The sequence below is a fragment of the Vigna umbellata genome, chromosome 2, assembly GCF_029865625.1.
Source record: "Vigna umbellata cultivar VRB3 chromosome 2, Vumbellata_1.0, whole genome shotgun sequence".
Classification (NCBI taxonomy): Eukaryota; Viridiplantae; Streptophyta; class Magnoliopsida; order Fabales; family Fabaceae; genus Vigna; species Vigna umbellata.
This window is the reverse complement of record NC_142166.1, coordinates 35057494-35125108: the sequence shown is the minus strand read 5'-3', so window position 1 is coordinate 35125108 and position 67615 is coordinate 35057494. Positions and strand designations below refer to the sequence as shown.

The following is a 67615-nucleotide window of genomic DNA, read 5'->3' as shown; positions in this document are numbered from 1 at the left end:
ATCAGCTTTCATCCTGAATAATTCATACTCTTGCTGATAAATTAATATTTTTTACTATTTACTTAGCTTTTCGCACCAAATTATACTAGTGAATTCTGTTTAATTCTCCATTATTATCTCATTTTCACTAATTGGGCTTAATTTGATCAATAATTCATATTTTTACTTAATTTGGATTATTTGAATCTAATTATTCTCATTATTAATTGCAGGACAACTTTGGAATTATGATTAGGAACTTCAAGAGGGTTGCAACACCATTTAATTTCGTTTTGTAATTTTATTTATGTTAGTTTTTGGCCAGATTTGACTTTTGGGACTATTTTTGAGTCAATTTTAGGAGAAGCCCATTAAAAGGGCATAATTGTAATTTGGGGGTTTTAAAAACCCCAAATTAGATTTGAAACACTCCTCTTCCCCTCATTTTCATTTTTCTCTTCTTGGGTTAGAAGCTATGGAGCGTTTTTCCACCCCCCCTCCCTTTGGGGGCTTAGGGTTTGTTCTCTTTCCCTTTCCTTATAATAAATGATTTAGGTTTTAATTGCATTTGTGTTATTCTGTCTTTGCTTCCATTTAATTTCATTCCAGCATCAATTTCGTCATTGCATTTTACGTTTTCCTCTACACTTTGCATTTTGGGCTTCAATTTCGCACTTTAATTTTGTTTCAGAATTGAATTACGTTTTATGTTCATTGCCTCTACTGCGTTATGATTTCGTTTTTGTTTTGTTGTATGGGTTTCGTCCTAATGTTAGCTTAAACATTTTTGGTTGGTCATTAGTGATTTTGCATTGTTTCCTTGAGATTTCTGAGCTGGAATTGTGTTTTGCTGCTCTGACTTGGCTAATATTGAATCTGTTTTAGCACTTGCGATTGGGTATATGCTTAGTTGGTGAAATTGTATTGTGCATAATTGGTTGAACATTAGCATTGCGTTTGCTTAATTCGCTTTTATGAAAACATGGTTAATCTTCGCTTAGTTGGTTAGCTTGTGTTGGATTAGGGGTTAGGGTACTGTTAATTGTTGTTAATCTGTTATTGGAAGCATTGTAATTGAGTTAGTGACCAATCATTTTTAATCTCTGTTGAATTCAATTTTTAATTTAGTGCATTTCATACTACAAAACTGTCCACAAACCCCCCCACCAAGTGTTCGATCTAATGACTGAACTAATATTTGGTCCTTGAGAGACGACCTAGGAGTCACTTCCTAGTCTATACTGCACTTTATTGCACATTAAATTTGATTCGGGTATGGCCTCGATCACTTGTACAAGGGAGTTTTTCCTGGCCTGTTCCACCTCATCTGTGCCTTCATACGTTACCTTAAGAACTTCCCACATTTCTTTGGCAAACTTGCATTGGGAAATCTTGAAAAATTCATCCATTGTTAGTGCAGATGCAATCACATTCCTAGCCTTAACATCATACTGCGCTCCACGATTCTCATCTTGAGTTCACTCTGAAAAGTTTTCCAAAATGGTTTTTCCATTTACAATTTGAGTGAGCTCATATGGACCGTTTAGAGTTGTATCCCAAACTCCTTTATCCACGTAGTCAAGAAAAATCTGGATCCTAATTTTCCAAAAAGCATAGTTCTCACCAGCAAATAGTGGTGGTCTATTTGTGGATGCACCTTCACCAAAGGTTTGAGAATTGAAATCCATTTTCCAGGATCTATCGATTAAACGAAAATAGTAATCAATTAGTTTTTCAAATATTTTATGAAAACCAGCTCAGGTGTCAATTGTTAAAATAGAATGGCTCAATTTTTCACACACGGAGGAGGGGGGGTGAATTGGTGAAGTGGAATGTTAAAACAGAATGACTCAATTTCTCACACCAAAAAGGGGGTTGAATTGGTGAAGTGTAAAAAACATAATCTTTAAAAAATCCTTTCACAAAAACTGATGCTTGTACTTTTCTTGAATTGTAAGATAATCAAATAACAATGTAGCGGAAACTTAATCGAATATGTAAACAATGAAATCGACTGAATAAAAGAGTAAGGTTCAAAAAATTCAAACACTTTGTTTTTATACTGGTTCGGCCGAGTCTACATCCAGTGTCCTTCCAACCACAGGAAGCAAATGCACTATAATGATCAAGGTTTTTACAACAAGGTTTCTATAGAAGACCTCACGTCAAAAATGTAAAACACCTCTCTAACCCTCTAATCAAAACATAGGCAATACACAAACTAGACCAGCAGAAGGAATCCCCTCTCCTACCTTCTAAACCCTTTAAGACACTCTCAAAGTCAAAAACGCCACACACTCTTCTTCCTGTAATCACAATAGGGAACCTCAAACCAATCTTCGAAAGACTGCAGAATCTGATCGCTCAATGACACCCAAATGTGCAAGTTGATTAGGCTTTGAAAAACACAGTAGTCTTGCACTTCAAGAAATCACAAGTAGTTGATCACCACGATCACTCTTGTTTCTTGGAGCTTTTTCTCTCTTCCTGTAAGATCACAACTTTCTATAAAAGATATTACACTATTAGATTTTCCAAAACTTATTATAGAAATCAAATTCACATCAATTTATAGAATAACACATCTTAGACGCAATTTAATCGACTAAGCTACTAAAGTAATCGAATATAACAATTTTGTTATAACAGTTAGTAGCAAACACGACAATTAATTGAATGCGCAATTAATGTAGTCGACTATCATTTAATGCTTGGTCAACACAATTAAAAATATTACCGTTAGACAGTTATGTCAAGCATTAATAGAATTTCAAAACAGTAACAAACTTAATCAAATACAGCACGCATGCAATCGACTAAGTAACAATGTTAAGCATAGTTTTGAAAAACTCTCTTCGAAAAAATCTCACAACACACTTGAAAATAGTTTGTGCAAAGACACGAGTTTTAATCGATTCATCCCATAATGAAATCGACTTAAAACTGTTATTTTGCCACACATTTAAAATTCAACATAAGTGCTTGTGGTTTTCCTTTTCAACATCATATGTCATGTATTCACATATAAAAACACATATGTAACACAATGATATGCAATGAACAACACAACCATGCTCTCATATATGCTTAAACATATTTAAATTATTGATCAAAAGCATATAACATGTAAATATAGAACATGTAACACAGAATACACGTGTATTATTAATTATGTGTTGCCATTATCAAAAACACAGATATCACTAAGATTGTGGGTTAAGCTGAACCTTTGCTCCCCTATCAACAATCTCTCCCTTTTTTGATGATGCACAACCATGATTAATAATCAACCATGTTGCACAAATCAATACCGATTATCAATCAATTACCAATCATCATAATTCTCCTCTATTGGGGATTAGCAAAAAAAGGTAAGCATACAGTAATTGATACACAGATAATCACTCACATAGAGATGCATTAGATATATCAAAAACAGATTATGATGCTCCCCTGACAATGTTGTTCACATGATTTAGGATTTTCTCCCTCTTAAATGAATACATGTGAAATAGATCAATGATATGCAATGCTTCCCCTATCATTATGCATGTTTCATCTCAAGACACAGATGCACAATGCAGTAATCAGATTATATATTAGAGCATGTAAAAGCATATTCCAAGTAATGTATCAAAGTAGATATGTAACAGTTATATCAGATCAAAACAAATACATTTTCAGTCAGCCAAAACAGTTTAATCTCATATCATATCAAAATATTTATATCAGTTAAGCAAAGAGATATATGAAGAATATACATTTAACAACATATAGCACAAGATTTAAAGATATCAGAAGTTCCAAGTTTGGAATCTTTAACCCTTGTTGATATTCAATCGATTAGATCTCAGTTGTAAACGACTTCTTGCTTCCTGTAAGTTGATTTTCCATATCATCTCTATCAGCAATTAATGTTCCTCCAAAACCTTTCATGGTCTTTCTAGATCAAGCATTTTAGAATCAATATAGTGCATGAACTATCACAGATAATATATGAGTATGCAAATGTATGAATGTAATAGTAAGCAATATTTCATTTGCATACAATCATACTGAAACAAATTTAGATATGATTAACTTGATATACACAGTAAGTCATTCAAATATAGATTGAAAACCAACCATAAATCTGATTTCATTGATATTTAAACATGAATTACAAGAAGATAGAACAAACAAAAGTTGCATATAAAGCCAATAAAAAAACACAATAATCAAAGCAAAACAAAACAACTAAATCAGAAACTACAGATTCATTAATTTTTTCAAATATTTTTCTTATTTTTCTTCAAATATGTCTTGAGAAACATGTCACTGTTACTCTCTTCAGCGACATCATCATCTTCACTCTTTTCTTCTTCCATTGTTGCACTCTCATCAGGTGTACTATTTTCTTCACCCGGTTCTTCCTCATCTGCCTCTTCTTCATTTTGATTTTGAAAAATCAAATGCTCTTTCATTTAAGTAACATCATCTCAAGTTCCCTGACACATAATTTTGAGAGACTTTATTTCTCTTAGTAAAGTCCTTTCAAATTCAAACTGAGCCCTGTATGGTATTGATGAAGATCCTCCTGCCTCTTCATCTTCTTCAACAACTTCATTCTTGAACAGCCAACCATCTGGAGAGTGCTGCATGCCCATCTTATGTAGAGCAGACTTGTTAATCAGGCTTGTTCTACTGTAGGACTTGCTTGACTCATCAATGCAGTCAACTCCAAAATGAATTAGAACCTTAGAGATGAATACATAATAAGGCAACGTTGCTGATTCGAGTCTGGTTACCTTCAGCATATTGTCCGATATAGCTACAGGCCAATCCACCTGGATATTTTCTTTGAACGCTTTCAGCAAATACAAGTCTTCAGTGGTGGCTTGTGCATGATTGCTTCCTCTAGGCATTAATGTCCAAGAAATAACAAAAACAGTCAATCTATCATCTTTCTTCATTCCACCAGTTTTGTAATCGGAGTAATCTCGTACTTCCTCAGGATTTCTCAAGCTATCCTGATATACAGAGAATTTATGAAAACCTTCCATGCCTAGATGACACCTTTCTCCTCCCACTTTAAAACCAGCTATATTAGTCCAGACTTCATCTGTAAGTTTGATGTCAACTCCTTTGACCCTTGAGCATAAAGTTCCTTCATTAATCCGAAGATTGCAGTAGAAAACTTTCACCAATTTAGGATACCAAGGGTCAGCCATTTCAACAAATTTCCTCACACCCTGACATTTCAACTAGTTTTGAAATAGAGAGCCTTCACTTCTGAAAAAGCTGAGTTTCAGGAATTTATGTGAGGTTAACTTTCTCATCTTCCAACAGTCGAGAAATTTGGATTGAGCTTCATCGTTGCTAATCTAACCTTCTAGCTACGATGGTATGCTCATGTTTTTGGTGCCCAAGGTTTTCATTCTTTTCCTTTGTGATGAACTTGAAGCCATATATATTCAGAGAAGAACGTAATTCATAGAGTATCAAGAAAGGAATGATTCTAATGTCGGTGAGAAAGTGATTGTCAAGCTTCTCTGTTTTAGGGTTAATTGCTCCGCAGTTTTAAGTTTGGAGGGAACATAAAGCTTCATTTTCGCTGCAAAACATTTAACTTAATCGACTTAATCAAAATTTAAATTTTCAAGCAGAGATAACTCATAGTGAAGATTGTAATTGATTTCATTAAGTCCAAAGTCGATTTTATGTTTCAACAATGTTTTCAAAACCATATAAACACATACTCAGAACATATTCGGCTTAACACTTAATAGAATCGATTAAAAATCGAGCAACTTGATTTTCATTAAAAACATTCACTCAAACAGGCATATAACAAACATGCATTTATCAATCAATCATACAAACAATTTTGATGCATGATGCATTACAAGGATTGCAACAGTTACCACTTTTTGAATCTCAAGAGCTTATGAATCCTACTTTGTAGTTCACCCTTGAGTTCTATACTGCTTCAGTTGCAGCTACTTTCCTGCAAAACAATTAAATGATTTTGACTTTGGTACTGATTTGAACTTGGGTCCTGTCTTGTTAGTAGCATGAGGCTGTTCCTTAGGAATCCATTTGTATTTACCTTTCGCAACTTCAACCTTTCGATAGTAGCAATTTCTAACATTGTGGCCAATGTTGTTGCAGTAAAAGCATGCATTAGTAATAGGCTTACTAAGATCAACAATTTTCTTTGAGTTTATTGCACTGCTCTTAGTCTTATAACCAATGCCTTGCTGTTAATAGTTCTTCCAGAAGATCTTAGCACAACATCTAAATTTTCTTTACCCTGTGTAAACTTTGCTAGTGTGCTAGTTAAGTAATCAATTTTTTTAATATGTACTGGACAGTTATCACATTCTTTTTCAACAATCTTTGTCTCAATTTTAACCATCTTAGCAGACTCCAAGGCAATTTCTAACTCCTTTTTCAATTTTTCATTTTCCTCTACCAGATTATTAATTCTATATTCATAATCCTTTCTGTTAGAGGTTAATCGGTTTACCTTATACTGGAGTCGCATAGCTTCCGCATGCATCTCCTGAAACGTGTCCAATAGAATATCATACTTCACTTCTATTGGCTCGTTTTCAAATCCTTCATCACTGTCATAATCAGTATGTGTAGAGCCTGTCATGAAGCATATATTTGACTCTTCCTCAATGTTGCAGTCCTCATTGCTTGAGGAATCAAAATCGCTATTTTCCCAGGCAATGTATGCATTCTTTTGCTTTCTGCTCTTGTCCTATGGAAACTTTTTGCTTGCTTTTTGTTTGAACTTCAAGTTTGGACATTCAGGCTTGATATGTCCTTCCTTTCCACACTCGTAGCATTGAACAACATTGTTTCTTGAATTCTTCCTTCCTCTAGCAGGACCTGCATTGTTAGTGGTAGAACTTCTATTTTTCATAAATCGATTAAACTTTATCACCACCATTTCAAGATTTCTTTGTCATTCAGGTCTACTTCTGAATCAGTTTCTGGTTCAAGACTCTTCACGACTTTCTTGCTTGTGGCCTTGAGGGAAATTGACTTCTTTTCCTCAATTTCTTCCTCCTCTTTTAGCCTTCCAAGCTCCAGTTCATGTTCCCTGAGTTTTCCAAATAAAGTTGCAATATTCATGCTTGTTAAGTCTCTTGACTCTGATATGGCTGTGACTTTCGGCTGCCAGCTTCTGTGTAGGATTTTCAGGATCTTGATGTTGATTTCCTCTTTGTCAAACACTTTTCTGGGAGCCATGAGATGATTCACTATGTGTGTAAATCTCTTCTGTACTTCATAGATCGTTGTTGGCAATATTTTTTATCTCTAGAAAGTAAACCAAAAACTTGTTGATGGATCAACAAGTGTACAAAATCGCACAAGTAATATAAAATGGTAAGACCAAGTATCATATCCCTGAAGACTCTCGGCACTAAACAGTTGTGTGATAACTTAATTAATTAAGACTTAAATAAAATGAGATTGTTGGTTTCAAATGCAAAGACATAAAATTAAATATGAATGCAAATTGATCAATAGTAGAGTAACACAGAGATGAACGAAGGTTGTTTATAAAATGAGATGAGTATGTTGTTAGGGTTTGATTTCACCAAGTTTCCTCTCATGTATATAAGAATTCTTCTTTTTACATTAATATTAACGTCACTCACTAAATTACTTAGAACACGATCCCTCGGCGCAATAAGCCTGCCTTAATTCCTAGTTCCTGCAATTCCTAGCGTTCCTAGAAAATTAAGTCTGAAGATCAAGGGCTTAAGACGACCAAGTACTCATACCCTCATCCCTGAGAAATATTACCCTTGGGAGAATTCAACAAGAACCTGAATTGTAAGGAACCTCCTGGCACTCATGCAATTCATAAATCATGCTACTAAATAGAGTAAGGATTGAAACAGATGAATTCCGTAATAATTAATGAAAAAGCATATAAATTAAGAATCAATTCAAATACATGAGAGTTCACAAGGTTACATCATTCCCCCACAACAAATAGAGTTTAGTTCCCCATAGACATGGAGAAATTATATGAATAATGGAAAAAAATGAGATAGTTAAACCCTAAGACTAGAACAAGAAGCTCCCGCCTCCAGATCCGCCTTTAGAGAGTAGAAGAATGTGTTGTTGTGTTGCTCCAGCCAGAGATACAAAACCTAGAGCGTCTGGGTCCTTTAAATAGAGCTGGAACGAGTAGAAACAGGGCCCGGTCAAAAAGAGTCGAAACAGAGCAAAAACTGAGCCGGATCTGCAACGTACGACGCTCGGGCGCCCCACTTAGGGCGCCTGGGCGGTGGACGTCGATTTTCGTAAGGCTTGAGCCTTCAATTTCACCCAGGCTTTGGGGTTCGACGCCCTAGCGTCCTAGGGCACCCGGGCGACGGATGTCGATTTTTTCACTCTCAAGCCTCCTGCAGGTCGCCCAATCTTCGTGCGGTTCCCTCTTCTGGTGCTTTTCTAGGCCTTTCTGAGCTCTATATCCTTAGTAGTTCATCTTTGCTTCCTGTATTAACTCATTTTCTATCAAAACAAAGGGAATTCGTCATAAAATCATCAAATTCAACCTCAACTCTCTTATTTACACAACTTAATGAAAAAGCATGAGACCAAGCAAGTTTCTAAGTCAAAAAGAGTGTTTTTAGTATCAAAATTACATCACAGATAACAGTATTTTAAACCGTTATCAATCGTCTCACCAGCTTTCGTCCTGAAAGTTCATACTTTTGTATAAGAGAATTTTTTCTGGCCCTTTTCACTTCTTCAGTTCCTTCATGCATGACTTCAAGAACCTCCCACATCTCTTTGGCCGTTTTGCATTGTGATATCCTAAAAAATTCATCCATTGTTAGTGCAGATGCAATAACATTTCTAGCCTTTACATCATATTGCGCTCTACGGTTTTTATCTTGAGTCCACTCTGAAAAAATTTTCAAAACAACTTTTTCATTTAAAACATGAGTGGGCTCATATGGACCGTTTAGAGTTGCATCCCAAACTCCTTTATCCACGATTCAAGAAATATTAGCATCATTATTTTCCAAAAGGCTTAGATTTCTCCAACAAATAGTGGTGGTCTATTTGTGGAAGCACCTTCACCAAAGGTCTGAGAATTGAAAGTCATTTTCTAGGATCAATCGATTAATCGAAAATAGTAATCGATTAGTTTTTCAAATATTTTATGAAAATCTGCTCTCGTGCCAATTCTTAAAATAGAATGGCTCAATTTCTCACACCAAGAGGGGAGGGGGGGGGGGGGTGAATTTGTGAAGTGTAAAAAACACAATCTTTAAAAATCTTTTCACAAACACTGATGCTTTTACTTTTCTTGAGTTGCAAGATAATCAAATAGCAATGCAGCGGAAACTTAATTGAATATGTAAACAATGCAATCGACTAAATAAAAGAGTAAGGTTCAGAAAATTCAAACACTGTGTTTTTATACTTGTTCGGCCAAGCCTACATCCACTGTCCTTCCAACCACAAGAAGAAAATTGACTCTAATGATCAAGGTTTTTACAACAAGGTTTATACAGAAGACCTCACGTCAAAATTGTAAAACACCTTTCTAACCTTCTGATGAGTGCATATTTATGCCCATATTTATGCTTTAAAATAAAATTTTTTGATGAAATTCATGTGCTTGAATGATTGATTTAAAGAGGATTTGTGATGATTGAATATATTGTGTTTGGAAATAAAAGGGACTTAAAATGTGATTTTAATTGCATAAATTATTCTTGGAAATTCTTACTTTTATTTGTGCAACTGAGAATATAAGTTTTATTGGTCTAAATGGCAATTCAAGACCCAAAATCAGATTTTGTTTGGAAAATAATATACAAATGGGCGAAACCCCAGACTTTACCCTTGCACCTCCTAAAATCCCTACATACACTCCTATTTCTGAAACAGGCCGACAACCAAGCCCAAACACTAACCATTTTCTACTACACCTCCCTAAGTTTCCTATACACACCCCTCCTAAACTAGACTCCACCAGATCATGCCATGTGTCAATCTAAAACCCTAAGTGCTATCCAACCACATGTTGCCACATCACCTCCCTCTGCCACATCATCATCTTCTCCAACAATCTGAAACCCTAATTCCCAATCCAAACGCTAGCCACCTATAGCGTCGTCCGCCGTTGCCGCATCTTCACCGCCAGCCAGCTTCTCCTTTCTCGCCGGACAGCCACCACGTTTCACGCTCATCACCATTAAGACCAGACGCGAGTTCTCCATGACCGTCGCGACACCACGCTTCTCGCGACCTTCTTCCATGGCCACCGTCTCCACCTTCAACACTCAAACGCGAGTTCTTTCCGCCACCATGTCGCTATCCTTTTCAGCAACCACCGTCAACCACCAAGGCCGCTACCATCAAACCAGTGAGCTCCTCCTCCGTTCGCGAAACAACCACACCGTTGTACCATGAGCATCCTTGCCGCCGCTGTTTCAACCCAGAAAACCTTAAACCTTCAAATGCACAATCTTCATACTCCTTTGCCGTCAAAGTCGCCGCGACATCATTATCTCCACCTGTAAAGAAGAAAACTCAGAAAACCAGACGCACAGGGCAAGCTCGAACCAATTTGAAAAGGAGAAGAGAAACATCATTCTTCTCCATCGGCACAGGAGCAAAGGGGAAGCCCTTTCCCAAATCTGAAACCCTAATTGGGGAAGGAAGAGGGCAGCCACGTGGTGAGCTCCCATTGGCCACGACCATATGAGTAAAAGCTGGTCAACAAGCCTCCTCTGGTCAAAGTCTGGTCAAATAGGGTCTTCTGGTGCAATTTTGGAGAATTAAAAAGGGGGTTAAAGTGCAGATAGAGGAAATTTCAAGGTATTTGAGCAATTTTGGAAATTCAGAAAAGCTAAAAGATAAAATTCAGTTGTTGAATTAATTTAATTTAGGAATATCAACAGAAAATATCTTCCAAAAAATGTTATAATTATCTAAATCTTTTAGTTATTTGGAAGATATAAGATAAAATATTTTGTCAACTGAATATTTAGAGTCCAAGCCTAATCAAGCCCTATATAAAGAGACCCAGGGGAGGCAGAAAAGGGACTTCACTTCATTCATTCATTCACAACTTCTCTCTCTTATTTCATCTTGTATTCAACTCCATTCATGGAGAGCTAAGCATCTAGGGCTATTCTGCTGTAATTCCATTATGTATTCTGAGGTTAGATTGAGTTAATACAATTGTTTATTTTGATTGTTGATTTAAGTTGTTCTCTCTCTATGTCTTTCATCTCTCTATCAAATTAAAAGCAAAGATTCTTGCATCATAATGTTTTTGAATCTACATGCATATTGATTATATGAGTTCTAGGGTTTCTAGGTTTAGTTGAGAATCTACTTTAATTTAATTTAGGAACTTTCATATGATTAAATGGTTTTTACTATTAATTGAGAATGTACTTTGATTGGTAGTAATAATTTCAACTATAATCAATTGAGAATTTACTTTGATTGATTAGTTTTTAATTTGGTTAGGGGATTTAAGAATAGACATGATTAAACACAATAGGATTTGATTGAGAATGTACTTTGGTTGAATTCATTGTGAATAATATAGAAAGGTTTTGCATTTGATTGAGAATTTACTTTGGCTAAGTGCATGATCGGCCTCAAATTAATTAAGAATGTACTTTAATTAATTTTAAACTTAAATAATAATCAATTGAACAATTATCTGTGAATAATCGATGATGAATCTATCTTGCAAAAGTAGTAGAATTAGCCTATTTCATTATAATCGTTTTTAAGTTTCTTATTTGTTCTTTAAACCTTCTCCAAACATTATTTTTATTCTTGAACATTGCATTGCATTCATAAGATTCAAATATTAAAAGGCAATTTCGTATTCGTTGGGAGACGACTCAGGGTTACTTTAACCCTATCTACTTTCTTGAATACTACTTGACAATACTGAAGTTGCCTTGAAAAGTAGTATTAATTTGATAGCTTCAACGACATCCTATCACCCTCTAATCAAAATATAGGCATACAACACACAAAGACCAGCAACAAGATGTCCCCTCTTCTGCCGTCTTCAACCCTTTGACAAAACCCCTCAAAGTCCAGAACACAACACGTCGTCTTCCTATAGTCACAACAGGGCAACAACACCAATCTTCACAAGATTGAATTCCTGATCACCAAAACAGACACCTTCAATGCAAATTTGATCAGAAAGTAAAAGCACACAATCCTTGCTCTTCAAGCTATCTCCAAAGATGAACACCACGATCTTCTTTAAGAGTTCTGGGAGCTTTTCCCAAATCTGTAAGACAACACTAATCTGAAAATTATCACAAAATTCGTTAGATTCTCAAAACTTCTTACAGAATTCAAATTTGCGTCAATATATAGTTTTTCACAATTCTGACGCTCTTCAGTCGACTTTGCCACTAATGAAGTCGAATACAGTCATGACAGTTATAACAATTAGTAGCAGTCATAGCAATTAATTGATTGTGCAATTAATGCAGTTGTTTCACAATTAATGTTTGGTCAAACATATAAAAAAATATAATCGTTAGACACTTTAAGACAAGCATTAACAGAATTTCAAAACATAACAAACTTAGTCGAATGGCTTGCGCACATAATCAACTTTGTAACAGTTAAAAACATAGTTTTGAAAAACTTTCTCTTCAAAAATTCTCACAGCACACTTTGAAAAAGTTTGTGCAAAGCCATAAGTTTTAATCAACTTACTTCATAATGAAGTCGACTTAAAACTGTTGTTTTGCTACACAATTTAAGTTCAACTAAAGTGCATGTGGTTTTTATTTTCCAAAACAATTTTCATGCAATCATAGTTTAAATCTCAAATATATAACATAGTGAATTGCAATGATCAACACAACACAAACATGTTCTCATATAATCATAATCATGAAAGTAATGAACATGTAACACATAAACACATGTGTTATTAATGTGTTGTCATCATGAAAAGCCAGAAGCTCTAAGATTGTAGGTTCAGCTAAACCAGTGCTCCCCCTATCAACAATCTCAACACAAAAGTATAGTTTATACCACGAGTCCCCGGCAACCGCGCCAAAAACTTGTTAAGATGTCGGCAAGTGTACCGAATCGTATCGAGTAATATAAAATGCTAAGACCAAGTATCGTATCCCAAAGGGCTCACGACACTAAATAGTTGTGTAATTGCTTAACTAATTAAGACTTAAGAAGAATTTTTGGGGTTTTTGAATGCAAATGCAATAAAAATAAACATGAATGCAAATTGATCAATTGAGGCTAAACACTATAATGAAGGGATGAAGTTCATAATATGAGATGATAATGTTGTTGGTGTTTAGATTTCACCTAATCACTCTAATGCGTATAAGAATTCATCTTCTTCATTAACTTGTTAACGTCACTCTCTAAATTACTTAAAACTCGATCCCTCGGTGAAGAAAGCCTATCCTTAATTACTAGACCACAATCCCTTGCATCCTTAATAATTAATTCTGCATTACGATTAGGAGCTTAAGATGACCAAAACTCATACCCCCATCCCTGAGCAATACTGCTTTAAGGAGAAATTCTCCAGATCGTGATTCGTAAGATATCTCCCGATACTCAGACAAATCATAAAATATTACAATTTAGCAAAGGAGAAAATCCCTAACAATTAATGAAATAAGCATATAACAATTCAAATACATGAGAGTTTAGAGGTTACATCTTCCCCAACAACAAAAGAGTTTAGTTCTCCATCGTTATGAAGAAACTAGATGAACAATGGAATGAAAAAATTGAAGAGATAGAAAAACCTTAGAAAGAGAAGAGGAGAGCTGTCACATCCCCAAATCTACCACCAAGGGGTGAAAAATGTGTTTTAGTGCTCAAGCCATCAAGAGATACAATCCCTAGGACGTCCAAGTCCAAAAATAGAATGAAAAAATAACAGAAAACGGGTTAAAGCCCAACACGATGGCGCTCAGAGCCCGTAATTAGGGCGTCCGGGCGAAACTGCGAGAAAACTAGCGCTTAACGCCCCTAGAAGGGCGCCCAGGCGTGGTGCGGGACTGAAACTGGCGCTCAGCCCGAGCAATAGCCTTCCAAAACTCACTTTTTTTTTGTTGTTTTGGATGTTTTTATGGCAAATTCAGCTCTATACAGCTCTATTGATTGTTGGAGATTCTTCCAGGCACATTATTAGCTACAAAATAAAGGGAATTTAGTGATAAAATCATAAAGTATAACCTCTATTCACTTATTTGAAAAACTAAAGCAAAAACATGAGTTCAAGCAAGTTTCTAAGTCAAAAAGGGTGCGTTTAGTATCAAAATTGAATCATAGATAACAATATATTTAACCGTTATCACTGCAGCGGAATGGTTAGCGTGGAACAACAAACCATGTGGGGGGGTGAATTGGTTCTTAATAAAAATGTGTGCCTTTAAAATTTCTACTCAATTAAACTTACTAAGCAATTAATAATAACAAGTAAAATAGAGTAAGGTTGAGAGAAATATGCACAGATGATTTTATCCTGGTTCGGATCTTAACAATCCTACGTGCAGTCGCTTATCTCAAAACAAGATAAACAATTCACTAATCACAAAACAATTACAAATTATAATCACAAAGATACAATTTGTGAAAGTTTAGAAAACAACTCTCTTGATGTCACTTCCTCCAAATACTTCACGAATGATGACTTCCTCTTCCGAACACTTCCTTAGACACACCAAGGATGAACCAGCTATTCCTCTGTCACTGTAGCAGCACTTCACTAGCTCCATAAACAAGAGTTTCCTTAGCCGAATAATAGCTCACAATTCTCAAGAGTTTATGAGTTCTAGAGCACAAGGGAAGAGTTCTATATTTCACAACTGAAGCCTTCCATTCTACTTATAGGCTTCCTTTCACTAAAAGACAAACTTAACGACTAGTTTCTCCAACGACCATAAACGACTAGTTTGTCCAACAGCCATAAACGACTAGTTTGTCCAACAGCCATAAACGGCTAGTTTGTCTAACGACCATAAACAACTAGTTTCAACAACGACTAGTTTCTCCAACGTCCGTGTTGAGTGTGATACTCTTGCCATTAAGCGTCACTATTCACGTGAATAATGTTACTATTCATATGAATAATGCTATAGTGTTTTGCTACAATGATTTTGCAAAACACATTTTCTACTCTTTAAGCTATGTCCTATTAAATCTAGACTTATTGCAAAAGATTTATAATACAATACAAGTCTTCAAAATAATTCTTCATGAATCTTGATTGTTCGTGACTTGATTTGGGCATCATCAAAACTTTATCTTCATCATTTTGCTAACAGTTGTTACAAATTGAAGAGAAAAATAAAAACAAACGAGTTATAGTTTGTCTAACATTTATGGGAAAAAATATCATGAATAGCCACTAGTAACAATTGTTGCATTAAGAAGTGGCAATCATGAGACTTTAGACCAACAAGCTTCAAATCTTTCATCGACACTAGACTCTTAATATTTGAAGAATATCCTTGTGGTACCTTGATACTCTTTAGACAAAGTCAAAAACTTATCTTCTATTGTCTGGACATAATGTAACATGCAAGGGGCAGATAAGTGCGCTTACCAACCTCTCTTGGTGTTATTTTTCTCAGATATGTAACATGCAAGGGGCAGATAAGTGCGCTTACCAACCTCTCTTGGTGTTATTTTTCTCAGATATTCATTTCAGGCAAATTCAAATGAGCATTGACCCCATCTTTCATCTCTCCCTGAATGTTATGTAGTGTACCAATCAAGCTATCACATACATTCTTCTCTACATGAATTACATCTATGAAATGTCTAATCTCTAACTTCGACCAATATGAAAGATCAAAGAAAATTGATATTTTTTTCCAAGGGCTTGTTACAGATGACTTTTTTAACGTTTTCCCAAATACATAATGTACTTTATTGACTTTCTCATGAATTTAAAGGCCAATCAATGAAATCGATGCATCATCATTCTCTTGATGTCCATTAAATGCTTTTTCTAACCTTCAATAAAGATAATTAGATTGTAAAAATCTCTGATGGCATAGATATATTGTCTTCCTAGTGAAAAATAACATTGCATGCATCATAAAAGTTTCAAAAGCAAAAGTATCAAATATTTCAACCCCATCAACCCACAACAACTTCATGAATTTAAAGGCCAATAAATTGAATTGGTGCATCGTCATTTTTTTTTATGTCCATTAAATGATTCTTTTAACCTTCGATAAGGATTATTAGATTGTAAAAATCTCCGATGACATAAATATATTATGTTTCTTTCGTGTGTCAATTGATGAGATGTATTATTTTCTTCACACATAGGACATGCTTTATGACCTGTGACACTATATCCTGACAAATTACCGTAAGTTGGGAAGTCATTAATGGTGAAAAATAACATTGCATACATCATGAACGTTTCAGAAGCAAAAACATCAAATATTTCAACCTCATCAAGCCACAACAACTTTAAGTCTTAAACTAGTTGATTGAGATAAATATTTTAGGATAATTGATAGAATTTAAATATTTTACGATAATTCTTTTTGCACACTAGCTTACACCTTTATTATTTTATGTTTCTTATGCTTTTTGCGTTTTGGTTGTTTCTTTTGTGATGATTACTTCACGGTGTGAGCATATGAGGAGTTAGGAGGAGTTAAGTGATGACATGCCACTAGTAGAAGGCAGAGTTTTGCTAAGTAGTTTTATAGTCTCCTAATATATCTTTTGTATAGGAGTTCTTTCTTTTAGGAAAACTCATCTGAACCATAGTTTGTTTGTAGATATTTTTTATTATTATAGTAATTTTTTTCTAGAATAAGTGTATTAATACATTATATATTAGGTCTATCTATTTTTGTTTTATTGATTTTATAACATTTTATATTGTATTTTTATACTATTAATTGTGATATTACATTAAATCTTTAAATATTTCTATAGATTAATGGTACAAAAACAAAATGAAGTACATCCATACACAATAATATAAATAATTTTACAAAAAAATAATATAATTTTTTATTTTATTTTTACGAAAGAATAGTCATAAATACCAATTAAAATATATTTAAAAGAATCCATTTTCTTTCCCTGCATTTTTTTTTCATTAATTGTTATAACCTAAAGTAACAAAAAATTAAATTTAGAAAAATCAACAACATATTTTAAATAAGAACTTAGAAAAGTGTGTTTTAAAAGTGATATTGTTTTTAAAATATTGAGACTTTCTTATTTTGGTGATAAAATATTTTTATATAAATAGAAATTTCTTAAAAGAGTTCTGTTACTTAAAAAACACTATACCTTCTAGAAACTCTTCATTAAGAGTTTTTTCCTGTTTCTTTAAGATTGCTCACAATTTGTTCATCCTTTTGAAGATTGAAGATAATAGGATTTCTCCTTGTAGCGAACTCGTCAAGATCAATAAACTAATTTCTTCTTTGGAGCAAGTTAATTTTCAATCCTTTTTCCTCGTTTTCTTTTATTCAGCTAGTTACGTGCGAGGTTTTACTGCTCACATGAATCTTTGTGTTGTGTTTGTCGAATCTCTGTTGATCAATGTCTTTGTTGGCATAGTGAGATCCTTTGATGTTGTCTTTAGGTGTAGAAAGGGGTACCTTATGAGTTAGGAGGCGTTTTAGATTTTGGAGTTGTTGAGCAATTTTTTCAAGGAAAGGGAAGCTAGTCTTTAAATCTTTTTGTAGTGTTCTTGAAAATTTAATGAATGCATGTTGGTGATTGATTTCATGTTGAGAATGAAATTTAGTTGTTTTTGATGAATTGAATTTGTGGTAAGCATGATTTATTTGACCTGTATGGTTTGAATGTTTTATTCATGAATTTATGCTATTCTGGACTTGGTTTTGTGTGATTGAGAGAGTTTACAATATGAGAAATTGGAAAAATTTGTACGAGTTTTTTGTTTAAAATTGTTTTGAACCAATGCACTCAGAAAGGAGTAACAATTTGATCAATTGAATAGGTACAACTTTTCCAAAAAACACAAAATACATTTGCTAATGTATGACTGATGAATCAATATTTTCTCCTATTTACTTAACTTCTTGTACTAGATTTAATTAGGGAATTGTGCTTAAATGTTCAATATTTTCTCAGTCTTGCTATTTGTGCTTAATTTGACTAGTAATTCTTATCTTAATTAATTTGAATTATCTAAGCATAATTATTTCCAGTCTTATTTTTATGACAATTTTAGGAATTATAGTTTGGGACTCCAAGAGGGCAAAAACGTCAACAACCACTCTCCTAATAAGCATTTTAGATTAATTTTAATTGTAAATTCATTTTTATGTATTTTTGGACATATTTGTACAATTGGGCCATTTTTGGTGATTTTAGATTAGGCCCAAAGGGGGGGGGGGGGGAGGGGGGCGGGGTGACCTAAGTTTTAGTGTCCAGCACCCACCATCCCTTGTACTTTTTCTCATTCTTCTATTCGTTTTTAGCTTCTAAAGAGATCTCCCATAGGGGTTCCCATTTTTCGTTTCTCTTCTCTTTTGAATTGAACTCATTTTCTAATTAATTGCAATACTGCTTTCAATTTTTGTTTCTGTTCTCTTGCTCATTTTCGTTTTTCCTTGCTTCTACTGTTCTTGGAATTTGGTTGCCACTTGAATCAATTGTTGCTGCACTGAATTTTGTTTTCGTTTTCACCTTGCAATTTCGTTTTGGTTTGCTGTTTCAATTTCAATTCTGATTTCCAAATTAGTTCTACTGCTAGGGTTTCATTTCATTGGGCTTTTGTCTTTGTTTCGTTTCATATAGTTCATCTATGTTTCGTTTTGTGTTTTGAATTGCGTCTTTAACATATGAATTGCGTTTTCTGTTTATTCTGATTTAGGTTTCTATTTTTTCCATCCATCCCGTGTTTTGTTTTTCTTAGTTACTCTATAGTTTCGAGTTGCATTATGTTTGTAATGGAACCTTAAACGTACTATATTGGACACTAGGGAGATCGCATTGGTTCTTTGAGATTTCTTGGCTCTCATTGTAATTCATTGTTAAATATGTTTTGCACTTGGGTTTATTTTCCGCTGAGTTAATTAATCTGTGTATGTAGAAGTGATTAGCATATGCATTGTGTTTGCTTAATTCACATTTTTGAAGACCGTATTAACCTTCGCTTAGTTGGTTAATTCGTGTTGGATTAAAGTTTAAAGGAGTGGGTAATTGTTGTTAATCTGTGATTGGAAGCATGCAATCAAACTAGTGATCAACCGTTTTTAATTAGTGTTTGAATTCGTGTTTTTAGTGAGTGGATTTCATTACCACAAATTGTCCAAAACCCCCCGACCCACTACGTGTTTGACCTATTTCGTGAACCACATTTGGTCCTTAAGAGACGACCTAGGAGTCACTTCCTAGTATATACTGCACTTTAATTGCATATTAATTTGATTCGGGTACGACCTCAATCAAATTTGGCGACGTTGTCGGGGAACAACGGTTCGGTCTTGGGTTTGTGTGTTAGTGTGTTGTGTCTTGTTTTTGAGTTTGTGCATTTGTTGTTTCAAAATTAGGATAATTTGAGCTGGTTGCATGATTGGCAAGAGAACGCAAATAAATAGTGCGCGCGCGATGAATAGTGCCATGAATAATATCTAATTTTCCTATTTAATTGGCGATTTTTGTTTTGATGGCTAGGAGTGTTATTTTTCTTTGAATTTTTTTCTGTTCACTTCTTTTGGTCCATATTATGATAGAAAAATCATAGAAGCACTTGTGGTAGTTCCAGTCCTGAGTTACAATTTTTTTTGGAAATACAAATGTTGAAAACTTTAAAGTGTGGTAACTTTTTATGCTTTTATAAAAAATGGACGTATTTTATGTCCATTTTGCATATAAAAAAATAAATTCATCCCAACCCATTCAATTAGTTGGCGACACCCGGATTTTCAAAAAGAGAGTTTTTTCTACTTATTTTTTATTTTTCAAGTTTTATTGCCCCATTTTTCCAAATTTTCTTGAATTGGTAAAAATATTTATCCTTTGAATTTGCTTTGAAAATTTTTGTGTTATCATTTCATGTATTTAGGGTGTTGCTCAATAAATTTCAGCTCATTTGGATAAGGTTTGCATATACTTGGAGTTTACCCCCGTATGTTTCATTATGTTGACTTTTGTTGACGTGCCTTGACTTAGTGTATGACTAGGGGAAATCTTGGACCATTACCACCCTTTGATCCTGAAATTGATAGGACTTTTCATAGATTAGTTAGGCATTCTAGGAACATGTCTTTAGAGTCTATTCCGTTCGATTCAGTACCATTAGAGTCTCAACATTCTCCTTCTATGTTAATGGCTCCTTATTTTATGCATACTGCATCTGCTGCATCTGATTCTAATTTTGTTGATTTTCATAACGAGCACAATATGGCTCAACCTCCATCTCACGAGAGGACTCTTAGGGAAATGGTTGCACCTGATTTCACTTATGAAAGCTTGTGTATCCAATATCCTGATGAGGACGTGCCATATGTTCTCAAAACTGGACTGAACCATTTGTTGCCAAATTTTCATTGTCTTGCACGTGAATGTTCACATAAGCATCTGAAGGATTTCCACATAGTTTGCTGAACAATGAAGCCTTTAGATGTCCCTGAAGATCACATATTCTTGAAGGCATTCCCACATTCATTAGAGAGTGTGGCAAAGGATTTTTTTGTATTACCTTGCGCTTAGATAAATCACCAGCTGGGATGATCTTAAGAGATTATTTTTGGAGAAATTCTTCCTAGCATCCATGACCATAGCCATAAGAAGGGATATATCTGGAATTAGGCAACTCGATGGTGAAAGCTTGTATGGATACTATGAGAGATTCAAGAAGCTATGTGCAAGCTGCCCATACCATCATATATCCGAGCAACTCGATCTCCAATACTTTTATGAAGGTCTAAACAACATGGACATGAGTATGATTGACGTTGCTAGTGGTAGAGCTCTTGGAGATATGACGCCTACTGAAGCCAAACATTTGATTGACAAAATGGCTTCCAACTCCCAACAGTTCAGTGCGAGAAATCATGCTATTGTTGTTAGGGGAGTTCATGATGTTGCTACTCATTCTGGATCATTTGCAGATAAGAAATTTGAGCAAGCTTGATGCTCTTGTGAGTTTGGTGACACGGCTGGCTAGCAATCAGAGACCTACATCTACATATGTCACACGTCTATGTGGCATTTGCCCTTCTAATGATCATTATATAAATGCTTGTCCTTCTTTGCAACAAGTAGTTGGCCCAGTTGCTCCTTAAGCCTATGCTGCAAACATCTATAACAACAGATAGCCACAATAACATCAACAACAAAATTATGACCTCTCAAGTAATAGATACAACCTGGGGTGGAGGAATCACCCAAATTTGAGATAGTCTAATGCTCCACAACAGCAGCAATAACCACCACCATTCCAGAATCAAAATGTTATAGGTCTGAGTAGACCCTATGTGCCTCCACCTGTCCAGCAATACCAGAGGCAACAACAGCAACAAGATATACATACCTAACCAATTCCTCAACCTTCAACTTCCTCTGAGCCTACATTGGAGAAGCTAGTGAGGCAGATGACAATTTAGAATATGCAATTCCAGCAGGAGATGAGAGCATTAGTTTAGAGCCTAACCAATCAGATGGGGTAGATAGCTACAAAATTGAATCAGGCACAATTTCAAAATTCTGACAAACTACCTTCTCAGACTATGTAGAATCCAAAGAATGTTAGTGTCACAACCCTTAGATCTAGGAAGCAGATTCCTATACCCACAGTGCCACCTCCTGCACCTACACCTGCACCTTAGCCTGACCTTGATACATCTAAGAGAAAAGTGGATCAGGAAAGTCCAAGTTGGAAATTTGAGGCAAGTGGATCTTCTTCTTCATGTGGATCTTCTTCTTCAGGCAAATCTTCTTCTTCAGGTGGACCTTCTTCTTCTTCCACCACCATTAGTGCATCTTCTGACTTGCAACACCGTCTGATTCCTCTTCCATTCCCTTCAAAAGTTATTCCAAACAAAAATATGGAAGAGGTAGATAAAGAGATCTTGGAGACATACCTCTTCTATATGTCATCAAGCAAAAATATTCCAAACAAAAACATGGGCATAAATGTATTTGCAAAAATATTCCAAACAAAAACATACCTCTTCTATATGTCATCAAGCAGATTCCAAAATATGCAAAATTCCCGAAGGAGTTGTGCACCCACAAAAGGAAGATGAAAGAATCAACATGGGCATAAATGTATTTGCACTCATAGGTAAATCTGTTCCACACATTCCAAAAAAGTGCAAGGACACAGGTACATTCTACATCCCTTGTGTCATTGGGAATAGTAAATTCGAAAATGCCATGCTAAATCTAGGTGTTTCCATTAATGTTATGCCTCTGTCCATATATAAATCTTTGTCTCTCGGTTCTTTGCAACCTACGAGTGTGGTCATTCAATTGGTTAATAGAAATGTTGCCCACCCAACAGGTTACATAGATGATGTTTTGGTTTGGGTTGGTCAATTGATTTTCCCTGCAGACTTTTATGTTTTGGAAATGGAGGAGGGATTCTCCCATGGATCTGTTCACATCATTTTAGGTAGGCCATTTCTAAAAACACCCCGAACTAAAATTGATGTGTATGTTGGAACCTTATCAATGGAATTTGGTGATATTATTGTGCATTTTAATATTCTTGATGCAATGAAGTTTCCAGCTAAGGACCATTTTGTGTTTAGACTTGATATTCTCGATGATGTAGTTGATGAATATGCTGCTAAATTTGATTCTTTGCATTAATAGGAACATTCCTTTCCATCCTCTTTGCATACATGCATTGAATATGAGATTGAGTCTGAGATTGATTTTGATATTGATGATTGAGATGGTGTATATTGTGTGATGGATTTTGATGTTGAATATGATGAGATGGGTGTTATGCCTTTGGATGTAAACTCTTTAGAGTCAAAATGCATTAACCTTTTTGCAGGAAGCATAGATAAATCTGACTTACAGGCACTCACCCCTAAGCTTAAACCGCTTCTAGAAAACCTCAAGTATGCGTACTTGGAGGAAGATGAGAAGTTGCTAGTGAAAATTTCCACCTCCCTTGATGTTGTTCAAGAGGAGAAATTGTTGCATGTGCTACGAAAGCACAAGAAATTGTTTGGACCTTGGCTGACATTCTTGGTATTAGCCCATCGACTTGCATGCATAGGATTCTATTGGAGGATGGACACAAACCAGTTAGACAACCGCAGAGAAGGAAAAACCCAATGATCTTGGATGTTATAAAGAAGGAGGTGAGCAAGCTTCTCCAAGCTGGGATCACCTATCTTCTCACGGATAGTCAGTGGGTGACTTCGGTCCATGTTGTGCCAAAGAAGACTAGCCTTACTGTGGTGAAAAATGAAAGGGATGAGCTCATTCCCATAAGAGTACAAAACAGTTGAAAAGTCTACATTGACTATAGGAGGCTTAATCAAGCAACAAGGAAAGATCATTTCCCTTTGCTCTTCATTGATCAAATTCTTGAGCGGCTGACAAGTAAGTCTCACTACTGCTTTCTTGATGACTTTTCTAGATATTTTCAAATACACATTGCACTTCAGGATGAGGAAAAGACCACATTCACTTGTCCCTTTGGCACATTACCCTATAGCAGAATGCATTTCGGCCTTTGCAACGCCCCTGGTACATTCTAGCGGTGCCTCCTGAGCATTTTCATTGATTTGCTAGAGAGTTGTATAGAGGTGTATATGGATGATTTCACTGTGTATGGATCCTCTTTTGATTCATGTTTAGAGAGTTTGGATAGAGTTCTTAAAAGATGCATTGAAACCAACCTTGTTCTCAATTTTGAGAAATATCACTTCATGGTGGAACAAGGTTTAGTTTTAAGGCATATTATTTCTAGTAAAGGTATAGAACTAGATCCTGCTAAAATTCTGTTATTTCATAATTGCTTTAACCCTCTTGTGTGCGGGAGGTGCGGTCTTTTCTTGAGCATGCAGGTTTCTACAAGTGCTTTATTAGAGATTTCAACAAGAAATCCCTTCCCTTGTCCAAACTATGATAACTGTTGAATATACCATTATTCGTGATGTAATTTTGATATTAAATCAACCCTTTTTGGACTTAGAAGCTTGTTTGAACTCATGTTTTTAGTTTAGTTTTTCGAATAAGTGAGTAGATGATGTAATCCTACCCGACGTAGTCCTTCTTTAGTAATTTTACCTTTTATAGGTTAGCTTGTAAGGAACATGGGTTACTATAAATACCCGTCTCCATCACTGTATCATTCACTTTTGAGATTAATGCGAATTGAATTTTCTGAAATCAGAAATTATTCTCTCTTGAAAGTCATTGGCTAGAGAGTCCAAAGGATCCCTCTAGCCACCTTCCAAGCACCTCTCTCACTTTCATTTTCCAAAATTCACGGTGCTTCTCTCCTCCATGCTATCTATCCTTCGCTGCCACCTCATTAGAGCATGCGATAGCACTCTCCCTCACATTCTTCATTCCATCACGCCTCACCCACAGCGGTCATTTGCATTTCACTCTCTCAATAGCTCCTCGGCCATCAACCACATCCTCTTCACTGTTTTGCTTTGGTTTCATCACAGATTCCATGTTCAACCTCTATTCTACCTTGCTTCCGTCATTGCAACCCTAGATCCAGGTTTTCCACCGAATCTCATCTTCTCCGCTAGGGTTTCGTCTCACTTCCTCCTTCATTTTCATTATTCCTTCATTTTTCACCGAACAAACCTTATTTCCTCCGTTCATCCTTCTTTTCCACCGTTCAATCAGTCATTTGAACCGATTAATCGGTTTATATTGAGTCTCCTCACCATTTTAGGGTTTCTTTGTGTCCGATTAGTGTTTCCATCATTCGATTTAGGGTTTATCCATTATTTAGGGTTTTCTCGAGTTCTCTTCCGATTAGCTCTCAATTTAGAGCTCTGTCTACATATCCGCTGCATCTTCTCTCGTCGAGGAAAGCTCGAGGAGTTCGAATCGTGCTCGCACAGCTTCTATCGTCATCTTCTCGGGCGCTCGTCCATCAGTTGGTATTCAGAGCAAGGTCGAACACGCTTCGAAGATAAGTATCGCTTTCCTTGTGTCTTTTTGCTTTGTCTTGATTCATATGTTGTCTTGTGTTGATTTGTTGTAATCTGTGTTTCTCTCTGTGTTCTGGTTTAACGCTGTGCGTTTAATTTCTTTCATTTTCGCGTTGTTAGTCAATTTCTTTACTGTCTTGTGTTTAACTTTTGTTCGTGCATTTTCATTCAGTGAAATTTGTGTTCATGTGTTTAGGTTTCCAAATTCTGATAAGGTTGCTTGTTCTGTGCTTGAGTCATTATATTGAGTCTTAGTTCATTTTAATTCGATGAATCTTCTTGTTTGAGTCTTTTAGTTTTCTCATAGTCGTCATGTTAATTTGGTTATTTGTCTTTTAAATAATTTGGAATCTGTTCTTAAGGTTTTTGTTGCATGCTAGCTGTTGATCAACATCAGCACACCATATGAGCAATGACAAATTCATTAAGAGCTCGGGTGCTTAGTGTTTGACATGAGATGCAGATTTGCATTGGTTCACAGCAGTTATTTGGTGCCTAATCTGTTTCTGGTTATTTTGTGCACTTGACTAAGAATTTAGCATTGAGATGCATTTGATTGATTGAGCCAGTACCATGTGCATACCATACAAGCAATGAATCACTTTGGCAGAGCTTGGTTGCACTGAGAAAACTCCAATAAAGTCTCATTTGTAGTTGGCCGATCTGCATTGCTTTGCTTGAGTCTAGTTATTTTTGTTTCAAATCTGGTTTAGCACATAGATCATTGCTAAACATCTTTCGTTGTTGATTTAGTTTCTTGTTCAAGTTTGAGTTGTTGTTTCTGGTTCAATTTAAGTGTTCAAAGGTCATTTGATTCATTAAGTCAAAATTTGAGTGGAAGAGTTGCTTAATTTGAGTAATTTGGAGCTGACTAAGTCAAATTTTGAGATAGTGTGTTTCTGCATCCAGTTGCTTTACAAACAAGTTTGTTTTAGATATTTGAAACTGAGGATGCAAAGAAACCATGAGTTAATAGCTGCCCTAAGCCTTTTCACTCTTTAAACCACCAAACTTTTGGCATTTTTCATTCACAAGTTGCTAGTTGTTTGCCTTTTCTGAAATTTGTGGAATTGGTGCATTTGAAATTGAGTTGTCATTGCAGCAAAAGCTTGGTCATTCTGTTTACATGTAAAACAATTCAAAAGAAACATTTATATAGTTCTAAAAAGCTGACAGACCAGTGCAATTGACTTTTATGAAAGCTGATGCATTAGAAAAGCCTTTTCTCTTAGGCATTTTATGGAACAGTTTCAACCAATTCTGAACTGAATTTGAATTTGGTGCAAATGCAACTTGTTTGGGTTTTTTTTATTGCTTTTAACATCTACTCTAGAACTGATCTTAGGATCCTGTTTGAGTGCTCACATTATTCATTACCTTGTTTCTTGTTTGTCTTGATTGACTTTCCTGGTTTTGTCTCAATGCATGTGCATTATGTTCAACTGTTATAATTTGAGCTTTGTTTGCTTTCATAATCTGATCTTGAGTCAGTTTCTCTGCTGTGCTGTTAGTTTCATTATCTGGTGCTTACATTGTTGGTGGCTGTCCTGTAATGTCCATTACTTTGCCTTTGCCTTAGCCTAACCATTCTTGTTTGAGAAGCTGTTACACTTTGGTTTCTGGAATTTGAAAGAAGGTTTGTGTGCTTGGTAGCATCTTAGGTGGTGGTGGTCTGAAAGATTCTCCAGCTTTGAACTGCCAAGGGAGAATCTCCCTTCCAAACCTTTTCTTTTATGTGCTTTAAATTTCAAAAGAGAAGCCTGAGTGTAGTGAGTTTAGTGAGGCTAATTTGGCCTAATTCCTTGGCACTTTGAAATAGAGAATTCATTGTTAATCTAACTGTTTGTGATTGTTCATTATGCAGGGAAAAGGAGTTTGAGTGATCAACCTAGAGCAATTGTGATTGTTTTCATTTTAATAAGCTCTTGCATTCATTTTAGATTATAAGTTGTTTGCTGAAATCATTGGTATATTAATTGTTTGAATGTGAATGCTGATTTTGATTTGATAAGATCTATGGGAACTTGGTAGATGCATCAGGAATTGCAAATGCTGCTCTGAATTAGTTTTGAGCTTATTCATTTCTGCATCAACACTGTTTTAACTGCCAATTTCTGCATTGCATCATGTTAATCTTTCTCCATTGATTTGATTAGCTTGGGGTGGTTGTTTAATCAGTTGGACTAAGGATTGAAATCCATATATTTGAATCTGATGAAGATTGAGTGCATTGGCCTATGAGTGCATATCAGAATTTCAATGTGATGATTTGAGAGCTTAAACAACTGAGATTTATTTGTGCAGATTTCCATTATGTTTAAATTCATTGTTTAATCTTAGCTGAATTTTCTGCATTACATCATATCATTTTTTTGTCCATTGGCTTGATCAGGTTTTGATTAATTTGGAATGATTGTTTAATCAGTTTGGTTTCAGCCTTGAATTACACCCATTTGCATCTGGTTTAATATCCATGTTTATGTGTATTTTGCTGGAATTGGTGTAATTTCTGTGTGCATATTTGAAATCAGTGCAGGGAGAAAGTGTAGAATAGGTGTGTTGTTGTGTGCAAAGTTGATAAATATTTGGAGTCAAGAATTTTAAGCAGCAGCAGAATCTCAGTAGAGTTTAGAGCAAGCTAAACCAACCATTTAATTAGGGGAGTTGCTTAACTTTCTTACCTCTGGATTGCTTAACTGTTTCTGTCTTAGCTATCTTAGCTGGAAATTGATAGCATTGATGGTTGCTCTGCTGAATTGAGTGTGAATATTTGATTGCATTTTGTCATTTGAGAGCAAAAGAAATTTATATAGCTGCATCAAGTGCACGAGACTAGGATAAAAGGGAAGAATCTTTTATATTGTGTGAAGTTAATCCTCTTGATATCCGTGTGTAGATAAGGTACATTGATTCCAATTGTGATTTGTGATTGTAGGATTATACTGGCCAGGAGATTCAAAAGCATTGATTCCAGAAGCTGTCAAGAAGCAACATCAGTGTACGTGTTTTTAGCACAAGGATTTGGCATCAAAAGTGGATTGTAGCTGAACCAGAATCAGACCGTGGAAGCGTGCATGTTTTGTATATTTTTGTTCCATTTGATGTGTAATAGGCTGATAGGCTAGCTTTCTTTTAATTTCATTTTTGTTTGTAAAAGGCCATTTAAAAAGTCCAAGTATTTGGAAGAGTCCTTGGTGCTCTTTCAACTCTTAGCAACTTTTCTTGATTGTTTGAACTTTAATCTTGATTTGCTTTGTGTTTCACGTTTAGGGGTGATTTAGGCTAAAAGGGATTAAACTCTAAGCCTTATCACATTAGAGTCCGAGAGTCTAGTCTTTTAATTGTGCTTAATTGTTTGTGATTGTTTGTGAGTTGTGTTCTTTGATTTTAAAGGTGATTTTTGTTTAAAGGGTAACTAGTAGTAACCTAAGACATTTCTGGCAAGGTAAGACTTGGTACTTAAGCAGTTTTTATGACTCACCTCTCTTACCTGGGACTTGTCTAAGTGTGAATCTTGTATACCTTTCAGACAAAGAAAACTTTTAAAAACAAAGATGTCTTCTTATAGTTCATATAGGTCTTCTAGGTTAGATAATGTTGATGAAATTTTCAAACAAGCTAGGAATCTTCCATCCTTTGGTAAAGACATAGGTGCATTAACATACCTAGCTTGGGAAAAAGAAATTGATAAAATAAATCCTTGGTTTTATGGAGAGAGTGAATATTATGTCCTTAGCATATATCTCTCTAAGTTAGAAGAGCATGCAAGTGAGTGGTGGGATGAAAGACAATATCATGTTAGGAAAGGTAGGAAGTCTTCCATACGTGATTGGCATGATTTAAAAGCTTGCATGAGAAGAAAGTTTTTGCCTTCAAGTATTAAAAGAAACCTGGAACTAATTAGGGATTGCATTGATAATGGAAAATTATTTCTTGAGAGTTTAAAAGATCATGGGTTTCTTCGTAGAGAATTAGAATTTGGGGCAAGACTTAAAGAGATCAAGGATAAGAAAAGAGAAAGAGAGATTGAGAGAAAAGAAGAGGAAGAAAGGAAAGAAGAAGAGAAGAGAGAGAGAAAAGAAAACAAGAAAAGAGAAGAGACAAGAAGAGAGGAATTAAGAAGAGAAGAAGAGAGAAGAAGAAGAGAAGAAGAGAAAAGAAAAGAAGAAGAAATAAAAGAAAAAGAGAGAAAAGAAGAAAAGAGAGAAAGGCAAGAAAGAGAGAAGAAAGAAAAGCAGAAATTGTTGCTGATGACAAATTCTATTCTTTCCAAGACTATGGAACCTAAAAGGGAAGGTTTTCAAATCTTTACTTCTTTTCCAATCATGGTTAATTCTTCAAATATTGACTTCTCTTTCAAACCAATTGTCATTATATTCTATAAAAATATTTTCAAAATATGACAATTCAAATCTTGAGTTATTGTTATCTTTAAGAAAACAATTAACTCAAGACAAAATTGAATTTGGACTTCTAAAATTTTCAAAGATTACAAATCAAAGCATTAGAAGTTCTTATTCTCTTGTTTTTAAAGAAAATTCTTTTCTTGGATTAATATTAACCAAAGATATATTTGATGTGTATTGCAGATTCGTGTTTGATCCAGGAGGAAGAAAAGTAGATCTAAAAGTAATAAGGCCACTTCATGGCTTTGCTCCCAAAACTGTGTGGAGCTTCTTCATAAGGCGATGCCAGATTTGAGGACAAATCTTTTTTTAAGAGGGAGGGTATGATGTAATCCTACCCGACGTAGTCCTTCTTTAGTATTTTTACCTTTTATAGGTTAGCTTGTAAGGAACATGGGTTACTATAAATACCCGTCTCCATCACTGTATCATTCACTTTTGAGATTAATGAGAATTGAATTTTCTGAAATTAGAAATTATTCTCTCTTGAAAGTCATTGGCTAGAGAGTCCAAACACTACAAAAAAGAAGGGCATTACCGAAGGCCAAAAGCCCTCGGAAACAGCCCAAAACCATCGGTAGAAGACATTTACAGACGGCTTATCGACGACCAAAAAGCCCTCGGTAATTCTCTTGTCGCTAACATTTACCGAGGGCTTCTGCCCTTCGGTAATTTCCGAAGGGCAAAATCCTTCGATAAATTACCGAAGGGCAGAAGCCCTCGGTAAATGCCGAAGGGCAGACGCCCTTGGTAAATTACCGAAGGGCAGAAGCCCTCGGTAAATGTTAGCGAACGTGGGTATTTACCGAAGGCCTAAAGCCTTCGGTAATGAGCAAGCGATGGTATTTACCGAAGGGCAAAAGCCTTCGGTAAGTTCGAGGGATATGTCAGAGACATTTGTATATGAAACCAACAACAAACCTGCATAGAAATTTTCATACACAAACAGACCTGCATAACAATTTTCAAGCACATACAGACCTGCATAATGTGCATCTCAAAGATGCAATCATTGATCAATAATATCCACCATAGAACATCGATTAATGCATAGAACATGTATTTATATTAATAACATATAAGAATGTAACATAATGATATTCTAACATCCAAATTATCCAACTCATCTAACATCCAAATGATGTAAACTCCAAATGTGATAATATCCAATTGTTTCTATAACTTGATTATAACAAAATGAATTCAATACTGTACATAGTTATCATCAGAATGATCTTCATCATCCTGCTCCGGTATAGATGGTTGGACTGCTGTGGGTTGGACTGAATTGGGTTGGACTGATGAGGGCTCGACTGATGAGGGCTGCTGAGGGACAGCGGGTGACGAGGAGGGTTGTGGCTGGGTCGGAGGGATAACTAATTCATCCTGTGAAGTACCAGGCAACACTCTCATGACCAGGGCCTTGAAGTTTGTAAACTCTGCTCTCAAATCAGTGATTTCCTGGTCACGTTGCTGCAGTGCCTGCGTGAGGCGGAGAACAACCTCGTCAGGAGTAGTGGTGGAAGAAGAAGGTTGGTGCTTCAGAGTGCCTCCTCTCGATGCTGTATAGTTTGCAGCAAGTTGCCCTGCACCGTACACTCGTCCCTTTTTCTTCCCACCAACGATGTCGATCCAGCACTGTGTCCTACGGATGTCATCTTCTGCATTACTGGCATCATCCGGTGTAGGAGCTGACTCATGTTCAGATCTAACCTGTGAAAGTCTCGTAGAAAATTCTTCCTGTTGAAACATTAAAAGCAATGTTAGGGAATGATAGAATAACTTAAATGAAAAATTAGATGTAGGAATAGTAATAGTAATAGTGTTATTTGCTTACATGAGTCTTCCGAGATCTTTCATCAACGAATTGATTAGTGCCCTTCCTTACACGAGTCTGTGCAAAGACCTCATCAACATGGACCGCCCGTCCCAGAGCTTGTGCCTATAACATAATTTAGAATTAGAAGTGTACGTATGAAATAAATACATAACTTATATATGAAAGAAAAAGTTATGTAATGAAATTATACCATACGAATGGCATGCTCATGAATGGTGATCGACCCACCAGTATGCAGGGTGCCACCCCTTTCAGACGCTGTGTTCCTCTGGGCTTTGGCACATTTATTGCGAAACTCTACTGTATTCCAATGAGCCAGTAAAGAGTTCCAAATTTGTTCACCCAGCCAGTAAGGGCGCTGTCCTGCATTGCGGGCATCCCTAAACATCTCTGACAGTCGATGAGATGCTTTCATGTGGAAATTTCTGTGTATCTGACTTTCATGTTCAGGTTTCCACTGTACCTTCATCTGTAACATTAAAGAGAACAAACATTGATTACAGAACATACTCAAATAAGAGGGACAATTAGTTAAATAGATTGTTCACCTGAAAGCGCTCCCAGAATGGCTTTTTGTCGTCATCAGGTATTGCTCCCTAAGTAGGCCATGGACTTAGAAACTGTTGCTTAATTGAACGTGTGATGGCCTGGGAAGCAACCCTAGATGGAATAAACCTGGTGGATAAAAGTCATTTGAATTACAATAGGGTTTAAACATCAAATTATATCAAGAGATTAAAAACTTACCCTTTACCATACGGCTCAATCCATGGTCGATCATGGAGGGGCGGGTCAAGACCTTCACCATCACCACTTGAATCTTGATCAACAGATGGTGTGATAGTGTCAGAAGGCGGTAGAACAGATGAGGAAGGTATAGAAGTAGGGTCAGGGACAGGAGTGGGGGTTATAACCACAGGGGGAGGAGTGCGGGTTATAACCACAGGGGAAGGAGTGCGGGTTATAATTATAGGAGGAGGAAGAGGGTCTGTTGCAGGGGTAGGAGTAGGGTCTACAACAGGTGTAGGAGGCTGTACTGTAGGGGTAGGAGGAGGCCCCACAGATGATGTACTGCCGGCAGCAGTGGTAGGTAGTCTAGCAGGCACCCTAAGTACATACTTTGGTGCCTGCCGTTGCCTCTTTTTAGGCCTTGCTACCCCTTTTCCTTTATCAGGACGTTCTGAACCTTGTCCTGTCATTACTGCATTGAAATGGTTACAAATAAAGCGAAAAAATAGAAATGATTAACTAAGGATCAATGGTTTTTAAAGTAAATGTATAAATAATTGCATACAACTTTTAACATGGTATTTTAGATAACTCTATTGAAATGATAGTTCAATTTGCTACAATGGATGTCCAACATTCAATCCTCGTCATCATGATCTTCATCTTCATCTTCTTCTTCATCATCGTCTTTATCATCATCATCTTCATCTTCTTCTTCGTCGTCGTCATCATCATCATCATCTTCTTCTTCGTCTTCTTCTTCTTCTTCTTCTTCTTCTTCCTCTTCTTCTTGTTCTTCATCACCTTGTATTGTTGCTTGTAATTCATCTTCATCACCATCAGGGTCGACCAATGCGGTTATACGTTCAACTTCAATAACTTCTTGTGGTTGTGACATTTGGTCAAGTTGGTAGGAAACATCTTCCTCAACCTCATTTGAGTCAATGCGACCTCTAGGGTTTCGTCTCACTTCCTCCTTCATTTTCATTATTCCTTCATTTTTCACCGAACAAACCTTATTTCCTCCGTTCATCCTTCTTTTCCACCGTTCAATCAGTCATTTGAACCGATTAATCGGTTTATATTGAGTCTCCTCACCATTTTAGGGTTTATTTGTGTCCGATTAGTGTTTTCATTGTTCGATTTAGGGTTTATCCATTATTTAGGGTTTTCTCGAGTTCTCTTCCGATTAGCTCTTAATTTAGAGCTCTGTCTACATATCTGCTGCATCTTCTCTCGTCGAGGAAGGCTCGAGGAGTTCGAATCGTGCTCGCACAGCTTCTATCGTCATCTTCTCGGGCGCTCGTCCATCAGTAGAGGGTATACTTGTTGATTTTATCACTAATTGCCCTTGATTTTGTAGGTTATTAGTATGATTTGGAAGAAGAGCAAAACTATCAAGGGCTTGGAATTCAAGAGGGACACTTAAAACATAAAAAAAAGAGCACAGGAGGTCACGCAGGGCGCCAATGCGCCAGTTTGTATGGTGCAGGGTGCCTGAGCGCCAGCTTTCTTACGCACAACGCTTGGGTGCCCCACTTAGGACGTTGAGCATCAGCGAAGTGGGCTTGGACCTGTTTTCTGTTATTTTTAAGTTCTATTTAAGGACTTGGACTTCCTAGGGATTGTATCTTTTGATGGCATAAGCACTGAAATACACGTTTCACCCCTTTAAGGGTAGATTTGGGGATGTGACAACTCTCCTCTTCTCTTTCTAGGGTTTTTCTATCTCTTCCATTATTCTTTCATTCCATTGTTCATCCAGTTTCTCCATGATAATGGAGAACTAAACCTTATTTGTTGTTGGAGAAGATGTAACCTCTAAACTCTCATGTATTTGAATTGATTCTTATTTATTTATGCTTCTGTCATCAATTGTTAGGGTTATTCTTCTTTGCTCTATGCTTGTTATGTTCAACTCATTCATGAAATGATTATTGGTTTTCGTGATATGGACACATACGGGGAAACCTAGATCTGGAGAATTTTCTCCCAAAGTAGTATTGCCTAGACATAGGGATATGAGTTTTTGTCATCTTAAGCTTCTAATCGTAATGCAGAATTAATTACGAGTGATACAAGACATTGTGATGCAGTAATTAAGTAATTTAGAAAGTGATGTTAACAATTGAATGAAGAAGATGAATTCTTATATGCATGAGAGTAGACTAGGTGAAATCTAACCCCCAAAAACCTACTCATCTAATATTTTCAACTTCATCCGTTCATTCTGGTGTTTAGCCTTAATTGTTTAGCCTTCATCCGTTCATTCATATTTACTTTATTGTTTTGCATTCAAAACCCAAAAATTGTTCTTCTCAATCTTACATAGTTAAGTAATTACATGACAGTCTAGTGTCGTGAGTCTCTTTGGAAACGATAGTTGGTCTTACCATTTATTATTGCCTGATACGATTCGGTACACTTGCCGACATCTTACCAAGTTTTTGGCGCCGTTGCAGGGGACTCGTGGTTTAAACTATACTTTTGTGTGATTCTTAACCGATTAGACTTTATCTTTAACTTTTATCTTTTTATCTTTTTATCTTTTTATCTTTTTATCTTTTTATCTTTTTATCTTTTTATCTTTTTATCTTTTTATCTTTTTATCTTTTTATCTTTTTATCTTTTTATCTTTTATCTTTTTATCTTTTTATCTTTTTATCTTTTTATCTTTTTATCTTTTTATCTTTTTACCTTTTTATCTTTTTATCTTTTTATCTATTTTTATCCTTTTGTATTTTTGTATTTTTATCTTTTTATCTTTTTATCTTTTTATCTTTTTATCTTTTTATCTTTTTATCTTTTTATCTTTTTATCTTTTTATCTTTTTATCTTTTTATCTTTTTATCTTTTTATCTTTTTATCTTTTTATCTTTTTATCTTTTTATCTTTTTATCTTTTTATCTTTTTATCTTTTTATCTTTTTATCTTTTTATCTTTTTATCTTTTTATCTTTTTATCTTTTTATCTTTTTATCTTTTTATCTTTTTATCTTTTTCTTTTTTTCTTTTTATCTTTTTATCTTTTTATCTCTTTATCTTTTTATCTTTTTTATCTTTTATTGTTAATTGGGTGCTCTAGTCCAGTGTTCTTTAGTGTCTGCTGGATAAAATCCAAAAATTTGTACTAGGAGCACAAGATCGTCAAGAGAAGAAGGTTGAAGAAGGTCGTAGGGCGCCTGACTGGCCCTCAGCGCAGGATGTCACCTATCACTGCCTAGGCGCCCCATTGAGGGCGTTGAGCGCCAGCCTTCAAGTGCCGTCAAAATCTTTGTTTTTAGGTCTGAAAGTAGAGAAAACTGCCAATTGTAGATGAAGAAGGCAAATAATGAAGAGAAACTAGTTCACGAAGACTCTGTGCATAAAATGGTTAAAAATATCAAAGAGAATGGAGTTATTGAGATTGAGGCTCCTTATTCAATGAGGGTAAAGATGGTGAACAGGAAGATGCTGCAGATAAGTTGGTGTGATGAAAGCAAAAGGAACACCAACGTCATAGATATGGATTGTGCTTAATGGTGTCAGGCTCGTGACGTTAAACAAGTGCTTATTGGGAGGCAACCTAGTTTTTGAATTTTTCTTTTTAATTGATTATTTATGTAGTTTGCATTTGATTTTGTGTTGCAATAATGACAACATCTACTGATGGATGCTGGACAACATCTACTGATGGATGTTATGCGATTAAGCGTTTACTGATGGATGCTACTGACGGCATCTACTAATGGATGCCGATGAAGATGAGAAAGATTAGCATTTACTGATTGATGCTGATCAAAAAGATTAGACATCTAATGAGGGATGTTACTGAGAGCATCTACTGATGGATGCTATGTTATTAGACATCTATTGGTGGATGTTACGGAGAGCATCTACTAAGGGATGCTACTGGATCAGGATTTTTATGCTTATTTGAATTGTGTTTATTTTGTTGTTATGTACTTGGTTTAATGAATTGTGCTACAATGGTTTGGTATGATGTGATAAACTGTTTGTGATGAGTAATATTTTTGTGTTTGCTCTATTGTTCTATGATGCATGTTGAGTTAATGATTGGTGAGGCTTTTAAGCATATATGGTGGTTGCTCATAGTTGTTTTAAAAACAGATGCATGATTTCAATTGTGATTAATATGCTGGGCAGGATGTTATTAAATTGTGGAACTTGAGTTAATCTGTGAGAGATTGAGCTCCAAAGTTTTGATTGATTGAATGTTATTGCTTTGGAAGCATGATTGATTTTGCCTAATTTTCTATGATTGAACCACTTGTTTGCTTGTTACACATGATCAAGGCCATGTTTTCTTTTCCCTTAGAGCCAATGCCAATAGGTGAACCTAACAAAGAACAATGTTTCTCTTTACCCTTTGAACCTTGAGCTTAAAGTTGAAAGTGGAAAAACCCTTTTTGAAATCCTTACCTTGAGTTAAGTAGAGTATGTTTTTGTGGTAATGGAGAATGGTTCAAGTTTGGGGTGATGAGAAACCGAAAAGAACTTTGTGAAATTCATTAAAGAGCATTGGGCAAAAGAAAGAGCAAAAGCAAAAAGCAAAAGAAAAGAAAAGAAAGAAAAGCATAGGTTAAGCTCAATGCAAGTAAAGTTGGGAATAAGTTCAAAATTGGTTTCTCACATACAAGAAGAAAGAGAGTTGAGTTTTTATGAGAATAAATGAATTATCACTACAAGAAAAACTGAAATTACCTACTGATATTTATATACGGATTCTAATCCGTATATAGTGTAAATATTGCATACGGATTTTATATACAGATTTAAAAAAATAAATTATATATAAATTTTATATACTAATATTTATTTATTTATAATTCGTATGTAATATCCGTATGTAAGTAAGGCGCGTTGTGGCGAGAAAGATTTATAAAGACTGAAGTTTATGTAATGGCTTCGTGTATAATTAAAAGTGAATCTTTCCTACCAAAACTACATACGGATCTGGAAAAAATTTTATTAAAAAAAAATGGTATTTGTATTAAGAAACCCTCTTGCCCCTGGTCTTAATTTCCTCTGCTCTCTCAACGAAGAACCCTCTTTATAGAAGAAGCTCCTTGGACTTCTCGAAGCTTCCTCTACGAGTTAACAGTGAGACCACGACCGGATTCAATGAAGGGCCTTAGCAAGAGAACTCGAAAGAGGAGGAATGCGCCTGGAAAACCCTATGTTCGCGATGATACTCCAGGAGCGGAAAGGATTCGAAGCGGAGTGAAAAATAGGAAGATTGTTCGGTGAGAAATGCGATTTAGGTCGCGTGTTCGGTGGAAAAGGACGATTCAACGACTGAATGGTGAAACAGTGCCAAAATGAGGATGTAATCGATGGAAAAGGCTGTAACGAGGACAAATGAAGTCGCAAAATATGATTCGATGATGTCAATCACGACGACGAAGGCTCTGTGAGAGTGATGAGGTGAGGACATTCGCGAGCTCGAGAAGAAGCTAGGTTGAGGTTGTTGGACTCGTGAAAGCTTAAACCGTAGCCGCTGTGTGACCGAGCTATTGTTCCATAACCACCATTGCATCTTCTCACCTCCTACGAGGGTTTCCGCGGTTAGTGCATTCATATTAGGTTTAGTTAATTACTTTGTTAAATATGGTTTGGATTGGGCATGTTTTTGGAAAAGGGTTGTTTGAGACCTATAAGTATAAAGAATAAAGCCACACATAATGGGGTTATCAAACTGATGTTCCTTTGAATAGAAGGGCCTCCAACAACATTTAAATCACATTCTAGTATATTAGGTTACCTGTGCATTAATCTTGGTTTCATTCTTCTTATCCTAACACAATGTAAAAAACCTTTTATAATGCTATGAGTTTTTTTAAATTCATCTTAATGTTCTTCAATGTTTTGACCATCTTAATTGTTTAATAGAGTTTGTCAACTTTATGTATGACCATCCAATTGCATTTATTTTTGTCAGGACATGGCATCTAGTGGTTCTGACCCACCTCCTCCACTCTCAGCACAATCTAATAAGGAGAAGGGAAAAAGCAATATGTGGTGAAGTTGTTATCATGGTGATGGAGTGCAACAAGATCAACGCCCAGATGAAGAAAATCCTTAGTGATTGATTATTAGGAAACTCTAGACCTGTCATTCTATGTTGTTTGACATCTTATGAATTGTAAAATTTATGTTGTTTTGCATCTTAGGAGCAATACAATCTATTTATGAATATATTAGACATTTTGTAAACTTATTTTGATAATGATTTTTATGTAATATATATTTCTTTTACATGTTTGATATGGTGTTGAAAAAAAGTTATTGTGATTGCTGGTAATATGTATATTACAAGTTTATGATTAATGTATGTGTAAGTGCTGAATATTTTTTTTTCTGTAAAAAATGTTACATACGGATTTATATACGGATTTTTTCGTATATAATTATATACGGATTTTACATACGGATTTTTTCGTATGTAAATTACATACGGAAAAATCCGTATATAAGTTATATACGGATATATCCGTATATAATTTATCTACGACAGTTTTATATACGGATTTTTGTCCATATATAAGTCGTATGTAAGCAAGTGTTATATACGGATTTTGGACCTTATATACGGATTTTGGCTGTATTTAATTCTATATTTTCTTGTAGTGTATGCACTCTCTTAACTCAAGGATTTTGTTATCTAGAAAACCCAATTTTCTTCTTAGCCTGACCTCAATACCAGCCTTGAAAAGCCCTTGTGATGATAACTTGCTTGTAAGTGTGTTTGATATGTGGTTAAATGAAAGGAAAAATTGATTCATGTGACATTGTGATGGTAAAGTGTAAGAGTGTCACGTCACTATACACCTTTGAGTTTGAGTGAAACACTTTTGAGTGCTTGAGTGAAATACTTTTGAGTGGTTAAGGGAATTGTTCCATGACTGTATGATAACATTCTTGCTTGGTTGTTGATTATTCACGAGGTTTGCATTTGTTGTGTATGTCTTGATCATGTGAGCACCACAGTTGAAGCTTGATTTGCTAAAGCATCATTATCTCTTGACTAATATTTCTATGATGAGCAGACATGAGTGATTTACTTGTCCTAGAGGAAAATATTTTTTGGTGTGCTAGAACATTGTAGTATGATTATTTTTTTTAAGCCTAGTTACATTTTGCTTCAGGACAAGAAAAGTTTCAAGTTTGGGGTTATGATAACGGTTCAATATACTATTATTCGTGATGTAATTGGGTTTTAAGTAATTTAGAAAGTGATGTTAACAATTGAATGAAGAATATTAATTCTTATATGCATGAGAGTAGACTAGGTGAAATCTAAACCCCAACAACATACTCATCTCATATTTTCAACTTCATCCATTTATTCCAGTGTTTAGCCTCAATTGATTAATTTGCATTCATATTTACTTTCTTGTTTTGCATTCAAAACCCTAAAATTGGTCTTCAAAGTCTTAATTAGTTAAGTAATTACATGACAGTCTAGTGTCGTGAGTCTCTTGGGAAACGATACATGGTCTTACCATTTATTATTACTTGATATGATTCGGTACACTTGTCGACATCTTAACAAATGCTGTAGAAAGATGGTGATCTTGAATTTGATGATAGATGTAACAGGCTTTTGATCACCTCAAGGAAGCTAATGACTGCATATTTTTGCCTACATTTATGTTTTAAAATTCAAATTTTTGGCAGATTCTTTTGCTTAAATGATTGATTTAAAATAAGATTTGGGATTATTGGCTTTATAGGGTTTGGGAATTAAAGAGGCTTAAAATGTGAATTTAGTTGCATAATTTATTTTGGATAGTCTAATGTTTGTTGATGTAGCTGGAATTAAAGTTTGAATTGCAAATCTGAAAAGACAAAAAAAGGCTAAAGTGTAATTAGAGGAAATTTCTAGACTTCTGTGCAATTTTGAATAAAATAAAATTGGTTGAAATATAGTTTTGGGCAAGTTTATTTTAAAAGATAATTTGGCGAAAATTTATCTTAAGATATTTTATTTGATATTAATAAATAATTATCTTATTTAACTATATCAATAAAAATCAAAAGATAATATTTGTCAAATCTTTCTGTATCTAGAAAAGATATTATCAAATGTTCTCAAAAACCGATTAAATATGTTGAATATTAGGAAGATATTAGATATAAGATAAAAGATCTTATCAATAGAAGATTTAGAGTCCAAGCCCAATCAAGCCTATATAAAGAGACCCAAGGGAGGCAGAAAACACAACTCATTCATTCTCAGACTCCTCCACTGGAAGGAAGCATCCACCACTCCTCTCACTTTTATTTCATCATGTGTTTAACTCCATTCATGGAGGGCTTAGCTTCTAAGGCTATTCCACTGTAATTTCATTATGGATTCTGAGGTTTAAGTTGAATTAATGCAATTGTTTCTTTTGATTATTGATTTGAGTTGATCTCTTTCTATGTCTTTCATCTCTCAATCATAATAAAAGCAATGATTTTTGCATCATAAGGTGTTTGAATCTACATGCATATTAATCATATGACTTCAAGGGTTTCTAGGTTTGGTTGAGAATCTAATTTGATTAAATTTAGGAACTTTTAAATGATTAAACAAGTTTTTGCTATCAATTGAGAATGTATTTTGATTGGTGGTAACAATTTCAACTATAATTGATTGAGAATTTACTTTGATTAATTAGCTTTTAATTTGGTTAGGAGATTTAAGAATAGACATGATTAAACACTATAGAATTTGATTGAGAATGTAGTTTGGTTGAATTCATTGTGAATAATCTAGAAAGGTCTTGCATTTGATTGAGAATCTACTTTGGTTAACTGCATGATCGCCCTCTAATTAATTAAGAATGTGCTTTAATTAATTCGAAACTTGAACAATAATCAATTGAACAATTATCTGTGGATAACCGATGATGAATCTATCTTGGAAAATAAGTGGAATTAGCATATTTCATCATAATTGTTTCTAAGTTTCCTCTTTGTTCTTCAAACATTCTTTAAGTATTTCATAGCATTCAGAAGATTCAAATATTGAAAAGCAATTCCGTATTCATTGGGAGACGACTCACGGTTACTTTAACCCTATCTACTTTCTTGAATACTACTTGGCAATACTGAAGTTGCCTTGAAAAGTAGTATTAATTTGATAACTTCAACGACAAAGTATCATAAGCTTTGACAACAACTCCAATCATTCAAGCACCAGATTGGACAGCCCCATTTGAACTTATGTGTGATGTATACAACTCTACATTGGGGGATGCCCAAGCAAATTACACAACCACTAAGAAAGAGCTGTTAGCAATTGGTTTCGCTCTTGATAAGTTTAGATCTTATTTGGTTGGTTCACCTGTTATTGTGTTTACGCGACTCCGAATGCTTCTAAAAATCTACTGAGACTAGCTCGTGGTCCTAACACTGATGTGCTCACTTTTGGTGGCTATTAAATAAACAATTACTTGTTATATTCAAAGGAGGAAGACAATAAAAGTAGAGTTCAAAATAGTGGAGTTACCCTACAAGCTGAGGCTGTACACTTTTCCAGTTCCAAGGATAAGAATCCAATTATAGCATCAATGAGTTATTTTGGAATAATACAAGAAATTTGCGAAATTGATTATGTCACTTTTAGAGTTCCAGTTTTCAAGTGTAAATGGGTTGATAGTAATTCTGGTGTGTGATAGAAGACCTCAGATTCACTTTGGTGGATCTTAACAAAATTAGTTACATGGATGAACCATTTATTATGGCAAGTCAAGCAAGACAAATATTCTATGTCACTGATCTAGTGAGTCATAAATGGTTAGTGGTATTGGAAGGCAGAGCCATGCACACAACTGATGATGAAGACTCACTAGATATACTTGCGACAAGCTCCTTCTCATTGATGAGTCGTTATTTCTTGAACTATATTTAGTTTATTGCACTTAAATAAACCAGGGAATTATGTTTAATTGTCTGTTATTTCCCCATTTTTCGAATTCTGCTTAATTTGGTCGGAAATTCGTAATTGTGCTAATTTGGGTTTTCTGAGCTGATTAAGTGCATTTCTGGTTGCAGGGAAGTTGTGGAAACATCATCTGGAGCATTAGGATATGGAGTGACACACTCAAAGGCTCAACATTTAGTCATTTAGATTCTAATTAAAGTTGTAATTTCGTTTTCTAGAAGCCCTTAATTAGAATTAGGTGTTTTGGACCCTTTTAGGGGCAATTTTGTAAAAAGACCTATTTGTAAGACATGTGCCTTTTTGGTTAGGGTTTTTAATTGATTGTGGACCCCATTTGGAAGAGAAATCTCGGCACTTTAGAGAGCCTTATCCAGCCACACAAAGGAGACTCTTACACACTTCATTTTTTCATGTTTTTGAGCTTTTCTCTCTTAGGGTTTCTTGTATGAACACTCTTATGGAGAGCTTGACTTGGGTGTCTCGTTTTTGGCCATTTTAATGAGCAAGATGCAGATTTTCTTCTTCTCTTAATTTACTCTTGGTTGTCTTAGCTTATTGGTGGTAAAAAACTATTCATTTCCACTTCCATTTGCTTGTTCTTGATGCTTGGAGTTTGAGTTTTGGAGCTTGTCTTTGCATTTCCATGGTGGATGTTGGGTTTCAGTAACTTTATATTTCGTTTTCCTCTCCCTTTGCTGCTGTTCCTCTCGGTTTTTATCTCATTCTATATGGTTGGATGATAAAAATGAAGTTCTATGTAGTTTTAGGTTGAAGAGAGCTTAAGATGATGTGTGGGTGTTGTGGGTTTAATTCTTTTCTTGCATTTTTCGGTTTTGATGCTTGAGACTAGGTTGGGATCAGATCTTGGTGATGTTATGGAGGCTGGACAGAACTGGAATTGATGGTCTAAGTATTAGTTTCGTTTTTGCAAAAAAAGTTGAAGAAATGGTAGTGTTGAAGATGGGTTGATGAGTAGAAGTTTGGGTTTATTGTTCTTGTGTTCATTTGCAACTTTAACTTTGGTTTCTTGAAGTTGTTCTCTGTATTGAAGAGTGGAAGAAAGCTTTTGGATGCATAATTCTTGAAGAAAAACCGTTTGGAGTTTGTAGGAAAGAGGAAATTGCTTCATTTAATTTTTACCACTTTTGGACCAACACAAAAGATGCTTGTTTTGACCTAAGGAATGTTTCCACTTTGAGATTTGGCCTTTTCTTGTTCCAGCCGTGAATTGCAATGAGACATGAAGGTTTTTGGAGTTTGTTTTCATTTGATTTAGCTTACTTGGCACATTGGTAGGAGCACCCATGGTATCTTCAATTTGCACATTGGTCTTTGAAGCATTCTTTGGCATTTCCACTTGGTGGTTCACGTAAATTGTGTGCTTTGGTGTATAAAATCATTTTTTTGCTGCATGGAAGGAGAGAGGGGACGGTCTTGGAGAGTGTGGAAGGCACATGCTTAATTTCTTGAAAAATGGTGCACATGGGAGAAGAAGTCAACACATTTTGTGGCTTATTTAAGGTGAAATTGAAGTTTGACTTGGGTGCATGGTGACTCACGACCATGTGCTTTTTCTTTGGCCAATTGGACTTTTAAATTCATTTGTTAATTGCCATTATGACAAGTAATTTGCTAGGATTAAATTAGGCTTGTTGGTTTCTTTGTTTTTTAATTAATTTAATTAATAGGTTGAGTTTATGTGTTTGAGTTAGTGTTGCATTTAATTATTTTTAACTGTGTTTGTTAATCAGTTTGTAACAGTGTTTGATGTTTGAATGTTGTCTAAGGCTTTTAATAGTGCTAGTTTAATTACCATGCTAGCTTAAATTAGTTTGTTTGCATCTGTGTCTTTATTGAGTTCTTTAATTTTTGCAAAACCTTTTCAAAAGCCCCCCCCCCCTTTTGTGTTAGACTCAATTTTTGAACCGCAAAATTGGTCCTTGAGAGACGACCTAGGAGTCAATTCCTAGTTATATTGCATTCCTTATATGCAATTAAATTTGTATGGGTCGCGACAGCCCACATCACTCATCAAGAACCATTGAAAATAAGGTTGATGATGTACCCAATGAAATACATGCAACTCAATGTGATCACAACGAAGGCATATAGGAGAAATGGGTCTGTTTATATTCTTTTAATTACTTGTACAATTTATTTATTTTGTCTGTTTTAATTATAATTTACTAACGCATTGTAAACAGGTATGACGAGCTCTGCATCAGGTCGGACGGAAGGAGGTGGTAGATCTGTGACTCGTATGCCTAATGTCACATCCCTGATCAGGTGTTCCTACTGGGGCACATGCAGCATCGTTTAGGAGTTACTTGGGCGTGGTTGCAAAAGCACATGTCTCTATTATGGCTAACTGTTGGAATGATGTCCCAGAGGTTGAAAAATCTACTATGGCAGGATAGTTTGGTATGTTTAAGATGTTTTACCTCCAATCATTGACTTATTTTTGTTGAACATGCTTTAACGTTAATTTTATTTTCAACAACAAAATTGGGATATTCCTAATAATGAGAGGATAAAGAAGAAGCCTTTATCCCACTGATGAGTCACCATTTTTCATTATACACTTAGCTTTCCGCACCATATTTTGTTAGTGAATTGTGCTTAATTCTCAATTATTGTTGCATTTTCACTATTTGGGCTTAATTTCAAGACTAATTCTTATTTTAACTAATTTGAATTATTTGGGCTTAATTATTTCAATTATAAATTGCAGGACAATCATTGTTTAAAAAGTTGAGAAACGGTTTGAACATACTATACAGAGCTGTACGGTCTGATACTGCCAGAATCGAACGATTAGAGACGGTTTGACCGAGCGGTCTGACAAAAGTTTTGACCGAGCGGTCTGACAAAGTCATGACAGAACGGTCTGCCAAAGTCACTATCGAACAAGCTGAAAAAGCCTTGCTGGAAGCCTCCATCGAACGGTCAGCTACCAGCTGAGCACTGTTGAACAGAATGGCCGAGAACGAGAATGGTTTTGTAGTTTGCGAAAGGTCAGCTAGAGCCTGCACCGAATGGCTAAGAATCATAGAACCGAACGGTCTGTGGACGCATATACCGAATGGTCTGTGAAAGCCTACACCGAATGGCCGAGCTCTATTTTACCGAACGGAAAAGCCTTAGTGCATGAGAATACCTGCACTGAGCAGTCTGTTGACGCATGCACGAAATGGCTGAGCACGACAGAACCGAACGGTCTCAATAGTGTTGCATGACCGAACGGTCTTGTAGAGACTGCACCGCACACCAATTCCTGAGCCTGTAGAGTATTACTGACCGAACGGTCAAATGAGGTGACTAGAGGAACTCAATAGCAGTGCTGGAAGCACATTCTAGGACTTCAAGAGGATGGACTAGTCAATAGTGTAGTTTAAGTTCGTTTTAGAAGGTCATTGGGTCAAACCTTAGGACTTTGGGCCCAATTGTAGGTTATTTTGTAGGACAAGCCCATTAGAAGGACATTTTGTTCTTTTGGGTAATATATAAAACCCAAAAAGCAGATTTCTCTTGGGGAACTCCCAGCTGCCAATTACAATTTCAGTTCTTGGGAGCTTCTTCTTCTTCCTCCACCTTTGGGGAGGTTTAGGTTTCGCTTACTTTTTCATTTCTACCTTCACGTATTGAATCCTTTTCATTTTAAATACAATTTCATTTTAAGTTTTATAGCACTGATGTCTAATGTTCTTGAATCTGAGTTTTCATTCACGCATTGCCATTTCATTTCCAATACCGTTTTGATATTTCATTTGCATTTTGTGTTCTTTAGCGATTTCTGTTTGTGTTTTGAAGTGCGTGTTCTAGTGTGCTTTTAGTTTCTACATTAACTTTCGTTTTCTGCCATTGTTTCGTCTCTTGCAATTTGGTTCTTGTTAGCAACATTTGATTCTGTTCGCATCTTTATTCTGCACAATTTACTGCTTCTGCAATTGCTATAGACCGTTCAATTTTAAATTTATTATCGTTCGGTCTCTAACATGCTTCATTGTTAGAAACCATTCGGCTTTCTCTACATTCAATTGTTTAGTTTTGAATCTCATTTCCATTTGGTCTTGCTTTAATATTGTTCGGCTGTGTTGTGTTTTAATTCATTTTCATCCTTTGATTTCGTTTAGTCTTCATCTTTTCTTACTTTAATATCGTTCGGTCTGTTAGGAACGAATGACCCCCTTGTCCTTTTCAGTTTGCTTTTACCGTTTGGTCACTATAGAACCGTTCGGCTTTTATTTGTGTTGTTCAATTTTACTTTTACTGTTCGGCTTTAGTCTACTCATTTTCATTTTTAGCTGGCTTACTTCAATTACCGTTCGGTCTCCTTGTCAGGATCGTTCGGTCTTATGAACAGAACTGTTCGATCTCTAGCACACTCGTTGTTAGAACCGTTCGGCCTTGTGAATAGGACTGTTCGGCCCTGTGAAGAACACCGTTCGGCTTTACTGTTTTCCACATTTCTTTGAGCGTTTTTAATTATGTTTGGTTGTATTTAATTTCCAGTTTTAATTTAGTTTAATTCTCCTTGCAAAAACACTTTCAAACCCCCCTACTACGTGTTTGACCTAAATCTCGAACCACATTTGGTCCTTGAGAGATGACCTAGGAGTCACTTCCTAGTCTATACTGCATTCTTATTGTACATCAAATTTGTATGGGGTGGGACACCCATCACCCACATTGCAGTCCGATGGAGGGACTTCAAGACGAGAATGACACGTCTATACGTCTTTGGCTCTAAACAGAACGACACTCCTTGTACAAAATATAAAATAACTGAGGAGGAGTGGGTGCAGTTTAAAGCATCTAGACTTTCTGATGACTTAGAAGTATGTTTTTTCGAATTTTGCTCTAGTCACACAAGATTTTAATTTGTGATTTATCCTTAATAATTTTCATTGTTTCATAGGAGAAAAGGATAGCCGCCCAGCAGAGGCAGAGGCTTAATGATGCACCACACATACTGTCCCGTGGTGGTTATGCGTTATTAAAGAAAAAGATGAGAAAACGTCGTGCTGAGGAGTTAGGTCTTGAGTCACTTGACCTAGCACCTTCACCAGCTAGACATGAATTATGGAAGGTTGCACGGACCAAATCTAATGGCCAGATGACATCCCAATCGGCTCAAGAGATATCCCAAAGAATTGTAAGTGGAAACTTTTAACTAATTACCATACTTCATAAAAAAATTATGTCTCAAACATTTTATGTGTCTAATTTCATTATGATATGCAGGATGAGTTGGTCGAGGAACAAACTCAAGGCACATTTGTGGCACAAGGTAGGGAGGACCTCCTAGTAGCAGCCAAAGGTCGGATAGACCGTCCAAGTTGTGTGCGTGCTGTTGGAGGAGCTACTGAGGGACTACTTTGGCCCTAAACCAAGAAGCACAGAGGCCATGAGTCAGGAAGTGCTTTGTAGCCTAAGGCAACAAATGCAAGTTGAGATAGAGGAGCGCATGAATGAACGCCTAAGAACCAAAGAAGTAGCATATCAGAAGCAGTTTGAAGAAAAACTTGCGATGATCTACCAACAACAGTAACAACAACAGCAACAGTAGGAGGACGTCCCCACATATGATCCTACCGCACCTCGTGTGAGCATCAAGGGCTCATGCTCTAGTGCAGATCCTACTGACTACACTTGTCAGTATGATTTTTTGGTTGATGAGGATCCTCCATGCGTAGTGGTTGTGGGACGACAGATTGCAAGAGGGCAGACCCTTCATGGTGCTCCTTTATTGCCCACTCACGTGCGGGTAATGATTGATGAAGTTAGAGACCCTTAGGCTCGAGTGTCAGTGCCTACATCTGAAATTCAATTCTTGGGGGAGGCCTTAGGCACATTTATAGCTTGGCCTAAGGCATGATCCTGCCATATTTTGGCCAACCAGCGGTATTATATTCTTATTTTTATTATCTTAAATCTTCAAGTTATAATTAAATGATTCCTAACTTTTGTAAATGTAACTTGCAGTTCTACCGTCCTGACAAACAACTAATGGCTCAACCTGTGAATGAGGCTCATGAGGAAGCAAAAGACGATGAAGATCCTCTATCCATATTGACCTCGAGATTAAATATGTTGAGAAAAGGACTGATAGAGTTATTGTGGGAGTTAAGAACATTTGGCCTCGAGTTCCATATTCCATTGTATATTGATTTCAATGATGCATTGGAGATCATTGGTGGAGAAACAATATTGAACATTTCATGCATACAACTATGGTGCATGTAAGTTTTTTAATTGTTATTTTCCAATTTGTATATTAGTATTATTACTTTTTAATAAATATACTTAACTTTATTGTTATAGGTACATGGACTCCATCACAGTGGAATCAGGTCGAACATCAGTTTATGGCTTTCTTGAACCTCAGACCATTCAACCATCTAGAAACACATTAGATTCCAGAAAATCATATATGCAAACATGGATGACTGAGTCTAATAGAGACATGTATATCGCGCATACATTCATGTGTATGTGTTTCCCAATATTGTCAAATTTTATCAAATTTTAATCAATAAACTCACTAGTTGTTGGTACATGATAGGGACCATTGGCAACTAATGGTGATCATTCCAAAAAAGCACAAGTTGTATGGTTTTGTTCTCTTCATAGGAAGATGAAATCGGAGTTTAAGTCCTTGTTACAAATGTAAGTATTACATTCATTCATATCAATTCAATATGATATTAATATATTAACTTATGTTCCTAATGTTTCAAATGTTTCAAATTTGTTTAGAGTTGTGGCTAGGACCAGAGGACAACAAATTGAAATTATATATCCTAAAAGGTTGGAATTTGTTGATCTTTAACCATTAATTTTCGTAGTCAAATTTAAACCATTACATTTGACTAAGTTCTTTGACATGTTTAGTGTAACAAGCAGAATGATTCATGGGCATGTGGCTACTACATCATGTCATGGATGAAGGCAATCATCCCAGCAGAAATCAGAGAAGATTGGACTGAGGTAGAAATTTACATTTGAAAATCTTACAAATATCAATAAACATTTCACAATAAAATGAATATAACAGTAAAGTTTCCTTGATTTTGTAGCAGTGCAACACTACCTCTACATTGTCAGATGTAGAGGTAGTCAAATTTTCGTAGTCAAATTTAAACCATTACATTTGACTAAGTTCTTTAACATGTTTAGTGTAACAAGCAGAATGATTCATGGGCATGTGGCTACTACATCATGTCATGGATGAAGGCAATCATCCCAGCAGAAACCAGAGAAGATTGGACTGAGGTAGAAATTTACATTTGAAAATCTTACAAATATCAATAAACATTTCACAATAAAATGAATATAATAGTAAAGTTTCCTTGATTTTGTAGCGGTGCAACACTACCTCTACATTGTCAGATGTAGTAATAAAGAAGATAAGAAAGGAATGGAAAAATATTTGAATAAACATTTGAAATAGTTATAGCTTAAGGTTTTCCTTTGATGATAGTAGCATTTTGCTTACTTTCTAGTTTTACTTGTGCAGCTTTTTGAATGGATGAATTGATAATAGCATCGTTTAAACTATGAATAGATGAATACTGTGTATAGAGGATTACTGTGAATAGATTAATACTTGTGTGAATAGATGAATGGAAAACTGGGTTCTTTTAAGTTTTGATGATAACATAAGTGTCTTAGTTTCTCTATTTAATTGGAATTGATGAATTCATGATATCATGATTTATGTGAATATATGAATTGAAAAACTGGTTTCTGTATTTCAGGTTTGGTTAAATGAGCTAAAACGAACCAAATTAACAAAAAAATAATTTCTACGGCTCGACGTCGAATTCTACACTACTCGATGTTCAAATTGTATGTTAATGTCGAACAATGCACTGAAAGACGTTCATATAATACAATGGATATACCGTAAAAATGCAACGCTGGGCGAGAATCTCTACGGCTCAACGGGCGTAACATCCGTCATCAACATGATTGACGTCAAAAATTCCTTTAAATATAAATAATTATTCAAATATTAAATGTCCATCTCTCTATTAATCGACGTGTATATAAAATAAAAGTGACGTCGTTCTGCGTACTTCGACGTCAATGTTACGTCAAACCCTTACTACTGGACTCAACTCCACGTGAATTTTGCCTTACAAACGACGCCAGATCATGCTTTAAATATAAATATTTATTCAAATATTAGACGTCACACTCTTTACAATTCAACGTGTCTGTAAACAACAAGTAACGTGGATCTACTTAAATCGCTGTCACTTTACGTCAGAACTCTTTCTATTGGACATCAACTTTACGTCCCGCCCCATACGTTTGACGCCAAATCTTCCCTTAAATGTGATTATTTAGTCAGATATTAGATGTCGAAGTCTGTCAAACGTAACGTGGATATAAAAGAGTAACGTTGGTCAGTGGTATTCGACATCAAACTTATGTCTCCCACTATGACGTTGAAGTCGAATGCATTGTTCAATGCCAAAAATATGCGACGTTGTTTGTTGTGTTTGTACTAGTGTTAATATAATCGATTTGCAATAAATGATTGGTCAACATATTTAAAAATATGAACGTTGTGATAGTTATTTCAAGCATTTAACCAGTTTTCAAATATTAACAAACTTAGTCGAATACAAGGAGCATGCAATCGATTAAGTAGAAACACTTAGCATATATTTGAAAACTTTTCTTCTCAAAATACATCACAGCACATTTGAAAAATATTTGTGCAATCATACGAGTTTTAATCGATTTAACCAATAATGTAATCGACTTAAAACTTGTTGTTTTGTCACACTTTAAAGTTCAAACTGCCGAAGCTAGGTGCTTGCGGTTTCTCATTTCCGAAACCTCAAATTATGCATACACAGATAAAATCACGTATCAAACATAGTGGTATGCTATAATCAACACATTATGTTCACAAATATGCATGTACTAATACAACACAGTAAGCATAAGCATATAACATGTATAACACACTACATACACATGTGTTAATATTAATTATGTGTTGTCATCATCATAAACACAAATATTCCTGAGATTATGGGTCCCGCTAAACCTGTGCTCCCCCTATCAATAATCTCAACATTATTCTTTTCTGCTCACTACTTTCCTACCTTGATTTCACTAATTTAGACTTGGTAGGATGTTTACATACCTTAGAATGAATCTACATTAGGTGAATTGATAATTTCTCACCTTATAAGTACACTTTTTAGGTACTAAATACTCAAACTTTGAGTTTTAGGTTATTCTTTTCTTTTCACTAATTTAGACTTGGTAGGATGTTTGCATACCTTAGAATGAGTCTACATTAGGTGAATTGACAATTTCTCACCTTATAAGTACACTTTTTAGGTATTAAATACTCAAACTTTAGGTTTTAGGTTATTCTTTACTTTTCACTACTTTGCTACCTTGATTTCACTAATTTAGACTTGTTAGGATGTTTACACACCTTAGAATGAGTCTACATTAGGTGAATTGACAATTTCTCACCTATTTAGTACACTTTTTAGGTACTAAATACTCAAACTTGGAGTTTTATATTATTCTTTGCTTTTCACTACTTTCCTACCTTGATTTCACTACTTTAGACTTGTTAGTTTTTACCCTTCTTTCACTCGTTTAGCTTCTAGTTTTAGGTCTTAGGTTTGTTCTGTTTGGAGAGTTCCTACAAGTCTCCACCTGTGTTTCATGGTTGTTTCTTCAGACTCAAACAACAGCAGCTCTAGATCCAAAAATAAAATAAAGCATCCAAAAATTAGACTCAAACAAAGACCCAAAAATGTGTGGTTTGAGAATCAAAATTAAACAACAGCAGCTCTAGATCAAAACTAAGCACTTCATCAACTTTGCTTGATCAATTGAAACATGTTAAAACTCAAATTTTACTCAACCAAACTGCTACTCAAAATCACCTTTCTACTTCCCAAAATTGACTCAAAATTAGTGGTTTTGGAAGTGATTTTGTGCCAAAACCATTCTAACACTTTGTTAATCATTTCAACAGTTTTAATTCAACAAAATACACTTGTTTGAACTCTAATTAGGCAAAAAAAAAAACTGCAACTCAGATTCACTTTGCAAGTTCCAAAAATGGCACAAATTCTGCATAATATGGGTTATTAGGTGTCAATTTACGTGATGTGATTTTGTGCTACTTGGAAATTTAAACAAGTCTTAAATGTTTTTTTAGACTTGTCAAAACATTAAAATTGAAGCCACATTCATCTATGTGCAAAATAGCATATTCAAACCTCATTTTTTAGTGAAATTGGGAAGTACAAGGGTGAATCTGCTAAACAGTTTGGTTTTGAACCCAATAAGAGTTCAAACAAGTTTAAATTGATGAATTAATGTTGCTAAATGTATTACCAGAGTGTTAGAATCACTTGTTGATAACAGTTGAAAATACCGTTATCTGAGATGCAATTTTGATATTAAATCAACCCTTTTTGACTTAGAAGCTTGCTTGAACTCATGCTTTTAGTTTAGTTTTGTGAATAAGTTAGTAGAGGGTATACTTGATAATTTTACCACTAAATTCCCTTGATTTTTTAGTTTATTGCAATGATTTGAAAGAGGAGTTAAAGTACCAAGGAGATGGAATGCAGAAAAAGAGAAAAAGACGCAGTGCAAAAAAGTCAAGTTGAAGCTGAGGGCCCCCTCAGGGGCCCTTACCGCTAGCTACTCAAGGCTGAGCGACAGCCAGGGGCCCTGAGCGCCAATTTCATGTAATGCAAATGTGGTTTGTGAGCCAATACCTTCAAGGAAAAGAATGACTATCGTTGCTTCGTCAAAGCCATGCGTGGGCGTCTTCCTCAGCAAACTCTTGTATCTATCCCATGCTTGACCTAAAGTTTCTTCCATGACCTGCCTGAAAGAAGAAATTTCTTGTTTACCTTTGTTGATTTTCGACTGTGGGAAGCATTTGTTCAGAAATTTTGCAACCATGGCTTCCCATTCAGTAAAGCTATCCTCCGGGAAAATATTCAACCATAACTTAGCATTGCCTCTTAATGAGAAAGGAAACAAACTAAGCTTTATAGCGTCATCCGACACTCCATTAATCTTCACAGTGTTGCAAATCTCGTTGAATGTGGTCAGATGCTCATATGGACTTTCATAAGACAGTCCATTGAATTGGTTGTTCTCCACCAATTGTATCAACGCTGGTTTAACTTCTATGTTTGTAGCACTGACTCTCAGCCTTGCAATGCTATTAAAATGATGAGGGCCAACAATTGTTGTGTAATCTGCTAGAGTGTGTTAACGGTTGAATATTCAACCATTATTTGTGATGTAATTTTGATACTAAATACACCTTTTTTCACTTAGTAACTTGCTTGGACTCATGCTTTTTCATTTAATTGTGTGAATAAGAGAGTTGAGGTTGAATTTGATGATTTTATGACTAATTTCCCTTGTTTTGATAGGTAATGAGAGAATGCGGAAAGCAGAGATGAAGTGCTAAGGAGTTAGAACTCAGAAAGGCCTGGAAAAGCACCAAAAGGGGGAACCACACAAAGCTTGGGCGCCCTGTCCGAGGCTTGAGCCACGGAAAATCGACGTCCACCCCCCGGGCGTCCTCCTAGGCCGCCCGAGCGGCGGCCCCCGAAGCCTGGGCGACCAATTGAAGGCTCAAGCCCTACATGAGGACCGTCCACCGCCCGGGTGCCCTAAATGGGGCACTCGAGCATCGTGCATCGCAGATCCGGCCCAATTTTTTCCCTGTTTCGACTCTTTTGGACCGGGCCTTATTTCTACTCTTTTCCAACTTTATTTAAAGGACCCAGGCGCTCTATGTTTTGTATCTCTGGCTGGAGCAACACAACAACACACTCTTCTTCCCTCTAAAGGCAGATTTGGAGGCGGGAGCTTCCTCTTCTACTTTTAGGGTTTTACTATCACATGTTTTTCCATTGTTCATCTAGTTTCTCCATGCCTATGGGGAACTAAACCCTATTTGTTGTTGGGGAATGATGTAACCTTGTGAACTCTCATGTATTTGAATTGATTCTTAATTTTTATGCTTTGTTCATTAATTGTTAGGGAATTCATTTCTTTCAATGCTTGCTCTATTTAACTCATTTAGTAGCATGATTTATGAATTGCATGAGTGTCGGGAGGTTCCTTACAATTTAGGTTCTTGTTGAATTCTCTCAAGGGTAATATTTCTCAGGGATGAGGGTATGAGTACTTGGTCGTCTTAAGCTCTTGATCTTCAGACTTAATTTTCTAGGAACGCTAGCAATTGCACGAACTAGGAATTAAGGAACGCTTAGTGCGCCGAGGGATCGGGTTCTAAGTAATTTAGTGAGTGACATTAACATTAATGCATAAAGAGGAATTCTTATATACATGAGAGGGAACTTGGTGAAATCTAACCCCAACAACATTTTCATCTTATATTAAACAACATCCGTCCATCTTTGTGTTACTCTACTATTGATCAATTTGCATTCATATTTAATTTTATGTCTTTGCATTTGAAACCAGCAATCTCATTTTATTTAAGTCTTAATTAATTGAGTTATCACACAACTGTTTAGTGCCGAGAGTCTTCAAGGATACGATACTTGGTCTTACCATTTTATATTACTTCTGCGATTCGGTACACTTGTCGATCCATCAACAAGTTTTTGGTTTCGTTTCTGGGGATCAAAAATATTGTTAACAGAGTGCGTCTTCCATTATTCTCTCCAACCATCTTTTTAGTGCTTGGGTCAGATCCTTGCGGTCAAGGTTGTAAAAGTGTCTCTGGAGAAGGAAACAATTCTAAGGACGTTCTATTTCTCCTTCTCCTTCTAGTCTCGTTCAATCCTTCAAGAAGAGGTTCAAAGTTTTTCTTGCTTCTAGTACAAATCGTATCCTACATACACAAGAAAACAAAACCCTAGAAAACCATTATTAGCACAAAACAAACAAAATAATAAAAAAAATCAAGTCAAAGCTAATCAATAATCATACAAATAGAATAGTTAAACCACGAGTCTCTGGCAACGACGCCGAAAACTTGTTAAGATGTCGGCAAGTGTACCGAATCGTATCAAGTAATAAACATGGTAAGACCAAGTATCGTTTCCCAAGAGACTCACGGCCTAAACAGTTATGTGATTTCTTGATTAAATAAGACTTGAAAACAAAATCTTTTGGTTTAAAATGCAAATACTGAAAAGTAAATATGCATGCAACTTGATCAATTGGACAAAAGTGCAGAGATGAATGGATGAATTTGATATTATAGGATGAATATGTTGTTGGGGTTAGATTTCACCTTGTTTGATCTCGTGTATATACGAGTTCTACTTCTTCGTTAATGTTAATGTCACTATCTAAAGTACTTAAAACCCGATTCCTCGGTGAAGAAAGCCTATCCTTAATTACTAGGTCACAATTCCTTGCATTCCTAACAATTAATTCTGCATTACGATTAGTAGCTTAAGACAACCAGAACTCATACCCCCATTCCTGAGCAATACTGCTTCTAGGAATAATTCTCCAGAACCTGAATTGTAAGATACCTTCCGGTAATCATGCAAATCATACATCATGCTAATGAATGAGTGAAACAAAGCAAGCATTAAGTGAAGAAGAATTACCCTAACAATTAATGAAAGAAGCATATATAATTAAGAATCAATTCAATACATGAGAGTTTACAAAGGTTTACATCATTCCCCAACAACAAATAGAATTTAGTTCACCATTGGCATGGTGAAACTAGATGAATAATAGAAAAGAATGAAAGATAAAACCCTAGAAGTTGAAGATAAGAGCTTCTGCATCCAAATCCACCTCCGAGGGGTCAAAAGGTGTGTTTCTGCACCTCTTTTGTCAAAAGATACAATCCTTAGAACATCCAAGTCCTTAAATAGAACATAAAAATCACAGAAATCAGGTCCAAGCCCACAAAACTAGCGCTCAGTGCCCCACTTAGGGCGTCTAGGCGGCGTGCCGAATCATATGACGCTCAGGGTCAGCTCAAAAGGCAAGCAGGCATGGTGCGACTCGAGGAAGTGGCACTCAGTGCCCTAAAAAGGGCATCTAAGCGCAAACCAGGGACTTCCTACTCTGAGGGCTTCAAAAAAAGGGTAACCAAGCGTGAGGCAGTGTACTCCGGTGCTGAGGGCCCCTAAAGTGGCGCTCAGCGTTGCTGCGATCCTCCTTTCTGATTCGTTTCCAACTCTTCCTAAGTTCCAACTCCTTATTACTTCAACTCTTCTTCCAAATCATCTCAATTCCTATTGAAAACAAGGAAATCTAGCATAAAATAATTAAATTCACCTTCAACTCTCTTATTCACACAAAACTATGATTTCAAGCTAGTTTCTATGTCAAAAAGGGTGTTTTTAGTATCAAAATTAAGTATCAAATAATGATAAATTCAACCGTTATCATGAATGGCCTTCCAAGAATAATACGGATCTTCACATCATCCTCCATCTCCATCACTACAAAATCAACCAGGAATCCAAGTTTGTCTATCCGAACCACAACATCTTCTGCCACACCATAGGGCTTCTTAGTAGACCCATCCGCCAGTTGCAAAGTAACCTTCGTAGGCTTCACTTCAAGACCACCAATCCTCTCAAGCACAGATAAGGGCATCAAATTAATGCTTGACCATAAATCAATTAGGGCTTTCCCTATATTAACGTTCCCAATGATGCAAGGAATAGTAAAGCTTCCTAGATCTTTAACTTTTGGAGGAAGTGCCTTCTGCAAAATAACATTGCAATTGCCCTGTACATTAATAGTTTCCTCATCTAGATATCTCTTCTTTTTGAGGAATCTCTTCAGAAATTGTGCATACACAGGAACCTCTTGCAATGCCTCAGTCAAAGGAATTTTAATCTCCAATTTCTTGAAGATTTCTTTAAAACACCCTAATTGCTTTTCTTTTTCTCTTTTGCTACACTCCTTAGGGAAGGAAGAATCTTTTAAAAAAAAATTCAATTTTTTTCTCTCCCTTCTTCTTTTCTTTTTCTTTTCTCTCAACCTCACCTATTCTCTCTTCTTTTTCTTCTTCTAACTCAACTCTTTCTATTCTCTCCTCTACTCTCTCATCACTTATGCTCACAATAACTTTACACTCTTCCTTAGGGTTAACCTCAGTATTAGTCCCAAATTGCTACTCAACTTTATCCTCCAACTTCTTGGCCAGTTGGCCCACCTGCATCTCCAAATTCCTTATAGCAGCTTCAATGCTCTTATGGTTGGAGATAGTCACCTGCATAAACAATTGAAGGGTTTCTTCAAGCTTTGGAGTTCTGTCAGATAATGCAGATATCTGTTGCCATTGTGATTGTTGTTGCGGTGGTCTATTGAATTGTCCTACTTGCCCAGATTGCCTAAATTGACCTTGACCCATACTTGGGTGAGGTTTCCACCCTTGGTTGAAATTACCTTGGCGGAATTGATTGCCCATATAGTTTACTTCTTCTTGGGCCTCCACTGGCAAAGATCATTGACCATTGATATGATCACCACCACATAATTCAAAGAGTTTTTGTTGAACCTTTGAAACGTTTTGCAGCTCCTTTAGCAATTGAGAGAGTTTCTTCATCAAGTTCTCCAATTGTTGAGTGATAATTTTATTCAGTGTCAGTAGAGCATCATGAGATTTTAACTGTAGGACTCCCTTCTGCTGAGGTGGAGCTCCTCTTTCGCTATGCATCTCGTTGTCATTGGTACCAATGTTGTCAATCAACTCATAGGCTTCCTCTAGAGTCTTGCACTTGATATTACCTCCAGCTGAGGCATTTAGTATCAATTTGGTTTGTGAGCCAAGACCTCCAAGGAAAAGAATGACTATCGTTGCTTCGTCAAAGCCATGCGTGGGCGTCTTCCTTAGCAAACTCTTGTATCTATCCCATGCTTGACCTAAAGTTTCTTCCATGCCCTGCCTAAAAGAATAAATTTCTTGTTTACCTTTGTTGATTTTCGACTGTGGGAAGTATTTGTTTAGAAATTTTGCAACCACGGCTTCCCATTCAGTAAAGTTATCCTCTGGGAAAGAATTCAACCATAACTTAGCATTGCCTCCCAATGAGAAAGGAAACAAACTAAGCTTTATAGTGTCATCCAACACTCCATTAATCTTCACATTGTTGCAAATCTCGTTGAATGTGGTCAGATGCTCATATGGACTTTCATGAGACAGTCCATTGAATTGGTTGCTCTTCACCAATTGTATCAACGCTGGTTTTACTTCCATGTTTGTAGCATTGACCCTCGGCCATGCAATGCTATTAAAATGATGAGGGCCAACAACTATTGTGTAATCTGCCAGAATGTGTCTGCCATTATTCTCTCCAGCCATCCTTTCAGTGCTCTAGTCAGATCCTTGTGGTGAAGGTTGTAAAAGTGTCTCTAGACATGGAAATAATTCTCTGGACATTCTGTTTCTCCTTCTCCTTCTAGTCTCGTTCAATCCTTCAAGAAGAGGTTCATAGTTTTTCTTGCTTCTATTACAAATCGTATCATGCATACACAAGAAAACAAAATCCTAGAAAACAATTATTAGCACAAAACAAAAACAAAATAATAAAAAAAATAGAGTCAAAGCTAATCAATAATCATACAAATAAAATAGTTAAACCACAAGTCCTCGACAACGGCGCCAAAAACTTGTTAAGATGTCGGCAAGTGTACCGAATCGTATCAACTAGTAAACATGGTAAGACCAAGTATCGTTTCCCAAGAGACTCACGGCCTAAACAGTTATGTGATTTCTTGATTAAATAAGACTTGAAAACAAAATATTTTGGTTTAAAATGCAAATACCGAAAAGTAAATATGCATACAACTTGATCAATTTGACAAAACTGCAGAGATGAACGGATGAATTTGGTATTATGGGATCAAGATGTTGTTGGGGTTAGCTTTCACCTAGTTTGCTCTCTTGTGCATACGAATTCTACTTCTTCATTATTGTCAATGTCACTATCTAAAGTACTTAAAACCTTATTCTTCGGCGAAGAAAGCCTATCCTTAATTACTAGGTCATAATTCCTTGCATTCCTAACAATTAATTTTGCATTACGATTAGTAGCTTAAGACAACTAGAACTCATACTTCCATTTCTGAGTAATACTGCTTCTGGAAATAATTCTCCAGAACCAGAATTGTAACTCGAGGAAGTGGCGATCAGTGCCCCAAAAAGGCACCCAGGCGTGAACCAAGGACTTCCTGCGTTGAGGGCTTCAGAAAAAGGGCAACCAAGCGTGAGACAGTGTACTCCGGCGCTGAGGTCCCCTAAAGTGGCGCTCAGCGTTGGTGCGATCCTCCTTTCTGATGCTTTTCCAGCTCTTCCTAAGTTCCAACTCCTTACTACTTCAACTCTTCTTCTAATTGATCTCAATTCCTATTGAAAATAAGGAAATCTAGCCTAAAATCATTAAATTCACCTTCAATTCTCTTATTCACACAAAACTATGATTTCAAGGTAGTTTCTAAGTCAAAAAGGGCGTTTTTAGTATCAAAACTAAGTATCAAATAATGGTAAATTAAACTGTAATCACCTGAGCGCCAGTTTCACGTATCGCACATCGTCTGGGCGGGCGCCTGTCCAAGGGCGCTGAGCGCCAGTTCTCTCGCAGTTTCGCCTGGTTGCCCCGACTTCGGGTGCTGAGCACTAGCGACGTTGGCCCATGATCCAATTTTGATCTATTTAAGGATTTGTACGACCTAGGGTTGGTATCTCTTGATGGCTTTAGCACAAAAACACACGTTTTGCACCTTTGGAGGTGGCTTTGGGGATGCAGGAGCCCTCCTCTTCAGTTTCTAGGGTTTTTCTATCTCTTTCATTCAATTGTACACCTATTTTCTTAATGACGATGGAGAACAAATCTTATTTGTTGTTGGGGAAGATGTAACCTCTAAACTCTATGTATTTGAATTTGTTCTGAATTATTATATGCTTCTTTCATTAAATGTTAGGGATTTTCTCCTTTGGTCTATGCTTATTATATTTAGCTTTCTTTGTTATTGGGAAATACCTAGAAACTAGGATCTGGAGAATTTCTCCCAAAAGCAATATTGCCTAGGGATGGGGATAGAAGGTTTGGTTGTCTTAAGCTTCTATTCGTAATGCATAATTAATTATTAGGGATGCAAAGGATTGTGATCTAATAATTAAGGATAGGCTTTCTTCGCCGAGGGATCGAGTTTTAAGTAATTTAGAGAGTGACGTTAACAATTTAGTGAAGAAGATGAATTCTTATATGCATGAAAGTAAGGATGGTGAAATCTAAACCCCAACAACATTATCATCTCATATTATCAACATTATCCATTCACAATTGTGTTTTAGCCTCAATTGATCAATTTGCATTCATATTTACTTTTGTTGCATTTGCATTTAAAAACCAACAAAATGTCTTTTCAGTCTTAATTCGTTAAGTAATTACAAAATTTTCTAATCTCGTGAGTCTTCTGGGATACGATACTTGGTCTTACCATTTTATATTACTTGATACGATTCATCACACTTGTCGAGGTCTTAACAAGTTTTTGGCGCCCTTGCCGGGGAATCAATGTTTAAACTATACTTTTGTGTGATTCTTAACCAGTTAGACTTTATCTTTAGTTTTTTTGTTTTTAATTTTTGTTTTTGTTTTTGATTTTTTATTTTTGGGCTAATTGGATGCTCTAGTACAGTGTTATTTAGTGTTTGTAGGATAAAATCCAAAAATTTGTACTAGGAGCACAAGATCATCATAATCTTTCTTTTTAGGTCTCGAAGTAGAGAAGACTAGTGGATGAAGAAGGCAGATAATGAAGAGAAGTTAGTTCACCAGTGAGATACAAGAACAGGTTATGGGTGATTAAAGTTATTGAGATTGAGGCTCCTTATTCAAGGACAATAAAGATGGTGACTAGGAAGTTGTTGAAGTTATGTTGGTGTGATGAAAGAGAGAAATGCACCAACATCAAAAATCCGGATTGTGCTTAATGGTGTCAGGCTCGTGACGTTAAACCAGCGCTTATATGGAGGTAACCCAGTTTCTGACTTTTTCTTTTTAATTGATTATTTGTGTGGTTTGGATTTGATTTTTCTTTGAAGTAATGACAACATATACTAAGGGATGCTAGGAGGACTCATATGATAGCATCTATTGATGGATGCTACTAGATTAAAGCATCTACTTATGGATGCTATGATGATGAAGATTTAGACGAGAGCATCTACTGATGGATGTTACTGAGAGCATCTACTGATGGAAGTTACTGAGAGCATCTACTGATGGATGCTATGCTACTAAACATCTATTGATGGATGTTACTAACAACATTTACTAATGGATGCTACTAGATTAAAGCATCTACTGATGGATGCTATGAGATCAGGATTTGTTTTCCTTTATTTTTATGCTTGTTTGAACTTAGGTTATTTTATTTTGTTTTTAATTTTAATTGAGTTATGTACTTGGTTGAATGAATAATGCTGCAATGGTTTGGTATGATGTGATAAACTATTGTTTGTGATGAGTAATATTCTTGTGTTTGCTCTATTATTCTATGATGCATGTTGAGTTAATGATTGGTGAGGCTTTTAAGCATAGATGGTGGTTGCTCATAGTTTTGTTAAAAACAGATGCATGGTTTCAATTGTGATTAATATGCTGGGCAGGATGTTTATTAAATTGTGGAACTTGAATTAACCGGTGAGAGGTTGGACTCTAGAGTTTTTGATTGATTGAATGCTATTGCTTTGGAAGCATGATTGATTTTACCTAAGTTTCTATGATTAAACGTCTTACTTGCTTGTTACACATGATCAAGGCCATTTGTTCTTCTCCCATATAAGCCAATGCCAATATGTGAACCCAACAATGAACAATGTTTTTTTCTATCCTTTGAACCTTGAGCCTAAATTTTAAATTTAAAAAAACCTTTTTGAAATCCTTGCCTTGAGTTGAGTAGAGTATGTTTATAAGGTAATGGAGAATGGTTCAAGTTTGGGGTTGTGAGAAACCGGAAAGAACTTTGTCAAAATCTTTAAAGAGCATTGAGAAAAACCAAAAAGCAAAAGAAAAAGAAAAGAGAAGAAAAGAAAGAAAAGAAAAGGTTAAGCTCAATGAAAGGAAAGTTGGGAATGAGTTGAAGATTGGTTTCTCACATAAAAGGAGAAAGAGGGATTATTGTTAATGTAAATAAATGAATTATGCACTCTCTTAACTCAAGGAATTTTTTTGTATAAAAAAACCAATTTTCTTCTTAGCCCGACCATGTTACAATCCGTGAAAAGCCCTTGTGATGATAACTTGCTTATGAGTGTGTTAGATGGTATTTAAATGAAGGTTTAATTGCTTCCTTTGTCCCCAGTTTGGTTGAATTGTGTCAAATTCATCCTCATTTTTAAAAAAGTTTCATTGTCGTCCTCACGTGGTATAAAAGTGTCAATTGAATCCAAACATAGAAAAAATTTGTGTCAAAGTAGTCATTTTTCCTATATCTCTGTGTCTTCCTTTCATATGTCACTTCTCTGGAGCTATGAAAAGCCTTAAATTGGATAAGGTAAAATGAATATCTGTACTTGATTGTATGAAAGGAAGACACATATATATAGGAAAAATGACTACTTTGACACAAATTTTTTCTATGTTTGGATTCAATTGACACTTTTACACCACGTGAGGACGACAATGAAACTTTTACACCACGTGAGGATGACAATGAAACTTTTTTAAAAATGAGGATGAATTTGACACAATTCAACCAAACTGGGGACAAAGGAAGCAATTAAACCTTAAATGAAAGGCAAAGATGATTCATGTGACATTGTGATGGTAGAGTGTAAGAGTGTCACCTCACTATACACCTTTGAGTTTGAGTGAAACACTATCCTAGGTGAGGAATTGTTCCATGCACTTTATGATAATATTCTTTCTTGGTTATTGATTATTCATGAGTTCACATCTGTTGTGTATTCTTGATTATGTGAGCACCATAATTGAAGCTTGATTGGCTAAAGCATCATTATATCTTGACTAATCTCTCTATGATGAGCATACATGAGTGATTTACTTGTCCTAGGGGAAAATGCTTTTTGGTGTGCTAGAACATTATAGTACGATTATTTTGTTTAAGCCAAGTTACATTTTGCTTGAGGACAAGCAAAGTTTCAAGTTTGGGGTTGTGATAATGGTTGAAAATATTGTTATCTGAGATGCAATTTTGTTCAGAAACTTTGCAACCACAGCTTCTCACTCAATAAAGTTGTTCTCTTGAAAAGAGTTTAACCACATCTTAACATTGCCTCCCAAAGAGAAATGAAACAAGCTCAATCTAATACCTTCATCTGGCCCTCCATTGATCTTCACAGTATTGCATATCTCATTGAATGTGGTCAGATGCTCATATGGATTTTCATGTGATAATCCATTGAATTGGTTGCTCTTCATCAATTGAATCAAAGCAGGCTTCATCTCCATATTTGCAGCATTAACCCTCGGCCTTGCAATGTTATTAAAATGATGAGGGCCAATGACTGTTGCATAATCTGCCAGGGTACGTCTACCATTCTGCTCTTCAGCCATATTTTCTTTTCCCTGGTCAGATCTTTGAAGTGAAGGCTGTAAAAGAGTCTCAGGAGAAGAGAAAAATTCTCTCGACGTCCTGTTTCTCCTTTTTCTTCTACTATTGTCAGGCCCCGCAAGAAGAGGTTCAGAGACTTTTTGCTTCTAGTCCGAATTGTACCATGCATGCACTAGAGAACAAAACACTAGAGCACCCAATTAGCAATAATAGATAAAAAAGATAAAATTAAAGATAAAAAGAGAAAAAAAATAAAAGATAAAAAAAAATAAAAGATAAAAAGATAAAAGATAAAAGATAAAATTAAAGATAAATTCTAATCGGTTAAAAATCACACAAAAGTATAGTTTAAACCATGAGTCGTCGGCAACGATGCCAAAAACTTGTTAAGATGTCGGCAAGTGTACCGAATCATATCAAGTAATAATAAATTGTAAGACCAAGTATCGTTTCCCAAGAGACTCACGGCACTAAACAATCATGTAATTACTTAACTAATTAAAACTTTGAAGAACAATTTTAGGGTTTTGAATACAAAAACAAGAAAGTAAATATGAATGCATTTTTGACCAATTGAAGAAAACACAAAGATGAATGGATGATATTAAAAATATAAGATGAATATGTTGTTGGGGGTTTAGATTTCACCTAGTTTACTCTCATGCATATATGAATTCATCTTCTTCATTAATGTTAATATCACTTTCTAAATTACATAAAACTCGATGTCTCGGCGAAGAAAGGTTATCCTTAATTACTAGATCACAATGTCTTGTATCACTAGTAATTAATTCTGCATTACGATTAGAAGCTTAAGATAACCAAAACTCCCCTATGTCTAGGCAATACTACTTTGGGAAGAAAATTCTCTAGATCTAGGTTTCCCCATATGTGTCCATATCACGAAAACCAATGATCATGTCATGAATGAGTTAAACATAACAAGCATAGAGTAAAGAAGAATAACCCTAACAGTTAATGAAAGAAACATAAATAAATTGGAATCAATTCAAATACATGAGAGTTCACAAGGTTACATCATCTCCCAACAACAAACTGAATTTAGTTCCCCCTTATCATGAGGAAACTAGATGAACAATGGAATCAGAAAGATAATCCCTAAAACCTGAAGAGGAGAGTTTCTGCATCCAATTCTGCCTCCAGAGAGTTGGAAAATCTGAATTTTGTGTCAATTCTGTCAAAAGATACCCCCTCTAGGTCGTGCAAATCCTTAAATAGGACTAAATTGGATCATGGGCCAACGTTAACACCGCTCAGCACCCATACTTAGGGCGCCCAGGCGAGCTTGCGAGAGGATGGCGCTCAACGCCTTAGGAAGGGCGCCCAGGCGTGAAACGTTACTTGAAGAATGGCGCGTACGTCGCTGAAAGGGCGCTCAGGCGTGAATGAAAGACTCCTGCGTTGGAGGCCCCATACGAGGGCGTCCAAGCATCCTGCGACCTTTAGCAGCCTTCTCTTTTGGTGCTCTTTCTGCTTTCTGAGTTCCAACTTCTTGACATTTAACTCCTCTTCCAATTGATCCTAGTTTCCTAACAAATCAAGCGAATTTAGTGATAAAATCTTCAAGTATAACCTCAACTCTCTTATTCACCGAAATAAGCTAAAAACAAGAGAACAAGCAAGCTTCTATCAAAATTTACTCTTAAATAACGGTGAAATCAACCGTTATCACAACCCCAAACTTAAAACTTTGCTTGTCCTCAAGCAAAACAACGTGTAACTCAGCCTAAACAACACTTCAATGGTTCAGCATATCACAAAACAATTTCTTCAAAGACAAGTAATTGTTGATGAATCGGCAAGTGTACCGAATCGCACAAGTAATATAAAATGGTAAGACCTAGTATCGTATCCCAAAGGACTCTCGGCAATAGACAGTCGTGTGATAACTCGATTAATTAAGACTTAAAGAAAACGAGATCATTGGTTTCAGATGCATGGACTAAAAATTAAATATGAATGCAGTTTTACCAATAGTAGAATAGCACAATGATGAATGGGTGTTGTTTTTAATATGGGATGAGTATGTTGTTGGGGTTAGATTTCACCAAGTTCCCTCTCATGTATGTAAGAATTCTTCTTTATGCATTAATGTTAACGTCACTCACTAAATCACTTAAACCCGATCCCTCGGCGAAATAAGCATGTCCTTAATCACCAGTTCATACAATTCCTAGCATTCCTAGTAATTAAATGTGAAGATCAAGAGCTTTAAGACGACCAAGACTCATACCCTCATTCCTGAGAAATATTACTCCTGGGAGTAATTCAACCAGAACCTAAATTGTAAGGAACCTCCCAACACTCATGCAATTCATACATCACGCTATGAATGAGTTAAACAAAGCATGTAATAAGCACATATGAATTACTCTAACAATTAATGAAAAAGCATATGCTATTAAGACTCAATTCAAATACATGAGAGTTCACAAGGTTACATCATCTCCCAACAACAAATAGAGTTTAGTTCACCATAGACATGGTGAAACTAGATGAACAATGGAGAAGAATGAGATAGAAAAACCCTAAAAGTAGAAGATGGAAGCTCCCGCATCTAAATCCGCCTCTAGAGAGTGAAAGAGTGGGTTGTTATGCTCCTCAAGCTAGAGATACAAAACATAGGACGTATGGGTCCTTTAAATAGAGCAAAGACAAAACATAAATAAGGCCTAGGCCCGTGTCATTGGCGCTCAACCACCCCACTTAGGAAGCCTGGGCGGTGAGCGGTGGTTCCTAACGCTTAAGCCTCAAAGATGGCGTCAAAACTTCGTGCTTCTGGCGCTCAAGAGCCCCAAAAGGGGCGCCCGGGCAGTGAGCGACACTCTTCTATGCTCAACTCCTCCACTAGCCTAAGCTGAATCTGTAGGCCATGCAACATGAGCCAGGAAGTCCTCTTGAGACATGAACTGCCTCTCAGGAAAGGCAGAAGTCAGGGTCATCAGTAACGCTTGTTCTCCTCTATACAAGGCCTTCATCCTGGACTCCATGAGAGACATATACATGTCTCTCATCTTGAAAGGCGCAGCATCATGGGCCTGATCCTGTTGGGCCTACTGTGGTGCTCTCCTATGAGTCTTGGGAGGTTGTGGTGCTGGCATAGGGATTCCTACCTCATCCAGCATGCAATACTAGGTATAATAGGAGGCATTTATCTCCTTTCTAGGTCGCTCTAATGGAGGCGTGGAGGTATTCACCCCTGCTAGCTCACACAAGTGAGTAATGAGAGAGGGATACCCCAGAGGTGATTTGTTGCTGACAGCATGGGCACAATGTTTGATCTCATCTGCTATCACCGGCCCTACATGAATATTCAAACCTCTAAGGACACAATAGAGGAAGACTGCTCTATTTATTGTGATATCTGAAACATGTGAGCAGGGTTGGATATTGGCATGAGTGAAAGTCATCCAATATTTCACCAGAGGAGTCAAGTCGCACCTCCTAATATGAATTGGCGTGTCATTCTTGTTCCTTTGAAATTGGCCACCTGCCATGCACAAGGTCCACTCCACATCAGCATAGTTAATGTCCTCCTCCATGGTTAGAGCAAACTGACATTGCTCTCCTGTCCATTCAGCACAAAGAAAATTGTTAATTGTAGCAGCATCATAAGGTATTCTTCTTCCTCTCACATAGCTTGTGTAGTCCTCATAACTACCACCAAAAGACCTTGCATTAGTATAGAACTCCTTCACCACAACTATATTAGCAGGTGATGGATATGATGCTAAGTTCTCGGACTGCCTTCTTTCCAACTCTCTCCCAAACTTAGGTGCCATGGTCAGTATTAGTCCCACCTTTCTCTCCATCAACAGCCTCCTATTCTGCACCATCTGAAAGTGCCTCTCATGCATGTGTGAGAGAAACTTGTTAGAATATATTTACTCTTTTCTCTTCTGCCCTTTATCTTTCTTGGAGGTAATGTGCTTAATACGCTTTCCAGATGATGAAGCCATACCTGCACCACAATCAAACATCATACATTCCACTAA

The 67615-nt window shown here is 36.1% G+C and overlaps 2 protein-coding genes across 4 annotated transcripts; both read left to right on the top strand.

The window, feature by feature from the left end:
• The first annotated feature begins 22254 nt into the window (after nucleotides 1–22254).
• On the top strand, nucleotides 22255–22812 carry LOC124821556 (uncharacterized). The gene has a single exon (XM_088107789.1). The coding sequence runs from the start codon at nucleotides 22255–22257 to the stop codon at nucleotides 22810–22812; it is 558 nt and encodes a 185-aa protein (XP_087963915.1).
• Nucleotides 22813–42453: 19641 nt separating this feature from the next.
• LOC148203869 (uncharacterized) lies at nucleotides 42454–49676 on the top strand. Of its 3 annotated transcripts, XM_088106624.1 has the most exons (12): nucleotides 42454–44165; nucleotides 44249–44465; nucleotides 44776–46882; nucleotides 46963–47199; nucleotides 47289–47948; nucleotides 48030–48286; nucleotides 48369–48535; nucleotides 48610–48713; nucleotides 48804–48854; nucleotides 48939–49034; nucleotides 49224–49319; nucleotides 49409–49676. In XM_088106624.1, the coding sequence occupies exons 3-5, from the start codon at nucleotides 46766–46768 to the stop codon at nucleotides 47430–47432; spliced, it is 498 nt and encodes a 165-aa protein (XP_087962750.1). In that variant the 5' UTR covers nucleotides 42454–44165; nucleotides 44249–44465; nucleotides 44776–46765; the 3' UTR covers nucleotides 47433–47948; nucleotides 48030–48286; nucleotides 48369–48535; nucleotides 48610–48713; nucleotides 48804–48854; nucleotides 48939–49034; nucleotides 49224–49319; nucleotides 49409–49676. The 3 variants fall into 3 exon arrangements, with proteins under 3 accessions (XP_087962750.1, XP_087962751.1, XP_087962748.1); XM_088106625.1 differs by having other exon boundaries at nucleotides 42454–43565; nucleotides 49224–49676; XM_088106622.1 differs by having other exon boundaries at nucleotides 49224–49676.
• Nucleotides 49677–67615: the final 17939 nt, after the last annotated feature.

What these genes read in the sequence shown, in the direction of transcription:
- LOC124821556 (XM_088107789.1), top strand. Translation starts at nt 22,255, where the DNA reads ATGGGCATAAATGTATTTGCACTCATAGGTAAATCTGTTCCACACATT.
- LOC148203869 (XM_088106625.1), top strand. Translation starts at nt 46,766, where the DNA reads ATGACACGTCTATACGTCTTTGGCTCTAAACAGAACGACACTCCTTGT. An exon ending in GACTTTCTGATGACTTAGAA is followed by an intron (nt 46,883 to 46,962) that starts GTATGTTTTTTC and finishes ATTGTTTCATAG; the next exon opens with GAGAAAAGGATAGCCGCCCA. An exon ending in AAGAGATATCCCAAAGAATT is followed by an intron (nt 47,200 to 47,288) that starts GTAAGTGGAAAC and finishes TATGATATGCAG; the next exon opens with GATGAGTTGGTCGAGGAACA.